The sequence below is a fragment of the Symsagittifera roscoffensis genome, chromosome 4 (genome assembly GCF_963678635.1).
Source record: "Symsagittifera roscoffensis chromosome 4, txSymRosc1.1, whole genome shotgun sequence".
Taxonomy (NCBI): Eukaryota; Metazoa; Xenacoelomorpha; order Acoela; family Convolutidae; genus Symsagittifera; species Symsagittifera roscoffensis.
The window spans coordinates 30,908,399-30,980,487 of record NC_087065.1 but is presented as its reverse complement, the minus strand read 5'-3'; the positions used below and the strand labels follow the sequence as shown (position 1 = coordinate 30,980,487).

The window sequence follows — 72,089 nt, the reverse complement described above, 5'->3', positions numbered from 1 at the left end:
AAGACTACTGTCCCAAGACTAGTGTCCCAAGACCACTGTCCCAGGAGTAGTGTCCCAAGACTGTTTCGTACCAAGACTGCTCTGGTCCAAGACTGTCCCAAGACTGTCCCAAGACTGCTCTGTCCCGAGACTGTCCCAAGACCGTGTTGCTCCAAGACTGTCCCCAGACTGCAATGTCCCAAGACTTCTTCGGTACTGTCCCAAGACTTGTTACTGAGTGTCTGGATATCGGATCTCTTCTTCTTCGTTGTAGGGACTCTTGAACCACTGTACCTTTTACCACCACTTGAGCTCTAGTGGCCAAAACCCAAATACTAATCCCCCAGTATTTATCTCCCTCTCGTTGTTTCAGGCTATTTGAAACCCTACCTTCCTCGCAGTTATCTTGTGATCACCTGTTTGTTCAAATACCAACAACAAATTTTCACCGAAACGTAAAAATTTAAACTGGAAAAAATTTCAAAAACAGAGAGATGAATTCTCCTAAAATTCAAGGTTGACCGATGTCAATCTTTGTCCGAAAAAATGTCTGGTACCCGATTGCCACGCGTTTTCCTCCCCCCCGCTAGCGATCTTATGGGGTATCACAAAAACTGTCTATGTCCGTTCCCCCCTACCAATCCGACCAGGGTACCTACCTTAACCTGATTTTAAATTTGGATATCCGCTTCTTATAACCAACGCGTGTAAGTATCTAATGTAACTAAATCGACCATGCCGAACAATTAGTTACTCTAATGTGTCCCCCCTTTTTACACTTTACAACCGCTAACCTCTAACCTAACCAGCCCCCCTTCTAACCTCCCCCCTCTTTAGCCCCCCTCTTAAGCCGAAAAATCCCTTAAGCGCCGGGTGCTAAACCTCTCGAGAGAAAACCGTAGACCTGTTTCAAGGCCTGCATACGTAAAAACTTCCTCAAAACAATGGGGCTCAGATATCCAATTTTACACTTATCTCCTAAATGTAATGTGGATTCTAATGATACCCGTTTGCCCAACTTGAGAACACCCCTGTGCGTCCTCTTGTAGTGATCCCGTGCTGGTTGTCTCCGTTCTGCACTTGACAGCAGCACCACCTTCCCACTTGGCTGGTCACCTCTTCCAGTCAAGTTTCCAGTCGGTTCAGCTCAGTCCTTCTGAACCACTTTCCCACTCGGCTGGTCACCTCTTCCAGTCAAGTCTCCTAGTGGTCTGGTTCGATCCTTGTGAACCACCTTCCCACTCGGCTGGTCACCTCTTCCAGTCAAGTCTCCTAGTGGTCCGGTTCGATCTTTGTGAACCACTTTCCCACTCGGCTGGTCACCCTTTCCAGTCAAGTCTCCTAGTGGTCCGGCTAGGTTGCAATCTATCTGAAAACCCTTAACAACACCCCCCACTCGGGCACCTTATTGAAGTCACTGGTTTAAATTGCTAGATTGATCGAAACGATCGGTCTTATAAAACAGTATTGTTATACTATTTAATTATAATAAAGGTTTGATCCAAATGATCCGGTATCAAAGTCACTGTCTTTTTGTTTTATGGTTTTTGTTCCTTTTTCTGTACTTTTTTCTTGTTTTTGTTTCGCTTATTGTCTTTTTGCTCGTGTTTTTGTCCCCCTACTTACCCCCCTTACTCGGTTAGCCCCCTTAGGCCTCGTCCGGGGAGCGTACCAGGAAGTTTTCTCAAGTTTTCTTAAAAAGCTATCACGGTACAACCGGAAGGTTTACACGTTCCCGCTGAACCGTACCACCGGTACTCTAGAATGGGCATGCAGCCCGGAGCTGTGTCAAGTGGGTTCGACTCCGTAGTCATGATGTCGTAAAAACACCCAGGAGCGCCATAAAAACACTATGTAACAGTCGCCTACTTCGGTCACATATGAGGCTTAAGAAAAATAGGCCCTATAACCATTGGCTCAAGAGTCAGGGACACTATCTCTTGTGTTTTTCTACCTCAAGAACGGTCGGAGCCAATTCGGTTCGCTTGATACATGAGACTAGAACCCGTTACAGCTTAAAGGCTACTACCAAAATATCCCCCCACTCTAGAAAATAAGAACGTTCCCATACTTAGGTCTCAAAATACCCAAAATACACGAACGCCGTTAAAAACAGGGTCGGAACAATCTGTTAAGTTACTTTTTATTGGACAGTGGAACTTTGATCCATTTCAGATGGATAAACCTAAAACTCGCCTTATCTCAACATAAAAATCATAAAACACATTCGAGAAAATTAAATTAGGAACTCACATGTTGACGCACTCGAGTGTGAGGAGTAATTAAATTAATGAGCAACTCGAAAATTAAATAAGATAACTTGATAAGTTCAATACTAATCAGTTTTAACAACAGAAATAAGTTTAGACTCTAGAATTGAAGTTTTAGTCTGAACCATTGGGACACTCCAGCTGTCCACCTTTCCGTTGAAGGTTCACTCTGGTTCAGTTTGAATAATTGCTCTCTTCTCTCGTGATTATCTCGCCTCCTATTTTAGGATAAGACGGCTCTACTCGTGTCTTAGTTTGTATCTGGAAATTGCGAATAGCAATTTCCTGCTGTTTTCTTAAGTATTTTCCCGCAATTGTAAAGTCGGTCGTTCTGATTTTTCACTTTTTGTTTTCAGTTGTTGCGAGAAAACTGAGCATGACAGGCTCCATTCGAAAATTTGAAAAATAAAACTTCACTCGAAAATCACGTATTTTTGTGTCCCTCAAGGTCAAACTTCCAGATATGACCGACTGGCACACGCATTAAGGTTATAATGTTCTTGCGAGAGCTTTTTCTTCCAGGATGTGGACGTGGTCGGTCTGGAAATCCTTTCTGAAGGTTTTCAACAGGTTGGCTGGTTTCTGTCTTTTCCAGAAATCCTTTTCAGTAAATCCTTTTCAGTAAATCGATAAGAAACTATAAAATGCTTTATGGAAATAAATAATGATAGAACAGAAAAATCAGAGTAAGAAAAGGATGATAAAATACTGAGTTCCAGGCTCACACGGACAGCAATAAGCACTCCTCCATGTGCTCCTGAAGTTCTGTCAAGTCGCATGAGGACGTGATAGCCAGAAGCAGGGAAGATTTCGTGATTCTCTATCACATCATAGAGCCAGGTTTCGGTGATAAACAAGAAATCAATGTTGTTAGAAAGCAGAAAATTGCATAGCTTGAGACGTTGAGTACTTGTTATCAAGCTTTGAGCGTTGATAAGACACAACCTCAAATCCGCTAGTCATTCGGGTAACGGAATTTCCACATTATGGTAAAGTTTCTGGTTTTTTATCTTGAGATCGCTCTTTGGAATGTTGTCTTTGGTGGAAACATCAGTTGTCAGTTTCACTATTTTACGCAATTTGATATAGTCAGTAGGAGACAGAGATTTTGAAATGTAAATGGGAGATTGAAAGGCTTGCAGTTTGTAAGCTTTAGATAAAACTTTGACACAGTCAAATTGGGAAGTAAATTCAACAAGTAAGGTGCGTGGGCGCGTACTGTTAGCAATACGTTGTCCCAGGTGCTTGAAAAATTTAACTTTAACAAAAGAATCCTCACCTAGGTGAGTCAAAATAGCAGTAATATGGTGAGTTTCAGATTCATTTTGCGATTTGAAATCACCTCCGTTTTCGGATATACCATCAATTTTCAATTCACGAGTCCAAGTTTTATTGACAGGAGAAGAAATTGCAGGAACAGTAGTAGGAGTTGAAGCAACTGTGGCGTATGTTGGAGCAGAGCTCGAAACTGTACCAGCAATTTCAGTAAATTTCTCAGTAAGTTTATCGGTAAAATTATATAAAATAACTTTGTGGTAATAACCTTATCCAAGGTGTTGTCCAAGATTTTCTGATTGATTGGTTCATTGAATTTCAGACACTCACCGCAGACATATTGAATGTTGTCAATCTTGGTGATCTGTTGAACGAGTTCTAGTGATAGTCCACAACACTTGTCATGCATCCACTTCCTACACGAGTAGCAGAAGATCCATCCACCAATCGTCTCAGAACATTTGTTACACACATCTTGGTCAGCAGTTGAATTTGCTCGATTCGTGCGTTTGATCGGAGCCATTTATATGAAATTATTTAATAAGTTTATCACCCGTATCGAATTTAATTGAAAAGGACTCAAACACTTATCAACTTCTTTTATCATTATCGCTTGCATATCTAGAAAATTCCAAGAATTTTGACTGGAATACGTGATGAAGGGACTCCTGACTGTAACCTCGGTTCCTATGATACTTTTGACCTTCTGATTACCCCATTAATAAAGAGAAAAAAATACAGACCCAGCCATGAGCTCACTGTTTCTGCATCTAATTAAGTTAATTAGAGCGTTCTGTTCGAAGTCAGAAACAGTAACGTTTTTGTCCACCCGATGTTGGAAAGACCACCAAAAGAACTGGCTTTGCAGAGACGGTGAAAAGCATGAAGAGCTGTGTTTAGACGCTAGCCAGTCGTTTAAGAACCTTGCTTTATTTTCCGTCGATATGTAGTTCCGGGCGAATGTTACATGTGTAACTATAATTTACCATTATAAAACTTGCCTAAATGCCTAAATGCCTAAAAACTAAATGCCTAAAAAACGAACTCATGTCGCTCGGTTCAAACTACCAACTCTGCCTAGGACAAAAATGTGGCATTGAATATGCGATCCACACGCTAAGAGATCAATACAGCAAAACTTCCGCCGATGCTGTTTTACTGATAGATGCCGAAAACGCTTTCAACTCGCTGAACCGAAAGCTGGCATTAAAAAATATCGAAAATACCTGCCCTTCCCTTTTAACAGCGATTAAGAACTCCTACTCTAATCCATCTAAACTATTCGTTAACAAAAAAACAATCTACTCTCAAGAAGGGACAACCCAGGGGGATCCACTAGCAATGGCCATGTACGGTCTAGCCATAATACCCCTCATGAAACTCTTATCAGTAGACGATGTAACCCAGAAATGGTACGCAGACGACGGAAACGCAGTCGGTAAATTAAGCAATCTACGAACCGTCCTCGATAAAATTGTATCATTGGGTAAATTTTTCGGCTACCACGTGAAAGCATCCAACTGCCAACTCATTGTCAAAGATGAAAAACTCGGTGAAGCTCAGAAAACTTTCGCAAATACAGGAATCACTATAAAGGCAGGAGCCCGAGTGCTTGGTTCAGTTATAGGAACAGAATCTGAATGTAAAAAGTTCCTCGAATTTCAACAGAATGAGCAAATCAAAATTTTGAAAAAACTAACCAAAATTGCTAAAACCTCCCCTCAAAATGTTTATGCCTGCTATACTAAAGGAGTTCAAGAAAAACTTTCATTTCTTGCCAGGACAACGCCTAACACTATGGAAAACTTAGAAATATGTGAAAATATTGTCAAAGAACAATTATTACCTAACCTAGTCGGTAAAGACACTTTAAACCCCCAGTTCCGTGAGATATCTTCCTTGCGGAATTAACATCAAGCTGCCATCCGATCATGAAAGCTTCCTCGAATGGTCTAAGGAAACATCACTGGTACTGGAATCTCAAGATCCTATTACAGCAGTAACACAGCAAGAAAAATTTTGTACGAAAATCAAAAAATTGAAAACTGATAGAACAAATCGAAAAAAGACAAACCTCATTAATTTGGCTATTTTTTTATCATGATGGTTTAGAACCAAATTGTATGTGATTTATTGTAAATAACATTTGTAAATTGATGTTTTATCGTCATTTAGAGTAGTTTATTGTAAAAATCCTGACGATGCACATAGTTGCGAAAACGTTTGAAATTTACTTTTTAGCAAAAATTTTACTTGTAAATTCGTGATAAACCAAAAAGCGAAGAGCTTGAAATTCCAACTGTTTTCCCATTAAAGGGCCAGTATAAAAATTTTTAATGATTTTCATCAATGTAATGAAAATTTTTATAGTGTTTTTTTTTTTATCGATACGTAAAAAATGGCCAATTTTTATTTGAGTTACCGAAATGTTTCATATTGTAGCAGCTAGCTCCCTGTTCCACAGCATCAACACCCTTAACACAGGGGAAAAAAGCAATACGAGAGCCTTGTTACAGCAATTCCTGGCCTATCCCTTAATAACAACTTGCTGAACCAAGGAAAGAACCTCCGACGACTACTCGAAGACAGTCCACTGAAGGAGAAAAAAGTGGTTGTGTGGCACGACGAGGTGAACAACACCATTAGCAGCCACAGAACAAACAACTATCGCCCAGCTGGTGTCGAGGAGCTGACAAACTATTTGAAGACGAAGAAGCAGCAGATATTGGCGATCGTTTATTGCAGAAGGGAAGGAACGCCCGACTTGTTTAGTCAACTTCTCGGCACAGGGGTGCTCATTATTCCAGCTACAAAACGACTACTCTCCAAGAGCAAGCAAAACAACCCGGAGCAGCTCAAGGAATATTTGAAGCTGCACCAGAGTGCTGATTTGGAGCTGAAATCTCTGCGATTGGTAGTGGCACACAAAGAAAGGCTGTCAGAGCTGATTGGCAATATCAGGGGCAAACAACAGAGACCGTCACAGACAAGGAGGAAGGCGAAAGCAAGACGTGAGCAGAAGCTGAGGGCAGAGGAAGTGTCTGCGCTTCAAAGACAGGGGTGAGAAGAGTGTGATTTGTTTTGCTTTGTGCCTTGTGAGTTTCATTACTCGTGGCCTGCAAAACAATGACCACAGTACTTTTGCCTGCTGTTTGGCTCAGACAAATTTTGAAAAGGAAACTAACTTGGAAAATTGTGTTAGACTATTTAAAATTCTTTAAAAAAGTTCAAGTATCTGTACATAGACTGAAGTTTCTGAGAAAATGTCTGAAAAACGATCTAATACCGGACTTTTTGAAGTTTAGGGTCCCCGAGAACGGGGTTTTTTCGGACCAAGCTGTGCATAATTTTCAATTGAAACTACTAAGGACTGAAACTTCTAGGGCAAATGAGGATAGGAAAAGGTACGAGGAGATGCTAAGGAAAGCGAGATCACTGGTGCAAAAAGAAATTGACAAACAGTGGTGGGCATCCATTTTCCGATTCGTGAGGCGGCAAGTTGAGGCAAGCTTAAAGACAACATCAGAAAACCATAGAAAAAAGTTAGAAAAACTGTCCGAGAGACAAGATAAACCTCTTGGGGGGAGAAATGAGCGATCAGTTAGGGTACTTGATAATATTGAACTGCCTGAATGGGTATATGAAGTGCTATCAATGGGCCCCAAGCATCCAATTAGAGACAAATTTAACGAAACACATTTTTTGGCGGATATCGACATTTTCCTCTCACAATTGAAAAATCAAAAAACATCTGGTGAAACGTTATGTGAAATAGAAGCCGCGGCAAAGGCATATGCAAAAAACGTACGGCAAACCCCAAGAGACAAAGCCGTTGAAAAAACGAGGAAATATCTCAAAGATAATGGGTTGCTGGCTGTGCCTTTTGATAAGGGGGTTGGTTTTTGCATAATGAGGAAACAAACATATGAATCAAAGCTGGAATCCTTGTTGCAATCTGCTCAGTTTGTGAAAAAAGATGCAACCACTGATGAGGTGATACTGAAAATTGAGAAAGAACTTAACAAAGAGTTACTAGCCATGAACAAAAGAGACGAGATAAGTGATCAGTTATATTCTAAGATACGATCAACAGGGGGGCAACCCGCCCGTTTGTACGGTTTAGCTAAGGTACACAAGGATGAGACACCCCTACGACCTGTACTATCACTTCCCGGCAGCTCGTATGAGAATCTTAACAAAATGCTTGCGAAGTTTTTTGACAACATCGATGGAGCAAATATAGAAACCAATACTAAAGAGGCTAGAGAAAAAATAGAAAACATTGCTCTAGATCCGGATGAAACCATAATATCTCTTGATGTGAAAAGTTTGTACACCAACGTTCCCCTGAAGGAGGCAATTGAAATTGCTTTACAGAAGCTGTACAGCCAGGAGTCTCCTCCTGAAATTCAAAGAGCAACCATGAAAAGGCTTTTGTATATGGCGGTCAGCAAAGTATATTTCAAGTGTAATGATTCATGGTATGTACAAGTTGATGGTTTAGCAATGGGAGCGTCCCTCGCTGTAATTCTGGCAAACTTATGGCTGAAAGAATACGAATTTGCTCTACGACAACAAATACCGGTGGGAACGGGGGTACAGCAAATTAATGACAAAAACGGCTTGTGCCCATGTTGCAGCAGGAAAGTCACATATAGATCAAAAGGGGTTGAATGCGAGAGTTGCCGAAACTGGTATCATCTAAAATGCGGAAAAATATCCGATGACGTATACGCATCAATAACCGAGATAGTCTGGTACTGTGAAAGCTGCTGCCGAGCTAAGAACAAGGAGAAGGATACTCCCCAGGTGAAATTGTTCCTCAGGTATGTGGATGACATTGTTAGAACAGTCAGAGGGGAGCCGAGTTGTCTTCTCGATGCCGCCAATTCTCTTCATCCAAATTTGCAGTTCACTCTAGAGAAAACTAATTCGGAGGGGAATTTGCCGTTCCTGGATTTGAACATAAATATATCGCAGGATAGGCGTGTAACTTGCAGTTGGTATCAAAAACCAACAGATACAGGGACTATACTGAACTATAGAAGCTGCGCCCCAACTCAGTATAAGCGTAGTGTTATCCAAGGCACTGTACACAGGGTTTTTAGGAGTACATCTAGCTGGGAGCAATTTGATAAGGCTATGGAAACTAATAGGGCGCAATGGCTGACAAATCAGTACCCTGAAAATTGGTCCGCAAAGGTGGCTTCAGACGCCTTGTGCAAGATCATCGAGGGTAAAGGCAAGCCCCTGGATAGTGACAGGGGTTTGTCAGTTCAATCACCAAAGGATGAAAAGCCCCCAATGCTGATGGTGCAATATAGAGGTAACCAGAGCCAATATTTTGGTAACAGGTTACGAAAATTAACGAACGTTCAAGTGGTTTTCACCACAAGAAAACTACAATCATGTTTACCATCACTGAAGTCAGCATTTTCTAATGACCTCAAGTCAAGAGTGGTTTATAAACTGTCATGTAGTGGATGCACTTCCACCTATGTCGGACAAACTGTTCGACATTTGACCACTAGAATTGAGGAACATAGGAAAGCAGACTCACCGGTAGGCCTCCACCTTCAGCAATGCCAACTTGAGGGAAATAGCGCAGATCTTAGTTGGGTAATTATAGATAGGTCAAACAACCAAACAAAATTGCTAACACTAGAGGCAATACATATCAGGAAAGAGAAACCGGGCTTGAACACGCGCGATGAGTTTAGGAGCAGGGAGTTAACACTGAAAATTTAGTCCCAAAATATTTTTGGTTTTTTATTCAAAACGTACATGTCTAAATCGAAATTATGACTCAGAAACTTCCAGACAAATTAATTTTAAAATGTTTAATTAATTTTAGAGGTTAAAAGTATTTTAATCTTAATAGTAATTTAGAGGTCAACTGTGATTGGCTAATTTTTTATCATGATGGTTTAGAACCAAATTGTATGTGATTTATTGTAAATAACATTTGTAAATTGATGTTTTATCGTCATTTAGAGTAGTTTATTGTAAAAATCCTGACGATGCACATAGTTGCGAAAACGTTTGAAATTTACTTTTTAGCAAAAATTTCTTCAAACCTCATTAACTCCTTAAATGAAACACATAAATACGCAATCGACCTGGCCTCTGAAAAGGGAGCCTCTAACTGGCTCAATGCTCTACCACTGAGCAGATACAACTTCAACCTGAATAAATCAGAGTTCAGAGATGGTATTTACTTAAGATACGGATGGTAACCAACCAAAACCCCACTCACATGTGCATGTGGTGCTGATTTTAACTTGACACATGCGCTTCACTGTGCAAAGGGTGGTTACACACACATAAGACACAAAGAAATCACAGACACATTCGCCAACCTCATGAACGAGGTTTGCCATGACGTCGAGATTGAGCCGAAACTTCAGCCGTTGCAAGGCGAAAGCTTTGTCAACAATTCAACTACAACTGAAGATGAGGCACGACTTGACATTAAGGCAAACGGACTCTGGGGTTCAAGATTCAGCCGCGCTTTCTTTGATGTGAAAATTTTCAACCCCCATGCCAAAACATCGCGAAAACTGCAGAAGGATGCATACAAATACCACGAAACGCTGAAGAACTCCAAATATCAGCAAAGGATTTTAAACGTAGAGCAGAGTAGCTTCTGCCCGCTAATTTTTGGATGCACCGGTGGCGCTGCTCCAACAGCCACGCGGACGATGCAGCGATTGGCCGAAAAACTAAGTGAAAAAAGACAAGAAAGCTATCCAGAATCTATAAACTACATAAGAACTAAAATAAGCTTCGCGCTCCTGAGGAGCTCTATACTTTGTATAAGGGGGTGCAGATCGCTACGCAAAGTGCAGATCGCTACGCAGATCGCTACGACAACTCCATAAGCGCTATTGTAGAGGAAGGACGGCTAAGATAAATTAACATTATGACGATGCATTTAATGCTGATTTATGACTTCATTGCTGATATATATGCATTTTTATATCGCCGGTATGGCCCTATCCAGCTTGTGCACTTACCGTAACTAAACGGAAGGGCCCCTTTTGTAATTTAGTTTTTTTTTATTAATTTGGCCTATCTGACCCAATTTTTCAGAGCTTAAAGTACTTTGGTAAGAACAAACTATGCTTCTTACCTACAACTTTTTTTCGACGACTGTATTCCGTTTTTCAGGCATTGTATGAGCTCGCTTCTGCCATTTATCTCCAAGGGTTGGTATAATCGTTTCTTTTGCTGAAACAGGCTCACGCGATTGTTTGTTATCTCTTTTTTCAATAAACAGTCAGTTATGGAAAGCTACATTGAACAGAGTAAGTTCAAAAAGAAATTCAATAGCCTAGATGATAGCCAAGATATGATACAAAATGCTGCCCGATGGATACTTAGTAACAGTACTGCCAGCAGCTGTTCAGAAATTGTATCCCTCTGGCTCGAATCTTTCGGAGACGCGATCAGTGACAAAAAACGATTAAATATGCTCTTTGTTGCTAATGACGTCATTCAAAATTCCAAGCGACACAAAATTCCACAATTCGTGACTGAGTTTGCCAAAGTTCTCAACCAAGCATTCTCTGTCTGTCGTAAAAGCACCCTCTGTTCAAGCCTTGGACATATTGTTGATATTTGGGAAGATCGCGGCGTTTACAGGCGAGAGTTTTGCGCGGGTTTGAGGGGAATAATTGGCTACAACAGATATGAGATTGATTCAAAATCGAAAAAAAGGAAAAAATTAATAAGCAAGCCAGTTATGCAAGTCAGGCCGATGCCCAAAAAAGTGTCTTCTGACGAAGCGGACGGTGTCAAATTTTTGCGTGATATCTTTTTCGAATTGCCAACGACCACCGCTGTGTTAAAAAAATGCTCAAAACGTAAAAAGCAGTTGACAAAACAACATATCAGAATCACTACAGCCAGTAACCTGATTGATCGATTAACATCATACGGAGCGTCGAATGATACGGTTAAGCAACTATTCAAAACAGCTGATGACATGAAATGTCAAATTGAGCTCTCAGAAAAAAACATGGAGCAAGTTGTTAAAACATTGGCTAAAAAAATTAAATATGATAGTTACGCAATTAAATGTTTGAGCAGAGCAGATTTTTATTTCAAAGATCAATATCAAAAAAGAAAAGCGCTGAAATTGTTTGTCGCGAAATCATCAATCACACCTTTAAAGCTACAAGTTTGGGCAAAGGCTAAGAAAGCTATGTTAAACTCGCAATATTCATACCCAATGGTGTTTAATACCGATAAAACTAAAGGTTTTTCGTCGAAAAACGATTCGAATGTTTACATGGAATCTGTATCCGACTCTTCAGAGACTGAAGAAGAATATTCACCTCCTAGGATAGATGCAATGTGCTCTCCTCCGCCTTTGTCCCGAGGCATAACTATACCAAACGATTCTTCGACCATAGATGTGACTCCAAAAGGCGACGTGAGAGATGATATGGTAGCTTACGATATAGAAAGTTACGGGACACCATTGTCATCTTGCAACGAAGGCTTCTCGTCGATGCGAAAAACATTTATGACAGCAATGCAAATTCCGGAGCGGAAAGACGTAGTTTCTTGTGTTATCTCCTCGGTAGCATGTGCCAACACGGATACGTTTTTCAAGAGCAAAAGTCCATCTGCGGTCCAGGCAGTGGATTGCACGACTCCAGTTAAACAGATGTTCTCAATCCCCAAATTACCAAAAGCTCTACTCTCACCTTCACAGCCAGTCAACCCATTTATCAATCAGGCAATGTCTGCTTTCATTTTGCCTGGTATTGCAGGGAAGCAGTCGCTATCCAACTCACCGATCATGCCAACTGCGCCTCCAATTCCTTTTCCACCACCTTCAACTTTTCACCCCTCCCAATTCCCTATTAATTTCCTAACCCCACCGCCAATACAGTCAGCTGTTAACCCTTTTGCGACCGATGCGATATCACTCCCGCCTAATTTGAAACAAGCAGATATAATGAGTGATTCGGAGAACCACATGGTAAACATCAATGCAGATGTTCATGCTGCTCTCAATTCTCTACTTTCTTCGAATACATCTGATCTAACCCAAGTTTAACGACGATTAACAATACACTAACTCTTCAATGCGGTCCCCTTCTTTCTCAGCTGCGAGACCAACCAGATGCAGACAAAGCTGAAGTAGTTAACTCAAAACTCCTTTATTGTCTAATAGATATAAACTTTCGGCGTTGTTTGTTTTACAATTAACTAGAAAATATTTATATTGGTCGATAAAGCAAGTGGAAATCAATAAGGATTAGGTTTTTATTCGAACGGCTTTACAGACTCAGCTCTGCTGTTGACAGCCCTTTAATCTGTGAATGTTCTTTATAGTCTAGTGATTCTTCGTTTTTTTGTTACAACCACTTCACAAAGGAAGGAGCTATGGCGTAATGTTTTTCTCTCGCTTTTCACTACCACAAAGAAGTTTTCTAGGGTCAAGAGTGCGATCCTATTAAAGCCCTTTTAGCCATCATTTCAGCGTAGAGAAAATTTGGTCTGAATTTTCAGTTGATGAGCGTTGCAGAAGTCGCGATGATTTTTTAAAGAAAAAGTCTTAAAATTTGTTCAGGCTCAAGTTTACTTCCATCGCGGTTTGACTTTCGATTTCTTTCTAAGTTCAGTTGATTTCTTTTGTTAAAAGGAAGACAAAATCCCCTTTCAGACAGTGAAAATATAAAGGTCGACTTCTAGTTTTGAAAGTGGAATTTAATTATCAGATTTCCAAGCGAAATAAAAAAATTACCTATTGATCCAGTTTTCTCAATTTGGGTTAGCTTTATCGAAAAAATGCCTATCACAAATTGTTGAAATTGAACGAGCTTTAAGGCTTCTATGTTTTTTTTTGGAAATCGGAATGTTGAGATTTTTTCAAAAAACTTAAGTGGCTATGTTTCCGCATTTCAGACCCAAGTTTGACGACTGAACTGTTTTTTTTTTTGAAATTTTTGGTTCTCAAAATGAAGCTAAAAAACTCTGAATTTTAAATTAGGCATAATTCAGCTATTGTAAGCCTGCTCTCTCGCTTCATTCGCTCGAATGAAGACGAAAAATCAAAAATTTCAAAGCGGTGTTTTTCGACACTAGAAAAAAAATTGTGGGAACTTTCTAATGTGGCTCGAATCATGACTGAAAGGGCTTTAATATGATACATCACTCAGCCCTATTCGATGATTATTTGTGGTACCTGTTTTTGCGTGGAAAACAAAAAGAAAAAACACCCGAATACAAAGTTCCTCCACATTTTCAATGGTCGGAACATTAACATATCTTGAGACCGTGTTTCATTTTGAGGGGGCGCTGAGAAATGAAGTCTAGGATAACATTTTATTATGCAGTTCTATGAAGTCACCTTGTAAGTTGTCGAACACGTGTGATTTCGAACCCGTAATCTTAATTTTTTAGACACGCATTTCTACCACCTCAGTTATAGCTCATCGTTGCTTCAACGTGGTAAGCGTTGATGAACGATATTTTCATTATTTAAGACGGTTCAGTTTTTTCAAAGATGCTCCCAGAAAATGTCCGTCCAATTATTCTGACAGATTCACTTGAGAGCTCTTGCTTAAGTTTCTTTTGTGAACAAAACTAAATTGCTACACGATGGTTTTTACGGTTGTTTTTACTAGTTGCGGCCTTTTCTCTTTTCAAAACTGCATTTGTAAGCTGATTAAACACAGAGCGGATTTCAATTAAACTGATTCTCAATAGATTGAAAAAATGCGCGTATCTGTACAACGTCCTGGATGTTTGCATTGATTTTTATTTTAACTCTGTTATTTTTTGGTGAAAGAAAAAAAATAGATAAAAGTTTTAAATATAGATGTTTTTGCTTGTTTTTCATTTTCATATAATTAAGTCTAGCCGGGTACTAATGAGGCCAATTGAGACGCTAAATATATTACTCAATAGTTTACATTATCATAACCTTGATGAAAAAATTGAAAAAAAAAGTTTTTAGTAAGCAGTAATCTTCAAATTTTTTCAAGAAAGTCAGTTATTTTTTATCTACTTGCGTTCATTACTCTTTTCCAATCTTAATTCAGAAAAACTCAATTTTTCTACTTCCAAAAATCTTGCTAGTTCAAACCTGAGTTTTGCCCTTTTTTAACTGAAAGCGATAAAAATGCTATAACCAAACCTTTACTCAAGTAGCATCAGATAACAATAAAATAATTTATCTATGCCAAAATGGCTTCAAGGCTCCCTGCATTTTCAGGTGATTTGAATATTTGTTTCAGAAATTCGAAGGAAATCTTTTCATTATAAGAAAGTTGGAATGGAACAGATTCTTTGAGAAGGAACGTTCTACCGATAGCAAATACACCGTTTGCTACAGATGATCATAAATGACTCTTTCAGAGTGTCAGCATTGAATTGTTATTTGTGGGCTTGAAATCACTCCGGTAACTCTAGCAGCGTCCAAAACTTACTAACAGCTCAGTTTCACGCGAACTTCAATTCTCAAACGCACTGACAGCAAAAGTGAAAATTGTGTAACATTTTAACATTCAATGAATTGAATACATCTGACCGCAAAATTACTTAAAAGTCCCTCTGAGTTCATCTGACAGCAAAAATAAGTTATTTTTGCTGTCAGATGAACTCAGAAGGAATTTTTTGTATTTTTGCGGTCAGATGTAATCAATTCATTGGATGTTAAAATGTTACACAATTTTCACTTTTGCTGTCAGTGCGTTTGAGAATTGAAGCTCGAGTGAAACTGAGCGGTTAGTAAGTTTTGGACGCTGCTAGAGTTACCGGAGTGATTTCAAGCCCACAATTAACAAGCCCAATGCTGACACTGTTAAAGAGTCATATATGATCCTCTGTAGCAAACGGTGTACTTGCTATCGGCAGAACGTTCCTTCTCAAAGAATCTGTTCCAATACAAATTTCTTACAATGAAAAGGTTTCTTTCGAATTTGTGAAGCAAATATTCAAAACACCTGAATTTGCAGGAAGCCTTGAAGCCTTTTTGGCAGGGACAAATTATTTAATTGTTATCTGATGTTACCTGAGTAAAGGTTTTATAATAGCATTTTTATCGCTTTCAGTTAAAATAGGGCAAAACTCAGGTTTGAACTAACAGGATTTTTTGAAAGTAGAAAACTCGAGTTTTTCTGAATTAACAAATTTGATTTTGAAGCAATTAGGTAAAATAACTATCGGAGAAATCTTACTTGCAATCACGGTGTGCTTTATCTGCAATTGCTGTGGTGTTGGCCTTGCTTTTATTCACAACAACAATTTTTCAGATCTACTTGAGTTTTAAATTCAGCGGCAAGAATAGTTTCAATTGATCGTATTGGTTAACGAACGCCAGCTTCGTTTGTTTGTACCATATGATTACATGTTTTTATAATAGGAGTTGTTTATGAAGGCAATTTGGGTTAAGATGTTTTGTATTTAAGCTTGTTTAAATGGCAAATAACTAGCAGGTTTCTATGTAGTATTTCAGCTCAATCATATTTGTTATTTAAAGAAGATGTGTAAGTAATCGGTTGCAGTGTAGCGTCATCTGTTAATAATCTGCTAAAAAAAACAGAAACCGAACTGTTTCAGTTTTCCAAGTTTTGAAAAGCAATATCCTATTCAATCTTTTTGGATCTTTCTAATTTATTGCAATCTCGTTACGTTTGTTAGTTCCTTGTAAAGTTTTTTGAAAAATGCCTGAATATATCGTAACCAGATTTGCTGATATTTTTTTTTCATGGAAACCATTTCTTTTGGAAAATTTTGAGGGAAATGTTTTGCAAAGGATAACGAATAAAAAAAAATTCCTTCTGTTGAGTGGAATTGTACAAATCCCATAATGCATTAAGAGTTCAAACTGTGCACTGGATAGGCGCACAATTTTGTGTCAGTATGTTCCTGTACTCCTGATGAAAGTCTTTAAATATATTCCGAATTGTAAGTAGATTCCACTAAAGAAATTTTCAGGGGATTCTGCGTTCAAATACCTGTAACGTGAATTTTGTCGGCACATTTGTTTTGTTGTCGATTCCGCAAAAAGCAATTATAGCTAGTTGTTCTGGATTCCGCAACTGTAAGTGGAATCTACAAAGTGTAAGCGGATTCCGCAAATTGTGACTGGATTCCGCAATTTTGTTTATTACTGAACTTGCAAATGAACAATTAAAAGCTAGAGGTGGAATTATTATCTGTAGCAACGCGCAATTTAAAAGCAAGGACTTATCCATTATCAGCATTGAAACATACGTTAACTAAATAGATGCGGATGTCTAATCTTTATCGATCACCCGATAATCGGATGATTTTTTTGAGATTGGAAAACAGTCATCGAATGGCATTAATTTATGGTTCAGGGTTTGAAATGGTTCGGAAATCATCATCACTAATCAGTATTTTAGAGGTGATGTTTCCAATGTTTTTTTTTGGGATAGAGGACGGCTCGATTGTGCTTTTTGAAAGCTGATTTAAAACAGCCTCTAAAAACTGGATGACAAAATCCTCTTTTTCTTAAAATTGAAAAGAAAAACTTATACAAGCGGTAAAAATTACAGTACAAAAAAAAGAGTAATAATTGTTTTCAAATATTGTTATTATGGTCAAAAGAAAATATGGTCAGGATTTGATCCGCAATTTGATCAAAATATGGTCAGAAAAAGCGCCTCTGTTGTTTCAATGGCTCTATGTGTTCCTTTGCATACTGCTGGTATTCTTATTCTGGTTTGTTAGGTGAAATATTTTCCAGATAAAGATTGCGTTTACTTCTCTTATTGAATTCAATTTTCTGTTTCCACAACTTTGTACCCACATCGTTTGACGTGTTTAAGCTCTGACTTTTAAGCGTATTTTAAAAAAGCTTTCACAGAGTCAAGCGAAGTATCTTTATCCGGACAAACGAAGGATGTAATACTTTCGAACTGCAGACTCGAAAGGAAATAATTTTTTCGTCGGTCAAAGAACACGAAATCTACCTAAACCGAATGAGTTTCTCAGACACTGCTTTTACCAATCTCCCAGGTATTATCTCGTTTTTAGTGAAAAATAATGCAATTGGAATGATTGTAAGCTCTTCTGGATTTAAGATGCCCGTCTTGCAAGGCAGTTTTAGCTCGCAGCAGACGACGGCTTGTAGAATTGGATTTTGGTACTCTCGGCATCTTAGGTGAGCCAGTTTTTAATTGACGGAACAAAATTGTACTGTTGATACTGACACACTGAAACGTGAACTTAAATGTTGAATCTAAGTGCAAGCTCTTTCATCAAAAACTCATAGCCGTAGCGAGTTTTGTTCAAAACACAAAAAATTACACCGTAGATTTGAGGTTCTCATCAGAGAAGCAATCTATTGAACCCCAGTTAGTTGTTTTTGCGCGGGCAAATTCTGACGTAATTATAGAAAAAAAGGAGGTAAACAGTGAGTTAAAATAGGATTGGAAAAACGTTTCTATATTTTTTGAACGAGGAGAAGACCACCACCTTTCGATCGCCATAGGCCCGTTTTGAGTGTAAATCATTATCTGAGGTTTATTTGCGAATGTTTCCTCTGGAATTGTAAGTGGAGAAATGAGACAGATCCTGAATAGAAAAACTCGAAGATTGTTTAAATAGAAGAGATATAAGACAGATCCTGAGAAATAATCGACGAAAAAAATAGGTAAGATGGATAACTGACTGACGACTCTACTGAGATTAAGAAGTGACTGGCATTTGCACTAAAAACAGTTTTAATGAACTAGTCATAAAATAATTTTATTAATGTTAATTTGAGATTCTGAGATTTTGAATCTTAGATGACTGATGAGACTAAACTGTGTGACTCGTATTGATAAAATAGACTATACTGGAGTAGAGACGGAGCCGATGTTATTTGCTTTAAAAACAGGTTTATAACGAACACCTAGACATAAAATAATTTGGTAAAATTTAGCTTGAGATTCTGAAATTACTAGTCTTTGCTGAGTGATGACTACAGAATTTTGTGACTCGTACTGATAAAATAGACTGTACTGAGGTAGAGAGTGTAGTGACTTACATTTGCACTAAAAACAGTTTTCTAATAATCAACTAGTCATTAAATTTTTTAGTAAAATTAGTCTGAGATTCTGAATTTTCGAACGTTAGAAGACCGATAACTGAACTTTGTGACTCGTACTGACAAAATAGACTGTACTGAGGGAGAGAAAAGCTGACTGGTATTTGCGCTAAAAAACAGTTTTCAAACAAACTAGTCGCAAAATAATTTAGTAATATGTTTTGAAATTTGAGATTTTGAACCTTTAGAACGAGGGACCGAAATCAGGTCGCGATGAGCCAGCAGTTCTTCGGCCTCGACCTCGGGCCCGGCCTTGCAGATTCCCGACCGACGTCGCTGAACTCATTGGCACTGTTCTCCCACGCCCGATTGACCAATTTTCTGGCATAGTGTCGTCGGGGCCGTCGGAGTCTGATATAGTGCCGCTCCAGAGCCTTTCATGTCCGCGCCCGCGCCCGCTCTCCATAACGGCATATGTGACAATGAATTTGTCATCACTATTAGAGAAATCCGATATGTTCATAATCACTGCTGACTCCTCATCCGAGCCACGGAACGGCAATACTGTTTCAACTTCTGCTTGTCCGTCTTTCGACGTAGTCTCTGAGACAATTAGTAATTCCTCCTCTTTTTGGTATCATCTTCAGAGAAACTACTAAACAATGGTAAAACATGATTGATGTGAAAGCAGGGGGTTGGTTTTGTCTTCTGTGGTTTTTGATGGGAAGGTTAAGTAAGTGGTCAAAAGTGGGAAGAAGGGGTTGTTCAAAGGCCCCAGTCTTAGTTATTTAAACAATAAACAAGGTCAAAAACAATAGTTACTGGTAAATAAACGACTGAACGGCTCTTAATCATGCCGATAGAGAGGGTTTTTTGGCTGCCACCCCTACGCCACCCTTTGTCAACAAACCATGCAGAGCTTATGTGGAACATGCCCTTTGTGGATCTGGAAAAATTTCTCCTCTTCGCAAAAGATAGGCACATTTCTTGCCATTCGCAGGCAATTTCAGTTGAAGAGGAAGATGCTCTCATGTTTTCGGAAATTCAGTCAATCAGTTAATTACAATTGATAAAAAATTACAATTGATAAAAATTACAATTGATAAAAAAACTGCTTCAGAAAGAAAATTGCTAAATTTATACATTTGACAATAAATGATTGAAAAAAAATTTTTGACGAAAAAATTGAGATCGATGCAATTGTTTGAAATTCGATTCGCTATCAAAGTCGGTATTAGTCTTCAGTCCTTTTGACTGGTATTGGGTCGGGCAACGCTCCCACTGGCAATGCTCCGCATGACCCACGATGATGGTGGAATAGACTCTCCGCATCTTCTTCATTCGCCAACCTTTCCTTAGTTGCTGGCTAAAAACACAAAATTATCAAAGTTTAGTATGTGAGATTACACTGAGTGTTCTTCAGTTTTTAGGATGAATGGATTATTACAGAATACGGGATGACAAAACTCAGTTTTTGGGATGAATTGAGTATTTCAGAATACGCGATTAAACTGAGTGCAGTTTTCGGGTTACGGAACTAAGTATTTCAGTTTCTGGGATGAAATTCTGCAGATGTGCTTACGCAAAATATCCTGGCAAGGTGGTTATCTAAGCCCTTGTCTTGCGCCTTAAGAATTCTCCCGATCTTCTAATTCTCGCGGCGGTATCATCTCTCTGATGCTATGAAAATTTCTTTTATATTTTTACTCATAATGACAAAATTGGATCAATTTAATCTTTGATACTAACCACAGATGCACCACAAGCTCATTCAGAGCCAACATCAGAAACGCAGGATGAGCAGCTGCTGAAAGGCGATTCGTCTTTCTGATCGTATCGGAAAACTCTGGCTGTCAGCAGCTGTCCATGCTAGATAAAATTGACACCCAGAGCCACTGATTGTGAGCGTGTTTCAACCATGTGTATCATGCCCGCTGGCATAACAAGGGCCTTGGGCTCCGTCAAAACAATTTTCTGACAACCTCCAGCATCACAGCGAGGGTCATCCCCGGGAAACATCGGTTTCCAGCCCAGAGAATACTGCACTAGATTTTCCTGGAATACCTGCTTGACATTGACCGACGGGGCCATCCAATAAAAAGTCTTGCAGCCTAAAAGGCCAAAGAACTAAAGAGAACAGATTTCTATGTTTAGTTGAAAAAACTGTACACAAAGCTTTGTTTAACATTTCACTAAAATGTACATACAGATATACCAGAGAAATCGTAGTGGAATGGTGTTTTTGCACCAGCCTGCAGTAGTTAGCTTGACTCCTTCGTCGGTACTTCTGTCTTCTCCAACTTCGTGGCAGCCGTTATAGAAGCATCCGCAATAATGAGGTTTAAGAACATTGGTGGCATTGATCGGAACAAAATTTGAACATCAGCTGCTTGGTTGAACACACTGGAGTCTAATTACTTTACAAACGGATTACCTTTTCCTCTAAGGCTGTCAAACTGGCAACTATCCACTGGCCCTGTTAGTTGGCTTTTGAAACCGTTGATGGATTTAGCCGATGGAACTAAAAAAGCTCCTTGTTAACCAATAAACCAGTCTGACTGGATCCAGCTGACAACATCAACCTCAAGCACGCACTGTATTAGACTTGAAGCAAACATGATCTAAAAAACCGCAGGAAAATGTAATCAAAAATAATTATAACGACTTTGAGTTAGTTTTAAGTTGATATACTTACTTGCGAAAGTCTCTCTCTCAGTTCGCCATTGTCAATTGGAGCTAAAATGTGAACTTCTCTGGCACTCCTGATACAGGAAATGCCTGAAACCATGGCAAAACTTTGCCGTTTTTTCCGAGAATTTTTAGTTTCTGTATCGGTACCAGAGGAAGTCGTTGATCTGTCCTCAGATCCGCCTCAACCAGATGAAGTGGCGAAATGGAACCTGGTAGAAGAATTGGTTAAATTTACTCTGGTAGGAAAGGAAGTGGATCTGGTCTTAGACACGGTTCATTCGGTACCTCAAGAAGTGGTACCATCCTTCTAGTTTTGAAAGTGGAATTTAATTATCAGATTTCCAAGCGAAATAAAAAAAATTACCTATTGATCCAGTTTTCTCAAGTTGGGTTAGCTTTATCGAAAAAATGCCTATCACAAATTGTTGAAATTGAACGCGCTTTAAGGCTTCTATGTTTTTTTTGGAAATCGGAATGTTGAGATTTCTTCAAAAAACACAAGTGGCTATGTTTCCGAATTTCAGACCCAAGTTTGACGACAGTGAACTGTTTTTTTTTTGAAATTTTTGGTTCTCAAAATGAAGTTAAAAAACTCTGAGTTTTAAATTAGGCATAATTCAGCTGTTGTAAGCCTGCTCTCTCGCTTCATTCGCTCGAATGAAGACGAAAAATCAAAAATTTCAAAGCGTGTTTTTCGACACTAGAAAAAAATTGTGGGAACTTTCTAATGTGGCTCGACTGAAATGGCTTTAATATGATATATCACTCAGCCCTATTCGATGATTATTTGTGGTACCTGATTTTGCGTGGAAAACAAAAAGAAAAACACCCAAGTGCAAAGTTTCTCCACATTTTCAATGTTCGGAACATTAACATATCTTGAGACCGTGTTTCATTTTGAGGGGGCGCTGAGAAATGAAGTCTAGGATAACGTTTTTTAATGCAGTTCTATGAAGTCACCTTGTAAGTTGTCGAACACGTGTGATTTCGAACCCGTAATCTGAAATTTTTAGACACGCATCTCTACCACCTCAGCTATAGCTCATCGTTGCTTCAACGTGGTAAGCGTTGATGAACGATATTATTATTATTTAAGACGGTTCAGTTTTTTCATAGAAGGTCCCAGAAAATGTCCGTCCAATTATTCTGGCAGATTCACTTGAGAGCTCTTGCTTAAGTTTCTATTGTAAAAAAAACTAAATTGCTACACGATGGTTTTTACGGTTGTTTTAACTAGTTGCGGTCTTTTCTCTTTTCAAAACTGGATTTGAAAGCTGATTAAACACAGAGCGGATTTCAATAAAACTGATTCTCAATAGATTGAAAAAATGCGCGTATCTGTACAACGTCCTGGATGTTTGCATTGATTTTTATTTTAACTCTGTTATTTTAACTCTACTAAGGATAACGAATAAAAAAAATTCCTTCTGTTGAGTGGAATTGTACAAATCCCATAATACATTAAAAGGCCAAAATGTGCACTGGATAGGCGCACAATTTTGTGTCTGTATATTCCTGTACTCCTGATGAAAGTCTTTAAATATATTCCGAATTGTAAGTAGATTCCACTAAACAAATTTTCAGGGGATTCTGCGTTCAAATACCTTTAACGTGAATTTTGTGGATTCCGCAAAAAGCAATTATAGCTAGTTGTTCTGGATTCCGCAACTGTAAGTGGAATCTACAAAGTGTAAGCGGATTCCACAAATTGTAACTGGATTCCGCAATTTTGTTTTTTCACTGAACTTGCATATGAACAATTAAAAGCTAGAGGGGGGATTGTTATCTGTACCAACGCGCAATTTAAAAGCAAGGACTTATCCATTATCAGCATTGAAACGTAGGTTATTTAAATAGATGCGGATGTCTAATCTTTATCGATCACCCGATAATCTGATGATTTTTTTGAGATTGGAAAACAGTCATCGAATGGCATTAATTTATAGTTCAGGGTTTGAAATGGTTCGGAAATCATCATCACTAATCAGTATTTGATAGGTGATGTTTCTAATGTTTTTTGGGATAGAGGACGGCTCAATTGTGCTTTTTGAAAGCTGATTTAAAACAGCCTCTGAAAACTGGATGACAAAATCCTCTTTTTCTTAAAATTGAAAAGAAAAACTTATACAAGCGGTAAAAATTACAGTACAACAAAATGAGTAAAAATTGTTTTCAAACATTGTTAATATGGTCAAAAGAAAATATGGTCAGGATTTGATCCGCAATTTGATCAAAATATGGTCAGAAAAAGCGCCTCTGTTGTTTCAATGGCTCTATGTGTTCCTTTGCATAATGCTGCTATTCGTATTCTGGTTTGTTAGGTGAAATGTTTTCCAGATAAAGATTGCGTTTACCTCTCTTATTGAACTCAATTTTCTGTTTCCACAACTTTGTACCCACATCGTTTGACGTGTTTAAGCTCTGACGTTTAAGCGTATTTTAAAAAAGTTTTCACAGAGTCAAGCGAAGTATCTTTATCCGGACGAACGAGGGATGTAATACTTTCGAACTGCAGACTCGAAAGGAAATAATTATTTTGTCAGTCGAAGAGTACGAAATATACCTAAACCGAATGAATTTCTCAGACACTGCTTTTACCAATCTCCCAGGTATTATCTCGTTTTCAGTGAAAAATAATGCAATTGGAATGATTGTAAGCACTTCTGGATTTAAGATGCTCGTCTTGCAAGGCAGTTTTAGTTCGCAGCAGACGACGGCTTGTAGAAATGGATTTTGGTACTCTCGGCATCTTAGGTGAGCCAGTTTTTAAATGACGGAACAAAATTGTACTGTTTATACTGACACACTGAAACGTGAACTTAAATGTTGAATCTAAGTGCAAGCTCTTTCATCAAAAACTCATAGCCGTAGCGAGTTTTGTTCAAAACACAAAAAATTACACCGTAGATTTGAGGTTCTCATCAGAGAAGCAATCTATTGAAACCCCAGTTAGTTGTTTTTGCGCGGGCAAATTCCCACGTAATTATAGAAAAAAGGAGGTAAACAGTGAGTTAAAATAGTGAGGATTGGAAAAACATTTCTATATTTTTTGAACGAGGAGAAAACCACCACCTTTTGATCCCCATAGGCCCGTTTTGAGTGTAAATTATTATCTCAGGTTTATTTGCGAATGTTTCCTCTGGAATTGTAAGTGGAGAAATGAGACAGATCCTGAATAGAAAAACTCGAAGATTGTTTAAATAGAAGAGATATAAGACAGATCCTGAGAAAAAATCGACGAAAAAAGTAGGTAAGATGGATAGTGGAAGGCAGATAGTGTAGGAGAAAGTGTAAGTTGAAGAAATAACTTCACATTACACAAGCCTAAAGGTTTTAGTAAACCAAATATTGAAACTAAATCATATTCAATTTTACAACCTCCCGAGCCGAAAACCGGATAATAAACGAAACTCTGAAAACCGGATGACAAAATCCTCTTTTTCTTAAAATTGAAAAGAAAAACTTATACAAGCGGTAAAAATTACAGTACAACAAAATGAGTAATAATTGTTTTCAAGTATTGTTAATATGGTCAAAAGAAAATATGGTCAGGATTTGATCCGCAATTTGATCAAAATATGGTCAGAAAAAGCGCCTCTGTTGTTTCAATGGCTCTATGTGTTCCTTTGCATAATGCTGCTATTCGTATTCTGGTTTGTTAGGTGAAATGTTTTCCAGATAAAGATTGCGTTTACCTCTCTTATTGAACTCAATTTTCTGTTTCCACAACTTTGTACCCACATCGTTTGACGTGTTTAAGCTCTGAAGTTTAAGCGTATTTTAAAAAAGTTTTCACAGTCAAGCGAAGTATCTTTATCCGGACAAACGAGGGATGTAATACTTTCGAACTGCAGACTCGAAAGGAAATAATTATTTCGTCAGTCGAAGAGTACGAAATATACCTAAACCGAATGAATTTCTCAGACACTGCTTTTACCAATCTCCCAGGTATTATCTCGTTTTCAGTGAAAAATAATGCAATTGGAATGATTGTAAGCACTTCTGGATTTAAGATGCTCGTCTTGCAAGGCAGTTTTAGTTCGCAGCAGACGACGGCTTGTAGAAATGGATTTTGGTACTCTCGGCATCTTAGGTGAGCCAGTTTTTAAATGACGGAACAAAATTGTACTGTTTATACTGACACACTGAAACGTGAACTTAAATGTTGAATCTAGGTGCAAGCTCTTTCATCAAAAACTCATAGCCGTAGCGAGTTTTGTTCAAAACACAAAAAATTACACCGTAGATTTGAGGTTCTCATCAGAGAAGCAATCTATTGAAACCCCAGTTAGTTGTTTTTGCGCGGGCAAATTCTCACGTAATCATAGAAAAAAGGAGGTAAACAGTGAGTTAAAATAGTGAGGATTGGAAAAACATTTCAATATTTTTTGAACGAGGAGAAAACCACCACCTTTTGATCCCCATAGGCCCGTTTTGAGTGTAAATTATTATCTCAGGTTTATTTGCGAATGTTTCCTCTGGAATTGTAAGTGGAGAAATGAGACAGATCCTGAATAGAAAAACTCGAAGAATGTTTAAATAGAAGAGATATAAGACAGATCCTGAGAAAAAATCAACGAAAAAAGTAGGTAAGAAGGATAGTGGAAGGCAGATAGTGTAGGAGAAAGTGTAAGTTGAAGAAATAACAAGACTAAAGGTTTTAGTAAACCAAATATTGAAACTAAATCATATTCAATTTTACAACCTCCCGAGCCGAAAACCGGATAATAAACGAGACTCTCAAAAAAGTTATTTTAAAGAATCTCGAGGAGTCGACTGACTGCGCCGATAAAAGAAATGGAACCTTGACCCACAAAGAACAATTGACCTTGTTCAGGGCCATTGTCACGTTTCTGTTCACGTGCACAGGGATGCTCGAGAAAATGATCATCAAAGCCACGGTACATGCCGTCGTCCAAGCGATTGTCAACATAAAGGAAAAAAACGAAGACGATACCGTGAAGCTGAGCATAGAAACAGCAGCCTGTAAGTATCTTTTTAAATCTGAAGCACTGATTTGATAAAAAAAAACATTCAATTTGATGACTCAGTTTTATAGTGTCAACTTCTCGCGTCTCCCACTGAATTCCAGTCTGGCTAGTACAGGGTATGAAATTGTACTATACAGAGGCCAGAACCCATTTAAAGAGAAGCAATATGACATGGTGACGACTGAAATTTTTTTTGAAATTCAATTGGGAACGCGGTGTTCCGGGTTGCTCCACTAGTTGATCAATTCAGGTAGATCAATCGATATAAAGTTTCATTGTCTTCCAAAGGGATTTATTTATCAAAATTGAAACCGACGTGGAATCACATGTAAAAGATTCTTTTTTTTTTAAAGATTAGCATCATAAATCTGGAACAGCCGAAGCGTTGTCTCGCACGTAAGGTTGCGAAGCTTATGTTTTTGTCTACCAGCCCTACGTTCGAGATGGAAAAGCTGAAGAGGCAAGCTTCAGAAGTTCACCAGAAACTGGACGGATTCACCTACGAAGAGATTCTATTGGCAGTGCGATCCCGACAAGGTTCTAAACGTTACGTTCGCCAGATGCTATGCGCACAGATCTTTGTTCAGCAGATGACGACTTCCTATGAGCTGTGAAGTAAAGTTACAAAGTTTTACTCAAAGCAAAAGTGGGCAACCCATGACCTGAAGAAAGGGGTTGACTATGTGGCAAAGCTGCTCAAGGATGGATCAAAGAGAAAGTTTCAGCCGCTTGAGAAAACGACAAGCCTGAAACATACCGCCAACGACATTGAGAGCTTTCCATATGAGGCTCAGGAAAAGTTGCAGAGTCGTGCATTGACCCAGAACTGGATCGGCATATTTGATGTGATATTTCCCGTCTTTGGAAGAATTAATTTATAATTTTAATAACTCGATAAGAATATCTTACTGATAAAATTTCTTTTTTGAATCAGTAATTTTTAAATCAACTCATTTTTCAATGAGTGATTTCTTTTTTACTAGGTTTGATTGCTTTGCGATCGTTCAAGAAAGATGACGTGTTGGTGGATTACCACAGCAAAGTAGTAACCAACATCAATGCCGACCAGTACTGCCTCCAGCCAGGAGTTCTAAGTGAATACATATTGCAAATTGCGGGTCCTCCTAGGCGATTGATCGACGCTTCAAATGAGGAGTACCCTTTACATAATTGGAACGTTTGCCTGGGTCGTTTACCGAACCACGCCACCCAGAAGAAAAACGAGGCCAATATGAAGATGGTAGAAGTTGTACTTTCCAGCATAGGTGAAAGAATAGTCATCCTAAAAGCCAGGAGAGACATTGCACCTTTCGAGCAACTGCGCTTTGACTATGGAGACAAAGCTACTCAAGTGTTGTTTGACGACAGCAGTTAAATAGATTTTGGGTATTCTACAAAACTTTAAACTCGTTTCGTTCCGGGGAACGTTTTATCAGTTTTCTAATCAATTTACAGTTTATAGGAGTGCGTTTGTATTCATTATTTTATATTTTAAACCTGTTCTGATTTAATTTCAAATTTACTAATTAAATTTTTTAATAATTAACCTCGAATATATACAATTATGTACATTCACTAAGAAATTGAAAAAATAACGTGATTAGGAATGAATTAACATTAAAAAGTGAATGATCGACCTAAACTGAAAAATCAAACTAGCCGTTTTCAATCAAATGTTTAAAATCTAAAAGGGTATATCCACGAATATAGTTAGGTAATGGTTTAAGATTTGTTCGTAGATTCCACAGACAATGGTTAAGTTTTTGTTCGTAATTTCCGCATTTGTTGCTCTAGCTAGCCATTGTTCAAACCGGTTATTGCTGGATATCTCACTTACAAGCTGCGGAATCCGCTAACAGTTTGTGGAATCAATAAAAACAAACTGTCCCGCTTTAATACAAATTTATATTACGTGAGATCATATAAAACAGCTACCCGGGTCCCCCTCACCTTTTCGAGAGGTGAGAATTAACAGACGTTAAGGGTATCATCTAAGAGCCACCAAGACTCATTGTCGCCCGAAATTGGTACAAGTATGATACTAAGGTTCACGAAAGGGGTGCCGGAAATCAAGCCGATGGGATCTCAAGCCGAAACGTAAAACTAGGGACTTCAAGCCGGATAATTCAAAAACCGGCTGATATTATTAACGGATGCCAATGAAAAGATAGCGGTTTGAGGTGCTTGTAAAGTTTCAATTTCGGCCTGAAGTCCCTTCGGCTTGAAGTCACGTCGGCTTGTTGTCCTAGAGCCCAAGAAAGGACCCCAAGAAAGGCACCCGACGGGATATGTAGGGCATTCCACTAGCGTGGATTACTTGAACGTCGTTTTAACACTGAACTCGTCGAAGTTGATCTCTCGTTTGGTTGTGCTGTTGTGAGCTGAGTGGGCTGAGTTTGTTCAGCTACACGAAGGGGGTACTTGGGGTTCAGTATTTAGAATCTTCGGTGATTTTTCAGCTCTATATTTCCTTAGAGCCACGATTGCAGAAACCTTACTTACACCGCTAGTTGGACATTGCTCCATCAAAAGTCGCTTGTCATTGACTTAAATAGCTGAAAAGTTACTTCCCGGATGTAGCTGGTAAGTGTCGGATCAATAACTGAATCAAAGTAAAGAGAGTCAACTAAGTAATCTAGCATCAAAAACTTGAAATCACTACCCGCAAATTTACGGCACTGGATGGCAGCAGGTGACAGTTTTTTTTGCCAGCTCTTTCCTTTGGTTTTTTGCCCAGTATCACTAGATTCCAAATCAGTTGTTGACTCGTTTTTAGCTACTCGGTTTTGCAACCGTTCCTCTACAGCCATCGTTCCTTTGACCAAATCTTTGTCATCTTTCAGCAGAAGAAAGCAGTTAGGTGTCTTGGAAAGTCCCCGAAGAATCGTTCGAGCATTGTCTTTGGTTAGGATAGTACCTCCTAAGTCATGGATCTATTTTCCACCATAGCTTGTGGCGCTAGATTCGATTTTACTTTCTTTCCCGCAACTGCTGCCGCAGTAAATCCGAAACTACCCAACACATAAAATCGCAAACCAGAAAGCAGCAGACGGACGCATTTCACCGGCGGCAACTTTCGGAAATTCTAGATTTTTTTGACATATTTGTAAATACGACTGGATAAGATTAGTTCCTCCCAAGACGTCTCCCGCATTGTGTAGAAAACTACGTGTGGACTTGCCAGATTTGATGAACTTGCAGAATGAAATTTTTTTTTCGAGGAATAATGGGTCTTGGTTATGCAATCTTCATCCGCCTCGCATTATCCTACTTTGAAAATTCTTGTTCGCATGGTGGTTGGATTTTTCGAGAGCTTCGGACAAATTTTCCCAGGGACTTTGTATAAAAATGCTCACCACAAGCTGTGGCATTAGGATTAATTTTAGTTTGTAGGGAGTCAATCCTTGTTCCCCGAAGATAAGCACTGAAATTTGATAAAATTTTCAGCCCACTTTTTGTACTCTATAGCGTTAAAATCACATCTTGCTCTTAGTAATTTCGTGCATTCATTCAAGCTCTTTCTCAAAAGTTCATTGGCATCTTTAGTGGTGATGCACCCGAGGGTTTTTACAGGAACTTTTGAGACGAGACTCGGGTAGATGGCTTGTAGCACTTTTACAGACTTAAAGTACATATATGCATTTTCTTTGGGGCGAACAACAACTTCATTTTTCCATACTCCTTCAAAGAGATCTTCAATTTCTGTGCTAGCCTCATTCATTTCTTCCTTGTCAGCGATGACAGTCTGCGCACAGATTACAGAAAGAGATTGCGCCCACTTTGCCGGCTTTGTCTATTCCTCCTATCGAGAGAGTGGTGAAATGAAAAAATGGCTTATTGGCCCCCGTCTGGTCATATTTTCCTCAAAGCGCTGAATGGCAAATTTTTCGTGAGGATGCATATCATTGATTCTTTTTGTGCCATTTGACGAAGATCTGTGTCCACACATCGAGTAATCATGAGGGTGGCATCTGGACAAACGCATCGAATGTCTTCGATGCTGACCAGTGACGTCTTGGGTAACTTTTGTGTTCAGTGACGTCTTGGGTACTTTTTTTATTCAGTGGGTAACATTGAGTTCAGTTCTTTTACCAGTCTCTGGCTTGCAAGTTAGTGGGTGGAAGTCTGTAGTGTCATTTGACACATACAGTGAGAGCCACACTAATGTCGACATCGAGGAGCCTGAACGCGAGCCTGGTAAACTCCACACCATCAATCTCACAGCTGTCTCCCAAGATATGCACGCGTAATCCTTAAAGCTCCGTGATTTTCAGTGAAAGAAACGCAACTGCTTTGACGCAAGACACTAGGACACTTCGAAATCGATAAAATGTTTTCTCGGGCTTACAGAAATTGTAAAAAGCACCCTTATTTCGGCGGTTGCTCGACGAACGCGTCTAGGAGAAGGAAAGAATGATTTGAAGCCTGTAATGGCAAGCCGAGATCGAATAGTGTTGATAATATCATCAACATTTCCGGTTTTTGTCGCCTTAGCCAAATCGTACTTGAAATCTTCCGAAGATCCCCGTTTCTTAAATATGCAAGTAATCATATAATGGGTCAAAAAAGTAAATATACACTTTTTGCGACCACATTTACCGCATTTTTTTCTCTGGGAGTCTTTTTCAGCTACTTCCATTAGTCCTTGGAAGCTAATTCTATGACATCGAACTTAAAACAGAAGTTGGCGCCAAAATCTTTCAGATCCTCTTGGAGTGCGCAATTCTTGTAGTTTCTCCAGTGCTCTCCTCCGAGTAGTCTTGCGAGGAATCACATGCTTGAAAAATTGAATATGATGGTGCCTCTCTAAGGATGCGGTTTCTGAACTTCTTGATAGTTTTGAGGGTGAAGAATGAGCTAATGGTTGTGAGATTGTTTAACTATACCTTGTAATTCTAGGTTGAACCCTTTTTTCCTGTGATTTTTAACTTGACCTAACTGACTTGGCTAAACTTGGGCTAGGCTTCATAGCCAGCGGATAGATTTCATAGCCAGCAAGAGTCAAAATTGTTTCGATACTTTTTAAGCCGTCAACTAAAAGAGTCACTAATTAGTGTTTCTTGAGTTTGATTAATTGGATTTTCAAGTGTTAGATTTCATAATTCGTGATTATCATACGCTTCTCAAATGGTTATGGTTATCGGATGAGATCAATAATTCTTGAACTCTCCAGTTTAACTATACTTTGTAATTATACGCTAGCTTACACCTTTTATTCCTGTTATATGGCCCATTATTTTGCTTTCTTGAAAAAAGTGTTTCACCTTCTAAAAAAATTTTTTTCCGGTAATTAAATCGCTAATTATATCATCGTTTCTGAATTGTATGTGTGCTGGCGCCGTTTAGTTTATTACCCACCCCAAATAGGGAAATAGTCTGTTCAGTTTTAGTGCTGAACTGACAGGAGTTAAGGGCGCCTTTCAGTCTATTTCTCATCCCAAATACTGAAGTAGTCGTTCGCTCGTTTGTAAAATCTCAAAGCTTGACGGAGAGGAATGTGTAATGGCGCCGTACAGTCTATCCCAAATACTGAAAGTCTCAAATCTTGACCGAAAGGAATGTGTGATGGCGCCACGCAGTCTATTGCCCATCCTAAAAACTCAAAAAGTTTGTTCTAGTTTTGCAAAATTTCAATAGTTCTTGTTGCAGTTCAAATCAATCTCAAATACTGATAAGTTCGTTCCATTTTTGCTTAAATTTACAGTACAATTTTTAACCCAATGAGAAGATCTCAATATACACTCACAAATTTTTTGCAGTTGCAAAATCCCAAATACTGACAAAATCCCAATACTGACAAAAATCCCAAATAATGACAAAATCCTAATTACTGACAAAATCCCAAATACTGACAAAATCCTAATTACTGACAAAATCCCAAATACTGACAAAATACCAATACTGACAAAATCCCAAATACTGACAAAATCCCAATTACTGACAAATCCCAAATTTTGACAAAATCCCAATTACTGACAAATTCCCAAATACTGAAAATATCCCAAATATTGACAAAATCCCAATTAACGACAAAAAGTTCTGCAATTGCAGAACTTTTTGTCAGTTATTGAAATTTTGTCAATATATGGGATTTAGCAGAACTGCAACGAACTATAATCAGTATTTTGGATTTCGCAGAACTGCAACGAAATATAATCACTGTTTGGGATTTTAAAATGGGTAGGGGGGTAGTTAACAAGGTACAAAATTCGTGGGGGCAATTTAGGGGGATATATCTTTATAGGGTGATATTCCCCAGGTTACGCCTTATGATGGGTCGTTGCAAAGGTTTTGGATCCTGTTATTTTCTCCCCTTTATGGTACCTTGTAAGGAATATGCCATCAAGAATTTTCTTTTAATTTATTATTTCTTGAAAATTGATTTTTTAGTATTGAAAAACCGTGGTTGAACCTATAAATTTATTTTGAAAATAATTTCAGATCTGAGTCCGTTTTATTTTCGATTTGATTTCCTTTATCCATTACCGATCAATCAGATATATGACTGGCTTCGAGTGCAAAAGTAAATTTATCATTATCCTTAACGTTTATCTAAGAAAACTAACGGGTCTGATGGGCTGGAGGTAAAAAATATGGCTCCCAAACAAGAGGTTAAGGGATCAAATCCGCGCCTCTGCAAGATGTTTTAAAAACAACGAAGTAAACGTGCATCACAATTGTGGCCTAAATGACGTTTTTTTTAAAAAAAAAAAGTATATCATAATAAAATTTAAGGCTCGCATTTCCTAATTGAAATACTGGTTTCACATCCTAAAGGGTATCACAAATTTGGTGGCAAAGGTTCTAAAATGTTTGATCCTGGTTTCTAAAAAAATGATACAGATAGTGCTTAAGAATTTGCGGATTCCACAAAAATTATTTCCTTTTCTCTTTTTCCCCAACTCACAAATGAATCAATTTTATATTGTATGGAGGGCTTTGCTTTTGTAACGAGGGCTAACAATGTCATAGCCTAATTATAGTCCGCAGACCAATTTTTGTAACAAAATCGATTATGTGAAAAAAATTTTACTGTCTAAATATTAATCCTTTCTTGGACTGATTTTTTTTTCTTTTCGTTTCTGCAAGATGTTTTGAAAAAAACGAAGTAAACGTGCATCACAATTATTGTGGCCTAAATGACGTTTTTTTAAAAAAAAAAGTATATCATAATAAAATTTAAGGCTCGCATTTCCTAATTGAAATACCGGTTTCACATCCTAAAGGGTATCACAAATTTGTTGGCAAAGGTTCTAAAATGTTTGATACTGGTTTCTAAAAAAATGATACAGATAGTGCTTAAGAATTTGCGGATTCCACTAAAATTATTTCCTTTTCTCTTTTTCCCCAACTCACAAATGAATCAATTTTTTTTTGTATGGAGGGCTTTGCTTTTGTAACGAGGGCTAACAATGTCATAGCCTATTTATAGTCCACATACCAATTTTTGTAACAAAATCGATAATGTGAAAAAAACATTTACCGTCTAAATAATAATCCTTTCTTGGACTGATTTTTTTTTTCGTTTCCAGAGTGCGACCTACAATTTTCGCAAAAAAGCAACATGGTCCGCCATTTTGCTGCAAAGCGATGCCAGAAGAGGGATGCGAAATTGCAGAAACTGACTTGCATGTTCTGTAGCACGGATGGCTTCGGCGACTGCTACAGAACTGCAGAGCATGTGTTGTCGCCTAGATGCTCGGAGAGAATAAGAGCCAATCGAAGATCTGGGCTCAAACGAAAGCTGCTCTCTCCCACTTGGAAAAATTATAACTTTGTGCGGGACACTTATAAGGGGTGCCAATTACCATTCAGAGCGAATCAAAGGAGTGCAAATTCGATCTGCAAGGATGAAATCAGCGATGATCAGAATGAATGAAGATGTGTGCTTTTGAAATAAGATATAAAATAAGATATCGTTTTTGACTTCATATTCAAACTGTTTTAGCTCTAAGCCAAATAATTTAGTCCACGTCTAGACTGTATCACCACAACGACAAAGAGCCAGATGACGAGACGGATTACCGTAAGAAATGCGTTGGGAACCAGCAGAAAGACGACCAAGAACAAGACGACGAGCAGGACGACCTCCTGGAACAAACATAAGCCGTGCAGAAATGGGCATGATGTGACGGCTTCCTGAAGCAAGCAGGAACCAAACGAGCCAGATGCGACGAGCGCGTACAAGCAGGAACAATTGGCGACGTTTTGGTGCAAAATGAGGAGGATGAGAAACCCATTTTGACCATTCCAATTGTATGTTACAAAACACCGTTTTTCTTTTAAATAATAGTCTGCAATTAAATCAACATCACTGTTTCAGCCGTCTATTTCACTGAATGACGGTGAAATCTCCAAGGGCACTGCTCCAGGTACTGCTGGTACTACAGTTACTGCTCTAGAAGTGACAAGTACAACCGATGAACAAGGGCACTGCTCCAACGGCACGGCTCCAGTTGCTGTTGTTACTACAGTTACCGCTCCAGAAGTAACAAGTACTATCGATGAACATACCTCGTAAGTCACACATCGGTGCGCCAAGTTTCCCATCGGTGCGCCAGCTGCGCCAATTAGGCTGGTACCACTTCCAGAGTCTGAGGCCAGATCCACTTCCTCTCGTATCAGAGTTCGTTTCGCCCTTTCCTCTACCAGTCTCCCTTTCGCCACTTCATAGTCTGGTTGAAGCCAATCAGAGAACAGATGAACGACCCCTCCTGGTGCAGATACAGAAACCAGAAGCTCTTGGGGGAAAACCGCAGAGTATTGCCGTGGTTTCAGGCAGCTCTTGTAGCACGAGTTCCAGTCAGATTGACATGCTACCTCCAATTGACCATGGCAAACTAAGAGAGAGACTTTTGCAAGTAAGCATCTGAACCTAAGACTAGCTCAAAGTCGTCATAATTAAATTTCGATCATCGTTTTTGAGTATTATGTTAGATCACGCCTGCCTCAAGTCTATTACAGTGCGTGCTTACGGTTGATCTTGTCAACTTGATCCAGTCAGACTGGTTTATTGGCCAACAAGGATCTTTTTTTAGTTCCATCGGCTAAATCCATCAAAGGGTTCAAAGCCAACTAGCGGATAGATGCTAGTTTGACAGCCGAATGTATGGGGACAATTTCATTGACGAAACTTTGAAGCAACTCAGAGCTAGACGGTATTTCTTAAAGGAAAAGTTAATCAGTTTGTAAAGTAATTGGACTCCTATTAAGACTCCAGTTTTCAAATAAGTTTAACCTCATATTTGTGTTCAATCCTAGGAATCAATTAAGCCAGCTGATGTTCAAACTTTGTTCCGATCAATGCCGCCAAGGTTCTGGAATATCATTGATGCTGATGCTTCCTTGTCGGCTGCCACGAAATTCTCTGTCCCAAAAGCAGTCAAGGATGTGTCGTTGGGACACTTACATAAGAGGAAGTTGGAGAAGACATAAGTACCGACGAAGGAGTCAAGCTACCTGCTGTTATATCAGGCTGGTGCAATAACACCATTTCACCAGAATTTCTCCGGTACATATGTGATGTACTTTTCAGTGAAAGGTTCAACAAAGTTTGGTGCACAAACAATTTTTTCAACGAAATATATAAATATGTTCCATTTAGCTCTTTTTTCTTTTGGGCTGCAAAACATTTTATTTGATGGCCCCGTCGGTCAACAACAAGCAGATATTCCAGGAATATCTGATGCAGCAATCTCTGGGTTGGAAACCAATTTTTCCCGGGGATGGCCCTCGCTGTGATGCTGGAGGGTGTCAAAAAGATGTTCTGACGGAGCGCCAGGCCCTTGTTATTCCAGCTGGCATGATACACATGGTTGAAACGCATTCAGAGTCAGTGGCTCTGGGTGTCAATTTCATTCATCGTGGACACCTGCTGACGGCTGCCAGAGCTTTTCGACATTAGCGGAAAGCCGAAGAGTCCTTTAGCAGCTGCTACCCTGCTTTTCCGATGTTGGCTCTGAATGAGCTTATGGTGCAAATGTGGTTAATATCAAAGATTAAACTGTTACATTTTTGTCGAAATAAATGAAAATAGAGAACGAGATTTTTAGCACCAGAGACACGATCCCGCCGCAAGAATAAGAGTATCTGGAGGAGGTCCGGAAAATTCTGAAGGCGCACGACAAAGCCTTAGATAACCACCTTGCCAGAATGATTTACGTGAGTACTTCTGGCCGAATTTCATCCCAAATATTGAAATACTTACTTCCGTATCCCAAAAACTGCACCCAGTTTAATTGCATTTATTGAAATTCTCAATTGATCCCAAAAACTGAGTTTCGTCAGCCCGTATACTGAAATGCCTAATTCATACCAAAAATTCAATTTAATTTCTCATGCTAACTTTTGATCATTTTGTATTTTAAGCCAACGACTAGGGAAAAATATCAGTCAAAAGGGCCTGAAGACGTTCTGTTACCACATTCGAATAATATATAATCTGTAGTTTTTTCAACGAATATGTACAAAAAGTCTAGATTTATTATTTGACGTTTTAAAACAGTTTTTTTTTCTATAAATTGAAAACTGATTCTAATTTTTAGAATGCAGTCTGAGTAACTAACTGAATTACTGAATTTCAGAAAACATGATTAATGCTACAAATGACGAGACTGAAATGTGCCCTACATGCTGCGACGATGAACGGGAACTGTACAAAATACATGATGGCGATGTGGCACACAAGTTGTAATCGAGATACTGGATCAAAATACAGGATTAGCCAGAACCAAAGTGCTCCTTCTGTCGGCGGGACTTTCCGCCTTTCCACTCGTTCATGCACATGTAACTATTGATTTTGACCTATTTTATTGCATGTTAAACTAAATAAGCCTGGTGCCATGTGAACAACCTCTTCTTTCCACCTTTGACCACTAACTTGAACCTTCCCAATGTAAACCACAAAAGAATATCCAACCATTCCTCCATGTCGACCAAATTTTACCTTTGTTTAGTTCTTCGGACACGGACGAGGAACCAAATGACGAGGATGACGATGAGGAGGGAGGAGACCAGATCGACGTCGAGACAGTGGAGCCCTACCGTGATTCCGACTCGGAGTCGGAACCGGAGCAACTGAGGAGGGTCTCCGACTTTGAACTGCTCTATGGCAGTGACAAGGAGGTGAGCACTGCCTTGGCCGCTCTTGTGTTCTTGTACGGTCGCGGTCGCGGGCACGCTGTGGTCTGGGCTGGGCGAATCGAAGACGACTCATCCAGTGATGACGACATGCCCTATAATTGGGCAAGCGGGCGGGGTCGCACTCGCAGACGAGCAGCGCCGTCAGTCATCGCGACTGCAAACCTGCCAGGCTGGGCCCGGGGCCGAGGACGAGCCAGAACCACTGGGTCATCCCAGCCTGAAGTCGGACCCTCATCGTGAAGGTTCAAAATTTCAAATTACTTTACTTAAATGGTTTTTGACTAGTTTATGAGAAAACTGTTATTTTTAGCCGTGTAGTATGCTACAGTGTGCTACAGTAAAAGTTCAAAGTCTCAAATTTCAAAAAACATTACTAAAACATTAACTGACTAGTTTAGTGGAAAACTGTTTTTTTAGCGGTCACTCAACAGCGCTCGTATCAACACCGCTTTTATCATTCAGTCACTCCAGTCATTCTCCAGCCATTCTCCAGTCATTTTCTATCATTCAGTCTTTGAGTCACTTTAGTCACTCCAGTCATTCTCCATTCATTTTCTCTCAGTCAGTCATTGAGTCGTTGAGTCACTTTAGTCACTCCAGTCATTCTCTAGTCATTTTCTATCATTCAGTCATTGAGTCACTTTAGTCACTCGAGTCATTCTCCAGTCATTTTCTATCTTTCAGTCAGTGAGTCACTTCAGTCACTCCAGTCAATCTCCAGTCATTTTCTATCATTCAGTCATTGAGTCACTTTAGTCACTCCAGTCATTCTCCAGTCATTTTCTATCATTCATTCATTGAGTCACTTTAGTCACTCCAGTCATTCTCTAGACATTCTCCAGTCATTTTTATCATTCAGTCATTGAGTCACTTTAGTCAGTCCAGTCATTCTCTAGTCATTTTCTATCATTCATTCATAGAGTCACTTTAGTCACTCCAGTCATTCTCCAGTCATTTTCTAGTCATTTCCCATCTTTCAGTCATTGAGTCACTTTAGTCACTCGAGTCATTCTCCAGTCATTCTCCAGTCATTTTCTATCATTCAGTAATTGAGTCACTTTAGTCACTTCAGTCATTCTTCAGTCATTCTTCAGTCCTTTTCTAACATTCAGTCATTGATTCACTTTAGTCACTCCAGTCATTCTCTAGTCATTCTCCAGTCATTATCTATTATTCAGTCATTGAGTCACTTTAGTCGCTCCAGTCATTCTCCAGTCATTTCCTATCATTCAGGCATTGAGTCACTTTAGTCAATCCCGTCATTCTCCAGTCATTCTCCAGTCATTTTCTATCATTCAGTCTTTGAGTCACTTTAGTCACTCCAGTCATTCTCCATTCGTTTTCTCTCAGTCAGTCATTGAGTCTTTGAGTCACTTTAGTCACTCCAGTCATTTTCTATCATTCAGTCATTGAGTCACTTTAGTCACTCCAGTCATTCTCCAGTCTTTCTCCAGTCTTTCTCCAGTCATTCAGCCAATCAGAGTCATTTTATCAGACAGCTATATTGGAGTCACTTTTCAGCTTTATCAGAGTCAATCAGAGTCAGTTACAGTCAATCAACGTCCAAATAAAAGTTCAAAATCTCAAATTTAAAAAATAATTACGAAAATATTTTATGACTAGTTTATTAGAAAACTGTTTTTTTTAGCCGTCACTCAACAACGCTCGTCCAGTATCAATGCTACAAAATGCTTTATTTATCAGTAGATGTTCAAATTCTCAAATGTCAAATTATAATACTAAAATGTTTCTCGACTAGTTTATTAGAAAACTGTTTTTTAGCCGTCTCTCAACAGCGCTCGTACCAGCTTCATCAGAGTCACTCAGCCACAGTCACTTTATCACTCTCTCATTCAGTCAACCACAGTATGCCTCACATTATACTCATATCAGCCCACTTATCAGTAAAGAAGTCTATTATAAAACTTTAGTTAGTTAGTCTTTCGTGCCAAATCTGCTGTGCTTCCTACTGTGCTTCCTGATTGGAAATCTTCTAAATTGGTGCACATTTCATTTAAATTGTTTAGTTTTGTAGTTAGTGGAATTAAAATTCCCAAATATTTCTTTTTGATTTGAGAAAATTGGCTCTACTGAAGCTAATTGTAATTGTTTTTCGGATACACTCGTGTAATCTTAACTATGCGCCCAAATGATAAAAGTTTTGGCTGTATAAATTAACCAAGGATAGATGCTTACACTCGAAACGGGCTCATGACGATCGAAATGTGGTGGTCTTCTCCTTTCTTAAAAACTAGAAATGTATCGTCAATCCTCATTTTTTTAACTCACTTTTCATACCTCCTTTTCCCTTCTAGATATAATTATGTCAGAATTTGCCCATCCGATATCAGAAATTCCTGGGGTTTCAATTGATCCCTTCAATGGTGAAAACCTCAAAATTAAGGTTAATTTTTTTTCGCACTATCATATAGATCACATGGTGGGCCTTAATGAGCCTGAGCTCTTCGAAAGATTAAAACACTATAAATTGAAAAAATATTGTCATAAAGTTTCGGCTGCTTTGTTGATTGCATTGCCGCTTTATGTTCATTTAACTCCATATATAATACCTCTGGATTCAGATAATGAGACAAATTGAATGTTTCATTGGAAGGGGACGAGACTCATACCCTAACTGTCGCTCTTATTCCTGCAGGTCACTGCCCAGGTTCAGTAAGGTTCTTACTAGTTTCCAAAGAAATATCTGTTCTTTTTACTGGAGATTTCAGATGGCAATTGGTCATACGAAGCGAATCAATCATCTTTTCGACATTTTACAAGAAGCTGCTGTTCATAATTTTGATAAGATTTATACCGACACAACCTTTTGCAAAACAGATTCCAATTTCACACCTTGTAGGGAGAGCTGTATTTCAGCCACCTTTCAAGCCGTGTCCGCATGGCTCTGTTCATTTCAAAATAATGTGATCCTTTTTTGAACAAAACTCGCTATGATTATGAGTTTTTGATGAAAGAGCTTGTACTTAGATTCAACACTAAAGTTCACGTTTCATTATGTCAATATCAACTGTAAAAGTTTGTTCCGTCAATTCAAAATTGACTCACCTTAGATGGCGAAAGTACCAAAATCCATTTCTGCAAGCCTTCGTCTGCGTGTGCGAAATTAAAACTGCCTTACAAGCCGGGCATCCCAAGTCCAGAAGTGCTTACAGTCATTTCAACTGTAATGTTCTCCACTAAAAAGGAGATAATGCCTGGGAGATTGGTTGAAGTAGTGTCTGAGAGAACCGTTCGGTGCTGTTATTCTTCGCACTCTTCTGCTGACGAAATAATTGATTTCCTTTTGAGTCAGCAGTTCAAAAATCTTACACCCTTCGTTTGTCCGGATAAAGATACTTGACTCTGTGAAAGCCTTTATTTTAAATACGCTCAAACATCAGAATCCAAACACGTCCAACGATTCGAGTACAAAGTTGTGGAAAGAGAAAATTAAATTCAATAAGAGAGGTTAACTGGAGAAAATTTCAAAAAACACAACAGACTACGAATACCATAGTGAGCCATTAAGACAACAAAGAAGCTTTGTCGAAGGTGGAGTTTTCGAGGGAAAGGATTCAGAAACAGCAAAAACAGCCGAGGAGACAAATATTTCAACAAAAACACCAGACTATGAATAGCATAGTGAGCCATTGAGACAACACAGACGCTTTGTCGAAAGTGGAGATTTCGAGGAAAAGGAATCAGAAAGAACAGAAAAATTGATCCAATTGTTTAACAATATTTCATTTTTTGTACTGTATTTTTCAGTTACCGCTTGAATAAGTTTTTCTTTTCTTTTTTTTTAAACGAGGATTTTTAATCCAGTTTCCAGAGGACACTTCAGTTCAGCTTTCAAAAAATACAATCAAGCCGTCCTTTATCTCGTCTCAAAAACTGATGAGTGCGATAATAATTTCTGAACCATCACATCTCAAATACTATTGAGTGACCTAGCTGCCATTTCAAACTGAACCATCTCATCTCAAATACTGATGATGATTTCCTAACCATAACTGAACCACTCATCTCAAATACTGATGAGTGACTTAGCTGCCATTTCAAACTGAACCATCTCAGCTCAAATACTGATGATGATTTCTTAAACATAACTGAGCCATCTCATCTCAAATTCTGATGAGTGACTTGCCCCCATTTCAAACATGAACTGTCATTTCAAACCCTGAACAGCCATTTCAAACCGAATAGTTAACCATTATTTTAAGATTGGTTTATGGCTTCTGCTGATAAATGGATAAGTCCTTTTGCGTTCAAATTGCGCGTTCCAGTAGATAATAAATCAAATATTCCACCTCCAGCTTTTAATTGTTCTTTGGCAAGTTCAGTAATAAGCAAAAATGCGGAATCCACTTACAATTTACGGAATCTGTTTTTATTTGCGGATTACGCATACAAATTTTGCGGATTCCACTTACAATTGCGGATTCCACTTACATTTGGCGGAATCCACTTACAGTTCCGGAATCCAGAACAACTAGCTATATTTGCTTGTTGCGGAATCCGCAACAAAACAAAAAACAAATGTGCCGACGAAACTTACGTTACAGATATATGTACGCGGAATCCACTGAAATTTTGTTTGTGGAATCCAATTACATTCTGGAACATATTTTAAGACTTGTCTCTGGAATCCAGGAACAAACAGACACAAAATTGTGCTCCTATCCAGCGCACAGTTTGGCATCGTAATGCGCGTTTTATCCCTTTCTCTTCGCCAAACTCACTTTCTTCGTTTTTTTTTGTTCTGATTGGTTAATACAGTACTTGTCTACCTTTTGACCGGTATTTTCACCGGTATGAAACAAAGGTTGTCTACTTTTTGACCGCACTCTAATTTTTTCCCTCACTGCAGGTTAATTTTAAACCCTGTCTTTTCAGCTCAACTGTCTGCATGATCTCACCTACTTCTGGGGGTCTCGAATCAAACCAATTTACGATTTGAAAAATTGTAAGATGTAGTTTTTTTAATACAGAAAAATTAAATTGTCGAACCTTTTGACGCAACAAATTCGAACGCAAGAGGGTGTCGTTTCTTGCGCAAGTGTTCTCGTCCAATCACGCTAGAGTTTGCAAATATAAGTGTTAGCTCTCGACCAATCAGGTCGCAGAATGCAAATAAAGGAGAGTTTCCCGGATAATTTACTTATCAAAATTCTTTTCTGAAAACCGGAGGTTATTTTTAGTCGTTGCTCTAATCCATCAAAATTATCCAGTTCAAAATAACTGGTCGGTCAAAAAACGAGAGGTAGTAGTATCTCTATTTAAAAAACAGGAAGATCGAGACAGTTGCTAAGCATGAATAAAGCCGAAAAACTAATGAGAAAGAAGATGCAGTTTGCGTTGATTATGGCGAGAGATAGAATATTTGTAAAGACGGTGAAAAGGCATAAGGAAATACCGTCGAAGAAACTAGAGAGATCTGAGAAGGCGAGATTCAAGAATAAAACTAAAGTGGTGGCAGCAGCAGAGTCGTTAAATTTATACGCAGTAACACCGAAACCGATGGTGTCAATTAACAAAAAGAGAGTAGTGGGATTACGAAGCCTGTTCGATGTGAACCTACTGGCGGCCAAGCTGACGCAAAAGGACCCGTAACTGGAGCCACTGAGGAAAGTAATAAGGGCAAAACACAGGGACGCTCTCACAAACACAAGCTTGGGGCTGTACGCAGCTCAATTTTGGAACTTCGCATCAGTGATTGACGGATGTGGGGTAATCAAAATGAAATTGGCGATCCTCAGAGACCTAAAGAAAGCGGTCGCAGCGAGGCTGCCCTGGACACACTCAGGTCAGGAGGCAATGCTGGACGCAACCGAGTTCATCTGGTGAGCCAATTTAACTCCCGACATCGTGCAAACCCTGCAGAGAATGCACAGCCTCTGGTGAGAACATTAAAAATGGATTGGTTGAAGAATTCAACAAAACCGCGTGCTACTTCATCAGCAGACCTCGGATGTTAGTCAAATTAATAAAACTAACTTTGTTAACTAAATCATTCCTTTCAAATCACTAAATTAGTTAAAGAAAAGTTAATTATAACTGGCGTTCTTACAAAAAACAGCCAAAAATTTTTTTTCCTTGAATTTTAAAAATGCAAAAATTTTGAAAAAAAACCAGAATGATATATTCAAGGAAAAATTACTAAACACTTAAATCCGGGGCCTGTTTAGTTCTTATTTTAAAGACTGTTCAAACGTTGTTTAAAAGGTTTTTCAAGCTTATTGGGGTTCGTTGTCATGAGTAACGCTTATAATGGACTAAACCTGCTTAAATTTTTGACATGTTTGTAAACTTTTTGAAACTCGGCTTGTAGTTTCGTCGGCTTGTTGTCTTGGAGACCCGGACTTTTCTTCAGCTTCTTAAAACTATTCGGTTGGAATCATAGCAGACACTGATAGACACATAAAATGACATGATTCCACAGAAAAAAAACTGAAATCAAAAACTAAGCTTTCCCAGGTACCAAAAACAAGTAAACAATGCATAATCAACCCCAAAAAGGCAGCGCTGTCTTTCAAACATATGAAAACTCAAGGAATGTCAGATAGTCAAAACCAAAAAGAAAAAAAACTGCCAGTACTGTGACGACAACTTTTTCGGAAAAAAAATCACCACAGCGCAAATTCGCTTATGCAACGACAACTAACCCGGTAGAGCTGATGAATGGAACAACAATGAACATCGAGATGACCCAACTAGCCACACAAGTTCCTGAAAAATGAAAAAAATTGTACCACAAAATGATCGCATCAAGGATAAACAAAAAGAATGACATTTTTCAGAAGACCAAAATCAAAAACAACTTAGTACTCCATTGAAACTATAGCATACCCACAGCGCACTAACAACCCAAAAAAGCGTCGCTGTGTATTTCAAAGATGTCAAAACTGAAGAAACATTCAGTAGCCAAGACCAGAAGCTCGTGGAAACTGAAATCAAAAACTAGGCTTTCCCAGGTACCAATAACACCCAATCACAAGTAAACAATGCATTATCAACCCCAAAAAAGCACCGCTGTCTTTCAAATTTATGAAAACTTAAGGAATGTCTGGTAGTCAAGACCAAAAAGAAAGAAAAACTGCTAGTACTGTGACGACAACTTTTTCGGACAAAGAATTGCCACAGCGACAAATTCGCTTGTGCAACGACCACTAACGCAGTAGACCTGATGAATGGAACAACAATGAACATCAAGATGACCTACCTAGCCACACAATTTCCCGAAAAATGAAAAAAAATTGTGCCACAAAAGATCGCATCAAGGATAAACACAAAAAATGACATATTTCGGAAACAAAAACTTCAAAATCAAAAACTTAGTACTCCCATGAACCTTCGGCATACCCACAACGCATTAACAACCCAAAAAAAACATTGCTTTGTTTTTCAAAGATGTCAAAACTGAGGAAACCTTCAGTAGCCAAGACCAGAAGCTCGTGGAATCTACCAATTTGTGACAACTTTATTGAGACAAAAACACTCCAGCGCAAATTCACTGGTGCAACGACCACTACCCCAGTAGAACTGAACAAATGAATAAAAATGAGCACATCGAAATGATAATATCAGCCAGACACTGATCAAAATTGGAAAAACTTGTAACGAGAAAAACCGCATCACTGATAGACACATAAAAAGAAATGATTCAACAGAAAAAAACTGAAATCACTTATTAAGCACTCCCAGGTAACATCAACAGGTTTAAAATGTATAATCAACCCAAAAAGGCAGCGCTGTTTTTCAAATTTATGAAAACTCAAGGAATGTCTGGTAGTCAAGACCAAAAGAAAGAAAAACTGCTAGTACTGTGACGACAACTTTTTCGGAAAAGGATCACCACAGCGACAAATTCGCTTGTGCAACGACCACTAACGCAGTAGACCTGATGAATGGAACAACAATGAACATCAAGATGACCTACCTAGCCACACAATTTCCTGAAAAATGAAAAAAATTGTACCACAAAAGATCGCATCAAGGATAAACACAAAAAATGACATATTTCAGAAACATAAAGACCAAAATCAAAAACTTAGTACTCCCATGAACCGTTAGCACACCCACAAAGCATATACAACCCAAAAAATTGTCGCTGTGTTTTTCAAAGATGTCAAAACTGAAGAAACATTCAGTAGCCAAGACCAGAAGCCAGTGGAAACTACCAATTTGTGACGACAACTTTTTTCGGACAAAAAATCACCACAGCGCAAATCCGCTTCTGCAACGATCTTTTAGTCAGTAGAATCGATTAATGGAGCAACAATGAACACATCAAGACTTCTTCACTAGCCACACACTGTCCTGAAAAACCAAAAATTTGTACCACAAAGAATAGCATCAAGGATGAACACAAAAAAAAAGACATATTTCAGAAGCACGAAAACTAAAATCAAAACCCAGAACTTCCAGGAAACTTCAGCGTACCCACAACGCATTAACAACCCAAAAAAGTGTCGCTGTGTATTTCAAAGATGTCAAAACTGAAGAAACATTCAGTAGCCAAGACCAGAAGCTAGTGGAAACTACCAAGTTGTGACGACAACTTTTTTCGGACAAAAAATCACCACAGCGCAAATCCGCTTCTGCAACGATCGCTTAGTCAGTAGAATCGATGAATGGAGCAACAATGAACACACCAAGACTTCTTCACTAGCCACACACAGTCCTGAAAAATGAAAAACTTGTACCACAAAAAATCGCATCAAGGATGAACACAAAAAAAGAAATATTTCCGAAACACGAGAACCAAATTCAAAACCCAGAACTCCCAAGAAACTTCAGCATACCCACAACGCATTAACAACCCAAAAAAGCGTCGCTGTGTAATTCAAAGATGTCAAAACTGAAGAAACATTCAGCAGCCAAGACCAGAAGCTAGTGGAAACTACCAATTTGTGATAACTTTATTGAGACAAAAACAGTCCAGCGCAAATTCGCTAGTGCAACGACCACTACCCCGGTAGAAATGAATAAATGAATAAAAATGAGCACATCAAAAAGATAATATCAGCCAGACACTGTGATCAAAAATGGAACCACTTGTAACGAGAAACACCGCATCACTGATAGACATATAAAATGACATGATTCCACAGAAAAAAACTGAAATCCAAAACTCAGCACTCCCAGGTATCAATAACAAGTAAACAATGCATTATCAACCCCAAAAAGGCAGCGCTGTCTTTCACATTTATGAAAACTCAAGGAATGTCTGGTAGTCAAGACCAAAAAGAAAAAAAAACTGCCAGTACTGTGACGACAACTTTTTCAGACAAAAACTCACCACAGGGCAAATTCCCTTCTGCAACGATCGCTAACCCAGGAGACCTGATGAATCGAACAACAATGAACACATCAAGATGACTTAACTGGCCACACACTGTCCTGGAAAATGAAAAAGTTTGTACCACAAAAAATCATATCAAGGATAAACACAAAAAAAGACATACTTCAGAAACATAACGACTAAAATCAAAAACTTAGTACTCCCATGAACCGTTAGCATACCAACAACGCATTAACAACTCAAAAAAATTGTCGCTGTGTATTTCAAAGATGTCAAAACTGAAGAAACATTCAGTAGCCAAGGCCAGAAGCCAGTGAAAACTACCAATTTGTGACGACAACTTTTTTCGGACAAAATCACCACAGCGCAAATCCGCTTCTGCAACGATCGCTCAGTCAGTAGAATCGATGAATTGAGCAACAATGAACACATCAAGATTTCTTCACTAGCCACACTCTGTCCTGAAAAATGAAAAAAACTTTACCACAAAAAGCGCATCAAGGATGAACACAAAAAAAAGACATATTTCAGAAACACGAAAACCAAAATCAAAACCCAGAGCTCCCATGAGTCTTCAGCGTACCCACAACGCATTAAAAACCCAAAAAAGCGTCGCTGTGTATTTCAAAGATGTCAAAACTGAATAAACATTCAGTAGCCAAGACCAGAAGCTAGTGGAAACTACCAATTTGTGATAACTTTGAAACAAAAAACACACCAGCGCAAGTTCGCTAGTGCAACGACCGCTACCCCAGTCGTTTTGAATAAAAGAATAAAAATAAGCACATCGAAATGATAATATCAGCCAGACACTGTGATCAAAAACAGAAAAACTTGTAACGAGAAAAACCGCATCACTGATAGACACATAAAAAGACATGATTCCACAGAAAAAAACTGAAAAAAACTGAAATCAATTATTAAGCACTCCTAGGTAACATCAACAAGTAAAAAATGCATCATCAACCCCAAAAAGGCAGCTCTGTCGTTCAAATTTATGAAAACAAGGAAAGTCTGTTAGTCAAGACCAAAAAGAAAGAAAAACTGCCAGTACTGTGACAACTTTTTTCGGACAAAAAACCATCACAGCACAAATCCGCTTCTGCAACGATCGCTTAGTCAGTAGAATCGATGAATGGAGCAACATTGAACACATCATCAACTTCTTCACTAGCCACACACAGTCCTGAAAAATGAAAAATTTGTACCACAAAAAATCGCATCAAGGATGAACACAAAAAAAGACATATTTCAGAAACACGAAAACCAAAATCAAAACCCAGAACTCCCATGAATTTTCAGCAAACTCAAAACGCATTAACAACCCAAAAAAAGCGTCGCTGTGTATTTCAAAGATGTCAAAACTGAATAAACATTCAGTAGCCAAGACCAGAAGCTAGTGGAAACTACCGATTTGTGATAACTTTGAAACAAAAAACACACCAGCGCAAGTTCGCTAGTGCAACGACCACTACCCCATTAGAATTGAATAAATGAATAAAAATGAGCACATCAAAAAATAATATCAGCCAGACACTGTGATCAAAAATGGAACCACTTGTAACGAGAAAAAACCGCATCACTGATAGACACATAAAATGACATGACTCCACAAAAAAAAAATTGAAATCAAAAACTAAGCACTCCCAGGTACCAATAACAAGTAAACAATGCATTATCAACCCCAAAAAGGCAAAGCTGTCTTTCACATTTGTGAAAACTCAAGTAATGTCTGGTAGTCAAGACTAAAAAGAAAGAAAAACTGCCAGCACTGTGACGACAACTTTTTTCGGACAAAAAACCACCACAGCGCAAATTCGCTTCTGCAACGACAACTAACCCCGTAGAGCTGATGAATGGAGCAACAATGAACATCAAAATGACCTAACTAGCCACACAATTTCCTGAAATTAAAAAAAAATTGTACCACAAAAAATCGCATCAAGGATGAACAAAAAAAAAGACATACTTCAGAAACAAAAACTCCAAAATCAAAAACTTAGTACTGCCATAAACCTTCAGCATACCCACAACGCATTAACAACCCAAAAAATGTCGCTTTGTATATTAAAGATGTCAAAACTTAGGAAGCCTTCAGTAGCCAAGACCAGAAGCTCGTGGAATCTACCAATTTGTGACAACTTTATTGAGACAAAAACATTCCAGCGCAAAATCACTGGTGCAACGACCACTACCCCAGTAGAACTGAACAAATGAATAATAATGAGCACATCGAAATGATAATATCAGCCAGACACTGATCAAAAATGGAAAAACTTGTAACGAGAAAAACCGCATCACTGATAGACACATAAAAAGACATGATTCCACAGAAAAAAAACAGAAATTAACAAAAAAAGACATATTTCAGAAACACGAAAACCAAAATCAAAACCAGAACTCCCAGAATCTTCAGCATACCCACAACGCATTAACAACCCAAAAAAGCGTCGCTGTGTATTTCAAAGATGTCAAAACTGAAGAAACATTCAGCAGCCAAGACCAGAAGCTAGTGGAAACTACCAATTTGTGATAACTTTACTGAGACAAAAACAATCCAGCGCAAATTTGCTAGTGCAACGACCACTACCCCAGTAGAATTGAATAAATGGATAAAAATGAGCACATCAAAAAGATAATATCAGCCAGACAATGTGATCAAAAATGGAACCACTTGTAACGAGAAAAACCGCATCACTGATAGACACATAAAATGACATGATTCCAAAGAAAAAAACTGAAATCAAAAACTAAGCTTTCCCAGGTACCAATAACAAGTAAAAAATGTATTATCAACCCAAAAAGGCAGCTCTGTCTTTCAAATTTGTGAAAACTCAAGAAATGTCTGGTAGTCAAGACCAAAAAGAAAGAAAAACTGCCAGCACTGTGACGACAACTTTTTCGGACAAAAAATCACCACAGCGCAAATCCGCTTCAGCAACAATCGCTAAGTCAGTAGAATCGATGATTGGAGCAATAATGAACACATCAAGATTTCTTCACTAGCCACACACTGTCCTGAAAAATGAAAAAATTGATCAGTTCGTTCCAATTTCGTTCCAATTTCGTTCCAATTTCGTTTCAATTTACAGTACAATTTTTAACTCAATGAGAAGATCTCAATATAAGCTGACAAATTTTTTGCAGTTGCAAAATCCCAAATACTGACAAAATCCCAATACTGACAAAATCCCAAATAATGACAAAATCCTAATTACTGACAAAATCCCAACTATTGACAAAATCCTAATTACTGACAAAATCCCAAATACTGACAAAATACCAATACTGACAAAATCCCAAATACTGACAAAATCCCAATTACTGACAAATCCCAAATTTTGACAAAATCCTAATTACTGACAAAATCCCAAATACTGACAAAATCCCAAATACTGACAAAATCCCAAATATTGACAAAATCCCAATTAACGACAAAAAGTTCTGCAATTGCGGAACTTTTTGTCAGTTATTGGGATTTTGTCATTATATGGGATTCAGCAACTGCAACGAACTATAATCAGTATTTTGGATTTCGCAGAACTGCAACGAATTATAATCAGTGTTTTGGATTTTAAAATGGAAAGGGGGTAGTTAACAAGGTACAAAATTCGTGGGGGCAATTTAGGGTGATATATCTTTATAGGGTGATATTCCCCAGGTTACGCCTTATGATGGGCAACCCGGGTCGTTGCAAAGGTTTTGAATCCTGTTTTTTTCTCCCCTTTATGGTACCTTGTAACGAATATGCCATCAAGAATTTTCTTTTAATTTATTATTTCTTGAAAATTGAATTTTTAGTATTGAAAAACCGCGGTTGATCCTATAAATTTTATTTTGAAATTAATTTCAGATCTGATTCCGTTTTAGTTTCGAATTGATTTCCTTTATCCATTACCGATCAATCAGATATATGACTGGCTTCGAGTGCAAAAGTAAGTTTATCATTATCCTTAACGTTTATCTAAGAAAATTAACGAGTCTGATGGACTGGAGGTAAAGCATATGGCTCCCAAACAAGAGGTTAAGGGATCAAATCCGCGCCTCTGCAAGATGTTTTAAAAACAACGAAGTAAACGTGCATCACAATTATTGTGGCCTAAATAACGTTTTTTTTATTAAAAAAAAAGTATATCATAATAAAATTTAAGGCTCGCATTTCCTAATTGAGGTACCGGTTTCACATCCTAAAGGGTATCACAAATTTGGTGGCAAAGGTTCTAAAATATTTGATCCTGGTTTCTAAAAAAATGATATAGATAGTGCTTAAGAATTTGCGGATTCCACTAAAATTATTTCCTTTTCTCTTTTCCCCCAACTCAAAAATGAATCAATTTTATATTGTATGGAGGGCTTTGCTTTTGTAACGAGGGCTAACTATGTCATAGCCTAATTATAGTCCGCAGACCAATTTTTGTAACAAAATCGATAATGTGAAAAAAAAAATTACCGTCTAAATAATAATCCTTTCTTGGACTGATTTTTTTTTTTCGTTTCCAGAGTGCGACCTACAATTTTCGCAAAAAAGCAACATGGTCCGCCATTTTGCTGCAAAGCGATGCCAGAAGAGGGATGCGAAAATGCAGAAACTGATTTGCATGTTCTGGAGCACGGAGGGCTTCTGTGACTGCTACAGAACTGCAGAGCATGTGTTGTCGCCTTGATGCTCGGAGTGAATAAGAGCCAATCGAAGATCTGGGCTCAAACGAAAGCTGCTCTCTCCCACTAGCAAAAATTATAAATTTGTGCGGGACACTTATAAGGGGTGCCAATTACCATTCAGAGCGAAGCAAAGAAGGGCAAATTCGATCTGCGAGGATGAAATCAGCGATGATCAGAATGAGTGAAGATGTGTGCTTTTGAAATAAGATATAAAATGAGATATCATTTTTGACTTCATATTCAAACTGTTTTAGCTCTAAGCCAAATAATTTAGTCAACGTCTAGACTGTATCACCACAACGACAAAGAGCCAGACGACGAGACGGATTATCGTAAGAAATGCGTTGGGAACCAGCAGAAAGACGACCAAGAACAAGACGACGAGCAGGACGACCTCCTGGAACAAACATGAGCCGTGCAGAAATGGGCATGATGTGACGACTTCCTGGTGCAAGCAGGAACCAAACGAGCCAGATGCGACGAGCGGGTACAAGCAGGAACAATTGGCGACGTTTTGGTGCAAAATGAGGAGGATGAGAAACCCATTTTGACCATTCCAATTGTATGTAACATAACACCGTTTTTCTTTTTTATAATAGTCTGCAATTAAATCAACATCACTGTTTTAGCCGTCTATTTCACTGAATGACGGTGAAACCTGCAAGGGCACTGCTCCAGGTACTGCTGGTACTACAGTTGATGCTCTAGAAGTGACAAGTACAAACGATGAACAAGGGCACTGCTCCAACGGCACTGCGCCAGGTGCTGTTGTTACTACATTTGCCGCTCCAGAAGTGACAAGTACTATCGATGAACATACCTCGTAAGTCACCCATCGGTGCGCCAAGTTTTCCATCGGTGCGCCAGCTGCGCCAATTAGGCTGGTACCACTTCCCGAGTCTGCGGCCAGATCCACTTCCTCTCGTACCAGAGTTCGTTTCGCCCTTTCCTCTACCAGGCTCCCTTTCGCCACTTCATAGTCTGGTTGAAGCCGATCAGAGAGCAGATGAACGACCCCCCTTGGTGTGGTGCGGATACAGAAACCAAAAGCTCTTGGGGGAAAACCGCAGAGTATTGCCGTGGTTTCAGGCAGCTCTTGTAGCACGAGTGCCAGTCAGATTGACATGCTACCTCCAATTGACCATGGCAAACTAAGAGAGAGACTTTTGCAAGTAAGCATCTGAACCTAAGACTAGCTCAAAGTCGTTATGACTAAATTTCGATCATCTTTTTCTGGTATTTTGTTAGATCATGCCTGCCTCAAGTCTAATACAGTGCGTGCCTACGGTTGATCTTGTCAATTTGATCCAGTCAGACTGGTTTATTGGCCAACAAGGATCTTTTTTAGTTCCATCGGCTAAATCCATCAAAGGGTTCAAAAGCCAACTAGCGGATAGATGCTAGTCTGACAGCCGAATGTATGGGGACAATTTAACCTCATATTTGTGTTCAATCCTAGGAATCAATTAAGCCAGCTGATGTTTAAATTTTGTTCCGATCAATGCCGCCAATGTTCTGGAATATCATTGATGCTGATGCTTCCTTGTCGGCTGTCACGAAATTCTCTGTCCCAAAAGCAGTCAAGGATGTGTCGTTGGGACACATACATAAGAGGAAGTTGGAGAAGACAGAAGTACCGACGAAGGAGTCAAGCTACCTGCTGTTATCGCAGGCTGGTGCAATAACACCATTTCACCAGGATTTCTCCGGTACATCTGTGATGTACTTTTCAGTGAGAGGTTAAACAAAGTTTGGTGCACAAACAATTTTTTCAACGAAATATATAAATACGTTCCATTTAGTTCTTTTTTCTTTTGGGCTGCAAAACGTTTTATTTGATGGCTCCGTCGGTCAACAACAAGCAGATATTCCAGGAATATCTGATGCAGCAATCTCTGGGTTGGAAACCGATTTTTCCCGGGGATGGCCCTCGCTGTGATCCTGGAGGGTGTCAGAAAGTTGTTCTGACCGAGCACCAGGCCCTTGTTATTCCAGCTGGCATGATACACATGGTTGAAACGTATTCAGAGTCAGTGGCTCTGGGTGTCAATTTCATTCATCGTGGACACCTGTTGACGACTGCCAGAGCTTTTCGACATGAGCGGAAAGCCGAAGAGTCCTTTAGCAGCTGCTACCCTGCTTTTCCGATGTTGGCTCTGAATGAGGTTAATATCATTAAATGTGGTTAAATGTGGTTAATATCGCAAATGTGGTTAATATCCAAGATTAAACTGTTACCTTTTTGTCGAAATAAATGAAAATAGAGAACGAGATTTTTATAGAACCAGATACACGATCCCGCCGCAAGAATTAGAGTATCTGGAGGAGGTCTGGAGAATTCTGAAGGCGCACTACAAAGCCTTAGATAACCACCTTGCCAGAATAATTTACGTGAGTACTTCTGGCCGAATTTCATCCCAAATACTGAAATACTTTATTCCGTATCCCAAAAAATGAACCCAGTTTAATCGCATATATTGCAATTCTCAATTGATCCCAAAAACTGAGTTTCGTCATCCCGTATACTGAAATGCCTAATTCATACCAAAAAGTCAATTTAATTTCTCATGCTAACTTTTGATCATTTTGTATTTTAAGCCAACGACTAGGGAAAAATATCAGTCAAAAGGGCCTGAAGACGTTCTGTTACCACATTCGAATAATATATAATCTGTAGTTTTTTCAACGATTATGTACAAAAAGTCTAGATTTATTAATTGACGTTTTAAAAACAGTTCTTTTTCTATAAATTGAAAAATGATTCTAACTTTTAGAATGCAGTCTGAGTAACTAACTGAATTTCTGAATTTCAGAAAACATGATTATTGCTACAAATGACGAGACTGAAATGTGCCCTACATGCTGCGACGATGAACGGGAACTGTACAAAATACATGATGGCGATGTGGCACACAAGTTGTATTCGAGATACTGGATCAAAATACAGGGTTAGCCAGAACCAAAGTGCCCCTTCTGTCGGCGGGACTTTCCGCCTTTCCATTCGTTCATGCACATGTAACTATTGATTTTGACCTATTTTATTGCATTTTAAACTAAATAAGCCTGGTGCCATGTGAACAACCTCTTCTTTCCACCTTTGACCACTAACTTGAACCTTCCCAATGTAAACCGCAAAAGAATATCCAACCCTTCCTCCATATCGACCCAATTTTACCTTTGTTTAGTTCTTCGGACAGGGACGAGGAACCAAATGACGAGGATGACAATGAGGAGGGAGGAGACCAGATCGACTTCGAGACAGTGGAGCCCTACCGTGATTCCGACTCGGAGTCGGAACTGGAGCAACTGAGGAGGGTCTCCGACTTTGAACTGCTCTATGGCAGTGACAAGGAGGTGAGCACTGCCTTGGCCGCTCTTGCGTTCTTGTACGGTAGCGGTCGCGGGCACGCTGTGGTCTGGGCTGGGCGAGTCGAAGACGACTCATCCAGTGATGACGACATGCCCTATAATTGGGCAAGCGGACGGGGGCGCACTCGCAGACTGCAAACCTGCCAGGCTGAGCCCGGGGCCGAGGACGAGCCTGAACCGCTGGTTCATCCCAGCCTGGAGTCGGACCCTCATCGTGAAGGTTCAAAATTTCAAATTACTTTACTTAAATGGTTTTTGACTAGTTTATGAGAAAACTGTTATTTTTAGCCGTGTAGTATGCTACAGTGTGCTACAGTAAAAGTTCAAAGTCTCAAATTTCAAAAAACCTTACTAAAACATTAATTGACTAGTTTATTGGAAAACTGTTTTTTTAGCGGTCACTTAACAGCGCTCGTATCAACACCGCTTTTATCATTCAGTCATTGAGTCACTTTAGTCACTCCAGTCATTCTCCAGTCTTTTTCTATCATTCATTCATTGAGTCACTTTAGTCACTCCAGTCATTCTCTAGACATTTTCTATCATTCATTCATTGAGTCACTTTAGTCACTCCATTCATTCTCTAGACATTCTCCAGTCATTTTTATCATTCGGTCATTGAGTCACTTTAGTCAGTCCAGTCATTCTCTAGTCCAGTATCAATGCTACAAAATGCTCTACTTACAGTAGAGGTTCAAATTCTCAAATCTCAAATTATAATACTAAAATGTTTCTCGACTAGTTTATTAGAAAACTGTTTTTTAGCCGTCTCTCAACAGCGCTCGTACCAGCTTCATCAGAGTCACTCAGCCACAGTCACTTTATCACTCTCTCATTCAGTCAACCACAGTCTGCCTCACATTATACTCATATCAGCCCACTTATCAGTAAAGAAGTCTATTATAAAACTTTAGTTAGTTAGTCTTTCGTGCCAAAACTGCTGTGCTTCCTACTGTGCTTCCTGATTGGAAATCTTCTAAATTGGTGCACATTTCATTTAAATTGTTTAGTTTTGTAGTTAGTGGGATTAAAATTCCCAAATATTTCTTTTTGATTTGAGAAAATTGGCTCTACTGAAGCTAATTGTAATTGTTTTTCGGATACACTCGTGTAATCTTAACTATGCGCCCAATTGATAAAAGATTTGGCTGTATAAATTAACCAAGTATAGATGCTTACACTCGAAACGGGCTCATGATGATCGAAATGTGGTGGTCTTCTCCTTTCCTAAAAACTAGAAATGTATCGTCAATCCTCATTTTTTTTAACTCACTGTTCATACCTCCTTCTCCCTTCTAGATATAATTATGTCAGAATTTGCCCATCCGATATCAGAAATTCCTGGGGTTTCAATTGATCGCTTCAATGGTGAAAACCTCAAATTTAAGGTTTTTTTTTTCGCACTGTCATATAGATCACATGGTGGGCCTTAATGAGCCTGAGCTCTTCGAAAGGTTAAAACACTATAACTTGATAAATTATTGTCATAAAGTTTCGGCTGCTTTGTTGATTGCATTGCCGCTTTATGTTCATATAACTCCATATATAATACCTCTGGATTCAGTTAATGAGACAGCATTGAATGTTACATTGGAAGGGGACGAGACTCAAACCCTAACTGTCACTCTTAATCCTGCAGGTCACTGCTCAGGTTCAGTAATGTTCCTACTAGTTTCCAAAGAAATATCTGTTTTTTTTACTGGCGATTTCAGATGGCAATTGGTCATACGAAGCGAATCAATCATCTTTTCGACATTTTACAAGAAGCTGCTGTTCATAAATTTGATAAGATTTAGACCGACACAACCTTTTGCAAAACAGATTCCAATTTCACACCTTGTAGGGAGAACTGTATTTCAGCCACCTTTCAAGCCGTGTCCGCATGGCTCTGTTCATTTCAAAATAACTTGATCCATTTGTGAACAAAACTCGCTATGATTATGAGTTTTTGATGAAAGAGCTTGTACTTAGATTCAACACTAAAGTTCACGTTTCATTATGTCAGTATCAACTGTAAAAGTTTGTTCCGTCAATTCAAAATTGGCTCACTTTAGATGACGAAAGTACCAAAATTCATTTCTGCAAGCCTACGTCTGCGTCTGCGAACTTAAAACTGCCCTACAAGCTGGGTATCCCAAGTCCAGAAGTGCTTACAGTCATTTAAACTGCAATGGTCTTCACTAAAAACGAGATAATGCCTGGGAGATTGGTTAAAGCAGTGTCTGAGAGAACCGTTCAGTGCTGTTATTCATTGCACTCTTCAGCTGACTTCCGATAACTGATTTCCTTTTGAGTCAGCAGTTTGAAAGTCTTACACCCTTCGTTTGTCCGGATAAAGATACTCCACTTGACTCTGTGAAAGCTTTTGTTTTAAATACGCTCAAACATCAGAATCCAAACACGTCAAACGATTCGAGTACATAGTTGTGGAAAGAGAAAATTAAATTCAATAAAAGAGGTAAACGCAAATTTTAACTGGAGAAAGTTTCAAAAAACACAACAGACTACGAATACCATAGCGAGCCATTAAGACAACGAAGAAGCTTTGTCGAAGGTGGAGTTTTCGAGGGAAAGGATTCAGAAACAGCAAAAACAGCCGAGGAGACAAATATTTCAACAAAAACACCAGACTATGAATACCATAGTGAGCCATTGAAACATCACAGACGCTTTGTCGAAAGTGGAGATTTCGAGGAAAAGGATTCAGAAAGAACAGAAAAATTGATCCAATTGCTCTCAATATTTCATTTTTTGTACTGTATTTTTCAGTTACCGCTTGTATAAGTTTTTTTTTCTTTTTTTATTAAACGAGGATTTTTAACCCAGTTTCCAGAGGACATTTCAGTTCAGCTTTCAAAAAATACAATCAAGCCGTCCTTCATCTCGTCTCAAAAACTGATGAGTGCGATGATAATTTCTGAACCATCTCATCTCAAATATTATTGAGTGACCTAGCTGCCATTTCAAACTGAACCATCTCATCTCAAACACTGATGATGATTTCCTAAACATAACTGAACCACTCATCTCAAATACTGATGAGTGACTTAGCTGCCATTTCAAACTGAACCATCTCAGCTCAAATACTGATGATGATTTCTTAAACATAACTGAGCCATCTCATCTCAAATACTGATGAGTGACTTGCCCCCATTTCAAACATGAACTGCCATTTCAAACCCTGAACAGCCATTTCAAACCGCATAGTTAACCAATATTTTAAGATTGGTTTATGGCTTCCGCTGATAAATGGATAAGTCCTTTTGCGTTAAAATTGCGCGTTCCAGTAGATAATAAATCAAATATTCCACCTCCAGCTTTTAATTGTTCATATGCAAGTTCAGTAATAAGCAAAAATGCGGAATCCACTTACAATTTACGGAATCTGTTTTTATTTGCGGATTACGCATACAAATTTTGCGGATTCCACTTACATTTGCGGATTCCACTTACATCTGGCGGAATCCACTTACAGTTGCGGAATCCAGAACAACTAGCTATATTTGCTTGTTGCGGAATTCGCAACAAAACAAATGTGCTGACGAAACTTACGTTACAGATATATGTACGCGGAATCCACTGAAATTTTGTTTGTGGAATCCACTTACATTCTGGAACATATTTTAAGACTTGTCTCTGGAATCCAGGAACAAACAGACACAAAATTGTGCTCCTATCCAGCGCACATTTTGGCATCGTAATGCGCGTTTTATCCCTTTCTCTTCGCCAAACTCACTTTCTTCGTTTTTTTTTTTCGTTCTGATTGGTTAATACAGTACTTGTCTACCTTTTGACCGGTATGAAACAAAGGTTGTCTACTTTTTGACCGCATTCTAATTTTTCCCTCACTGCAGGTTAATTTTAAACCCTGTCTTTTCAGCTCAACTGTCTGCATGATCTCACCTACTTCTGGGAGACTCGAATCAAACCGATTTACGATTTGAAAAATTGTAAGATGTAGTTTTTTTAATACAGAAAAATTAAATTGTCGAATCTTTTGACGCAACAAATTCGAACGCAAGAGGGTGTCGTTTCTTGCACAAGTGTTCTCGTCCAATCACGCTAGAGTTTGCAAATATAAGTGTTTGCTCTCGACCGATCAGGTTGCAGAATGCAAATAAAGGAGAGTTTCCCGGATAATTTACTTATCAAAATTCTTTTCTGAAAACCGGAGGTTATTTTTAGTCGTTGCTCTAATCCATCAAAACTATCAAGTTCAAAATAACTGGTCGGTCAAAAAACGAGAGGTAGTAGTATCTCTATTTAAAAAACAGGAAGATCGAGACAGTTGCTAAGCATGAATAAAGCCGAAAAACTAATGAGAAAGAAGATGCAGTTTGCGTTGATTATGGCGAGAGATAGAATATTTGTAAAGACGGTGAAAGGGCATAAGGAAATACTGTCGAAGAAACTAGAGAGATCTGAGAAGGCGAGACTCAAGAATAAAACTAAAGTGGAAGCAGCAGCAGAGTCGTTAAATTTATACGCAGTAACACCGAAACCGATGGTGTCAATTAACAAAAAGAGAGTAGTGGGATTACGAAGCCTGTTCGATGTGAACCTACTGGCGGCCAAGCTGACGCAAAAGGACCCGTAACTGGAGCCACTGAGGAAAGTAATAAAGGCAAAATACGGACGCTCTCACAAACACAAGCTTGGGGCCGTACGCAGCTCAATTTTAGAACTTCGCATCAGTGATTGACGGATGTGGGGTAATCAAAATGAAATTGGCGATCCTCAGAGACCTAAAGAAAGCGGTCGCAGCGAGGCTGCCCTGGACACACTCAGGTCAGGATGCAATGCTGGACGCAACCGAGTTCATCTGGTGAGCCCATTTGAGACTTCCGACATCGTGCAAACCCTGCAGAGAATGCACAGCCTCTGGTGAGAACATTAAAAAAATGGATTGGTTGAAGAATTCAACAAAACCGCGTGCTACTTCATCAGCAGACCTCGGATGTTAGTCAAATAAATAAAACTAATTTTGTTAACTAAATAATTCCTTTCAAATCACTAAATTGGTTAAAGAAAAGTTAATTATAACTGGCGTTCTTACAATTTTTTTTTCCTTGAATTTTAAAAATGCAAAAATTTTGAAAGAAAACCAGAATGATATATTCAAGGAAAAATTACTAAACACTTAAATCCGGGGCCTGTTTAGTTCTTATTTTAAAGACTGGTCAAACGTTGTTTAAAAGGTTTTTCAAGCTTATTGGGGTTCGTTGTCATGAGTAACGCTTATAATGGACTAAACCTGCTTAAATTTTTGACATGTTTGTAAACTTTTTGAAATTCGGCTTGTAGTTTCGTCGGCTTGTTGTCTTGGAGACCCGGACTTTTCTTCAGCTTCTTAAAACTATTCGGTTGGAATCATACCAGACTCAGAGAAACCCCAGAGGTCACTGCTAAAACCAGAGGACATGAGGGACAACTGCTACAGCATAGACAGAGTAAAAGTCGTGAGACCGGACCAGGAGAGTAGAGATGTAAGTCCGAAGTACCAGGGACTTGCGATTGTGGACAAAGATCAAGCGGCATCAGTTCGTATAAAGTCCTAGAGAGATTGGCAACAACAATCAGAGACTGAGCAGACCTTCACAGATATCTACCACCCGAGTCGAGATTTTTCACCTAATTTGACGCAAGATTTGAGCGGTTTGAGCAGTTTTTTTAGACAATTACGCTCAAAATCTTGCTTCAAATTGAGCGGTTTGAGCGGTTTTTGAGCGGTTTTTTTAGATAAACCGTTCAAAAATCGCTCAAACCGCTCATTTTGAAGCAAGATTTTGAGCTTAATTGTCTAAAAAAACCGCTCAAACCGCTCAAATCTTACATATTTTCCAGTGGTTATTTTGCTCGAGCATTTGAAAAAAGTCGCTCACATTGTTTTTGGTCAAGACATCGAAAAAAATATTGCTTGATTTGAGAACGGTTAAGCATTTTTTTTTAATTGTAGATAGTATTTCAACTGCATCTTAGCGTGGGTTGACCAAAAATGCTTATCCTACAATTTCCATGAATGAAAAAATGCTTGTCCTACAATTTTTTACAGTTTCATAGACTTAGAAAATTGTAAAAAAAAACTCTAGGATAAGCGTTTTTTCATATATAGAAATTGTAGAAAAAACATTTTTTCATAAATGGAAATTGTAGGATAAACATTATTTCATATATGGAAATTGTAGGATAAACATTTTTTTCATAAATGGAAATTGTAATATAAGCATTTTATCATAAATGGAAATTGTAAGACAAGCATTTTTTCATATATGGAAATTGTACGATAAGAACTTTTTATATATGGAAGCTGTAAGATAAGCATTTTTTGGAAACGCAAATGAGGCTCAATTAGCGTTTAAACTTACCCATAAGACTTGCAATCTCTGAACAGAGAAGAGAACCAACAAAAAAATCAGAGGGTTTTAGACGTTGGAACCTCAAACTCTTCAGTATCTGTAGGCAAATCTCCTCAACTCTTGAGAGAGCAAAAATTTCCTAAGCCTACTCCTAGATGAACCAAAAACATAAGGGAGGATTTGTCTCAGACGCCAAAAAACCTGTTTTCCTGATGGAAACCTTCTCCAAGCATACATACTCCAGTTGTGATCCGCAAGTTCTGTCATCAGCATAAATTCATTTCCTATAAAAAAACAAAATTTTAAATGTGCGAGAAAACAGAAAATATTCAACACATACGTAAATAATGTTCATTGATATAATTTCTGATTCAAATTCAGAACTACTCGAATGCAAAAATATCAAATTTTAAGGCCACCATCTATTACGCTAGCAAAACTATATAAGTCGGACAAAACGCTTGCTAGGAATAAAGGGTCCTTTCTACTTTCTACCTTAGAAAGTAAATCTAAAATTCGCTGAGAAATATTTTATTAGAAAAGAAGTTTGTATGAATTTACAGCAAGTTGCCTTTTGACTCAATATCTATTTTAACGGTGAGATTAGAGATATTTTTACTGAGAGTAGATATTATTTTAGAGATTGGTTGGGGGTGATTGAAGAGAGTGGTGTTGGTGTTAGAAGAGATATTGTTGGGATATTAGAGAGGGAGGTTGTGGTGTTAGAAGAGATATTGTTGGGAATGAAATCCCGTAGTTTTGAGCTTCTATTTATACTCAGATGGGGAAATCACGCCACTTTTCGTATCAAATGAGAAGGACAAACGCGTCCTCGGACAAACGCGTGAAGCGTTTAAGGTGTTGAAAGAGACTCTTAGGAGTGTTCGCCTGAGTTGGTTGGAGAGAAGGAGCAAAGGTGAAGTCAGTAATGTGAAGTTTCAAAGGCATTATGAGAATCTGTTTACGAACAGACCGGCGGGTAAAAAGTTTGTTGAAAGGTCACTTCCAGGTGCGGATAGTGGACCTCCTAAAGGTGCAGAGGTACTACAAGCCTTGAGAGAAATTAACACGGGCAAGGCTCCCGGTGAGAGTCAGATCACCAGTGACCTTCTTAAGTTGCTCGAGAAGATAATTCTCAAGCCTCTCACAAGAATTTTCACTGATATCTGGCTTGATCCGGGGAAAGTTCCCCAAATTTGGAGGGACGCAGTAGTACTAAATCTGTTCAAGAAAGGAAGCAGAGCAGAACCGAACAATTACCGGAGCATCTTCCTTCTTGACCAAGTTGGGAAGGTGTTCGCAAAGGTGATTGCAAATAGGGTGAATAAGCAGCTGCCCAAGATCTCACCTTATCAATTTGGGTTCCGAAGCCACAGGTCAACGGGCCAAGCTATCTTGGCAATTAGATGTTTGCTGCAAAGAAGGATTGAGAACCAGCAACCTCTTTGTATGACTTTCATCGACCTGAAGAAGGCTTTTGACTCAATTGATAGGGAAGTGCTGTTTATTGCCCTAAGGGATTTTGGAATCCCAGGAGATATCATCAGTTTGATTGAAGCGCTCCACACCAAACCCATCGGCAAGCTTGATAAGGATAACACCTTTGTAGTGAACCGAGGGGTGAGGCAAGGGTGCGTTTTAGGCCCACTTTTGTTTATCATCCTTTTTGACTTCCTCCTAAGTAAGACCAGTGGGGAGAAAAGAAACTTTGCATACGCTGATGATCTGGCTTTGATCTCTGATAACCAGGCAAATGCTACCAAGTCGCTGAATGAGATGGCAAAAACTTTTGGATTGGCTCAATTAGAAATCTCTGTCGAGAAAACTAAAAGTATTGTAATTAACACCAAAAACAATACTAATGTCCCTATCAATGTACTCAGTGAACAGGTAGAACAGGTTAATCACTTTGAGTACCTCGGCAGCATCATAGCATCTGATGGGAGCGCTGACAAGGCTATCAGCGCTCGCATTTCTAAGACAAGAATAGCAATGTTACGTCTTAGACCGGCCTTGGTGTCTAAAAAGTTGACACTAAGGAACAAGGGTCTCCTCATCGAGACATTTCTAAAGCCTGTCCTGCTATACGGCTTAGAGACCCTTGTCATCAGATGCACCGATCTTGGTAGATTAGAAGCGGTTATACACCGCGCTAAAAGAATGTGTCTCAGGCTAGAAACCAGAAACGAAATGAAACTAAAGGAATCGAATGAAAAAGTAAAAACAACGCCAGTCGCTCACCAACTATGCAGGAGAAGGGTACAACTGTATGCTTCCTTTAAAAACATCGGGGCCGATAGCTTGAATGAACTACTTGAAGGTGCTAAAGTTTGGCAAAAAGATTGGGTTAGGCAGCTCAGGGCTGATCTTGACAACCATGGGCTCAAGACGAAGTGCGACCAGGATAACTGGTTGCATAATCCGACAACCAAACTTAAGTTCACAGAAGGTGGGGATTTTAAAGCAAATGCTATCGGCAAGAGGTCGCAAACAGTTCAATGTGCTAATGAAAACTGTGGTAGAATGTTTCATAGCAAAAAAGAGATGTACAGGCATCTCAGAGACAACCATTCACCCTCGGTCCAGACCTCCGGTAGTAGTGAAAGTGAAATTGAAACTAAAGGAAATGAAAGAACTGTAACTAAAGGAACTGAGGGAACTGTAACTAAAGGAACTGAGGGAACTGTAACTAAAGGAACTGAGGGAACTGTAACTAAAGGAATTGAAAGAACTGCAGAGATCCCCCAGCAGCCCAGCGACGGGGGGTCCAAAAAGGGTAAATTCGACTGCCCTCTGTCCGGCTGTAACAAGACTTATGTCTATGTCAGCGGTTGGACAAAGCACATGCAAAACTGTCACCCGCATGTGAAACTGATCAGCGCATCAGAATCGACCGTCTCAGCACCGCAACTGAGTCGGCAACCCTTCGCATCAAACCAAGACACTAGCACAGGTGATGAGGTGCTAAAGTGTCCGCTCTGCTCCTACCGGTGCTCGGTTAGAAAGTCAATGATCAATCACTGTTATGTGAAGCACCGATACTCCTGGGTCAAAGCGAGGCCAATGCCCAAGCCGCCAAGTCATGTTGGCGTTGTCCCGGTGCGTACAATCAATAGGCAAAATTGTGCAGATTGTAGCGTCATGACCACCACTGCTACCTCGGAAAGAGGTAGAACGGGTTCCCGGTGGTGACTTTCATTTCGTTTGAATCAGTTCTAATGATTTGATAAAGTCAGAATCATTGCCCCTGGCCTTGACCAGCTGGGGAGCAGATGGGAGGAACTTATTATTGTTGGGATATTAGAGAGGGAGGTTGTGGTGTTAGAAGAGATATTGTTGGGAATGAATTCCCGTAGTTTTGAGCTTCTATTTATACTCAGATGGGGAAATCACGCCACTTTTCGTATCAAATGAGAAGTTACTTCTTAACTTCGTATTCTCTATTCGTACATTCGTATTTTACGAGAAGAAGGTTTCGTATGCTCGTATTTTACGAGAGGAATCGTTAATATTCGCATTGAATGAGAATAGTCGTTTCAATTCTCAATGCTTAAAACGTTATATGAATTATTCCAATAGCATTTCCCTTCCTTTTGCAAGGGAATAAAATCATATTTCTTTTGTGGTGGCGGCGGCGTCACATTTTGTGAACGCAATAAAATAATTTGAAATCAGAACATATCAATCCTCCTATTTGGAGAGGAAAAAAACTGAAACTTTCATTTTTATTACTTTCACTTGAATAGTGGGGTAATTGTTGATCGATCGAAGCTTTTTCTTTCAATCTCATAAAGTTGGTTCAATAGTTTGTTGGTTTTACAGGTAGCAGACGTTATTGAACAACTAATACTTTGAGTCAGGCTTGAATGAAAATAAACACATCAATACATTTATAAATCAAAATAGAGTTTACACAACCAATAGATTTAACTATAAAATTTAAATACATCAAAATTATTCGTTTCTCAAAAGTTTGAAGGTTAGTTTTATTCCTTGAACATTCTTTTTCCGAAGTCTCCTTTTTTTCCTGAAGTATGTGAATTGGATGTCCATACGCGTAATAAGGGGAGGACTGGTTCATACAAAGGGGTATTTTTTGTGTTTTTTGTTTTTTATAAAAGTCAAAATTGTTGAGAAAGGAAATTAATAGCTATACTACATAGCTATATAAAGCGAAAGAATAAATGTTTAAATGAAAGGATAAATTTTTACAATTTTCCTTCCAACCGGGCTATAAGTTGGTGATTTTTTGTTTTCAAATTGTGGATTTGCTTTTTCAGCTCCCGGATTTGATGCGTTTTATGGATATGACTGCGCTGAATTTGCTCAGTATAGTCATCTAACTGGGGGGTTTGTAATTTTGCTGTCAGATATTTTGCTGGGACATAGATTTTTTGATATTCAAGAAGGGAATTAGTTATGGAGTACATTTTTTTTATAGGGTGATAGGCTTCTAATTTAAAACGATTGATTAATAGATTCAAAGCATAATTGAGATCCATATCGAAGCCAGGATTGCTGTAAGAATTAATGTATCGTTCCCTTTCTAACTGAATATGTAATTTAGTGTTTAATTCAGTGGGGTGCAAGGGCTGTCGCCTAATGGTCATTGGATATTAAGAAGTTGATACCGGCGTATTTGCCGTTAGTATCTTATATGGTCTTACAATCTGAGTTCGCTTTTTAGTTTTGTAATTCGAGGTAACCAGGGGTATTTTGAAATCAGGGGGTGAAATTTTTAAGGGTGGTGGCTTTGATGCTGTAGTTATTGGGACAGCTGAATTGGTTTGAAGTAGTGGCTCAACGAAAGATCGTGTTGAGGTCGGCTTTGCAGTGGGTGTTGTAGTAGTAGAAACAGTTGGTTGTTGAGTGAGTGCTGAAATCTGCGAGTCCAGTGGATCGGTTGGTGGCAGGAGTGAGAGAAGATCCTCAGAATCTCTCAAGTCGTCATCAAGTGTTGCGTCCATAGTTGAATCAGTTGGTATATCCTAGAACAGTAGAATTTTTTTATTAGACTGGGTTTGTTGGGTGATCCAAGTTTTGAGTTCTTCTCTCAAAACTTATTAATTGGATGTGAGGATACATGCGATCCTGGTTTATTTTATCAATTTCCTCTAAAAGAGGGGCTTGTATTTTTTGATCACATTCTTGTTCTATTTTTTCAGTTTGCTCATCTTGAGTGAAAATTGAGGTCACTATGGAAGTGAAAAGTATATTATATGAAGCGGCAAGTAATACTTTGCCAAAGTGCAGTGAGCGGCCGGTGATTTTGTGAATATGCATAGCCTTTATTATGAATACTAGGCAATCTAGTATGAATTTCACAAATAGAAAAGAGGCGAAGACTATTCCGCATTTTTCTAAATAGTATTGTCTTTTTCCGAATATACGGGTGTATTAGTTTTTCCAAAAGTTTGGAGAGATGAGATAGTCCAAATAGATTGTTTGGGAAGAGCCTAGTGGGCTATATGAGTCCGTGAAAAGAAATTTTTTAGCATTTAGAAAGGACCTGGATACTTTTTGCAGTATTCCTTCCATCTCTGAATTATCGGAAATCATATTCCAGAATTTTTGCATTTGAGCATAAGTGTAGACTGAAGCGCCTTGGCTAGAGGCTAAAGAATGCTTAATCTTTTGAATTATCTCTTTTGGTTTAAAGAGATATGGTCCTGTAACCCTTGTCGTTTGAGGGGTTAATTCAATCCAGGACTTATCATCATCAACATCTAGTTGAAAGAGATTCGAATGTTTGTCGGAGCAGTCTTGTAGATCTGCCGACTGAAAAGTTTGTCGCGTAATTGGATCGACAAATCGAATATTTTCCTTATACATAATGGGAATGCGATTATAGCATTCATCCATTAATTGCAAAGGTGATAAAATTTCGGACAATGGTAGAGCCAGGCAATATTGCCATTGGTCTCAAAGAACATAGAGCGATTTTTGGTTAGAATATAGCCAGCCAAACGTGGGCTTTCAAGTGAAAGCATTAAAGTATTTAATATTGAGGAGCGTTCTAGCTCACATTGATTTTGCAGAAGGGCTAACTCGGCCGTTCTGAGCATGTAGAAGCTATAAAAAAGAATATAGTCCAATTTGGTTCCTATATGAGCTTCGTAGTCAATTTGATGAGTTGAAAACTGGAGTGGCGGCGAATCATCACTTAATGTGAGAAAAGTAGAATTTGTTTGGCCGGCATTATGAATAGTTCCCGTTTCTGGGGTTGGTTTAACTTGGATTCCAGTATCCATATTGAAACCGTCAGTGTATGCAATAAAAAGTGAATCATATGAAGTTGGATACACTATTCTGGGATGACCACAAAGAGATTGCGGTTTATTCATCACCTGTAGCATAAATTTTTGAGAATCCCTTGTATGGGTCGAATGAATAGACGGTCTAGAATCGCCTTTAATTATATAGTATGATTCTTCGTTTTGAATAATTTTAGCCGGAAATCTGTTTAAAACAGTGAAAATGCAATTGTTGGGTTCTTCCCAAGTATAAGAAAAAGCGTCTAAGGATGTTGTTTCACATCCATTTGTAGACACTGGACAGGGCAAAGGAATGTTTTGCCAATTATTGACTGTTCCATTGAGGTTAACAGTCAGAGTTACATTTTGCATGTAAGTTTCAAAAGTGTCCAATTTAATCCAAGAACGGCCATCACATTCGTTATGATGTTTGCCGTCAACTTTGCCAGCATGGGCATTAGTTACTGTTTTAACATTAAATTTGAAAGGAATATTTCCAATACTAGCATAGCCTAGGTTAAGATAGCCTCTGTCGGCGGCCGATTTACATTGATCGGCAGATAAATGGAGATCAGTAGTGATCATATTTTGTCGAGCGTCGATACCACTCGAATCAAAAGAATCGCAGAACTAACGCATTGATTGGTGTTTGATTCGACACATTGTTGCTTTTACTTTTGTGCGATAATGTCTCTGATAATGAGTAACATAAGCATGGTTTATTTTAATATTTTCTGGTTGGACTTTGCAAGGTGCTACTTTATTTAGAGAGAACATTTTGTTAGAAGTCATTAGTTGACAATCATAATGAGCAACCCGAAGATTATTTGCAGTATTTGCATATAATTGTTCTTTCGGATCAAATGCTGAGGTTTGATTCGGAAGTATTATTAGAGTTGAAAGACCAACCAAATAAATTTTTTGCAAACTTATTTTTTGGTGGTGAATGATAGCAAAAGAATTTTTAAAAGTACTCACTTTAAGCATTTCCTCGAGAGTGGTTAGAACAGGATCTTGGTCCATTAGTTCACCTTCCTCTAGTTCACTGTTTGGATTTGTCATTTTGATGGGAAATCTGAGTTAGATTTTTATTTTTGTTGAGGAATTCAGCAGATTTATTTTTTGGAGAGAGAAGAGGTTTTGAATGCAAGATGTGGAATTGAGCAAGAATGAAAACAACTGTATATCAGTTAGTTTTTAAAGGCTGTTTTTGCTTTTTTGCAAATCTAAGCTCTGATTGGCCGTTGTTATTCGACGTCTTTCGGAAGTGACTCTTTTTAAGTCGTAATTCCTTCGCCATTCGTTTTGTAATTTTGTGGTTTTTTCCACTCTGGTTTTAATGTCGTGGTTTTTCCACTTAGTTTTGATTTGTTGAGATCTAGCAGTAAAATGATTTTTATTCGTTTATGCTGATGTTAATTTTTAACAACTGCATTCCCCTTCCCTATTGGAGGAGGAAAATGAAAAAAAAACATCTCTTCATAAAAGAGGACTAAAAGCAACATCATTTGTTTGCTTTCCGTTTAGTTTGAACTATCTGTATTTTATCCTCAAAAAAAAATTTTTGTCGTCCAGAATGAATTTTATCGATCCTGAAGATAATCTGGTGAACTTCCCGGAGAAGTTTTTGAACTTACGGGATGAGCTAAATTTCAAACATGAAGCCTTGCTGGAGGACAAGGAAGTCGAGAGAAGGGTGGCAATGTACGACGGATTAGTAGAGAAAGGGGCAAATTTAACGCCTATGGAATTCATGATCTTTATGGACCGGAGTTATGTCTTCAAGTATCCGGTACTGAATACAGATGAACTATTTGAGCTGGGCTCAATTCAAAGTAGGTTCTTCGCCAAGAAACTACGGAGCCCATGGAGTGGAAACCATGTGGTTTCACAAGAAACAATGGACTTTTTGTCCTTATTCTTTGGAGAGGATGTAAGTTTGTTTTACAATACACCCAATTTTAAAAGAAATAAAAAATTTTTTTTATTCAAGTGGCATGGCAACATAGAAATAGTATATAAATTTGTTTTAGTTTCAAGAAGAATTCTTCAGAAAGCCAGCAGCAGAGGAAGAATTTAGAAAAAAATTAGAGCTGGATATCATGTTGGAGGAAATATATCAAGCTTGGTGGCGGCCTTATTCAGCGCTGCAGTTTGCAGTGAGGAGCCTGAGTAGGGCCGCTGAAAACTCGTTGGAAAAGATGGCGGCTATCAAACTAGTCAAATCTTACACTGATATTAAGTCTTATCTTTATAAAAGTTATTTTTAAATCGATTTGTAAATATGTTATTTTTGGTGTTTTGTGGTTTTATTACAAACGAAATATTTATAAAAGGGAAAAAGGAAAAAAAAGAAAAGGCCAATAGAAAGAATTAAAAAAATATTTAGTTTGGCCAAATAAATGGTTTAGTGTTTTTATTTCTTTTTAAATTTGCCAATTAAACTAGATGGAATTGTAGTTCCATAAAAGTTTGTAGGACGATTTGTCCGTTTAGGTTTTTTGGATTCAGAAAGTGATCCAGGTGTGGATCGAGTGTTCTCATAGAAGCTTTCCTGAGAGCTATGAGGGATATTTTTTCCATCAGTAAAGCTTTCTGATGATTCAGATGAACGAGGGATATCAGGAGGACGGGGAGTATTATATTGTGTTGTTATATTTTGGTGGCGGCGGCCAAAGTCATTTGCGAGACTAGTATTAGGACTTATACTGCGGCTAGGTAGGCGGCGGTGGCCATAACGACTAGATTGACTAGTTGAAGGATTAGGGGTTTTATCAACAGGATAGGGAGTTGAACTTCGAATAGGTCTAAGATTCTGGTCAATCGCAGTCGCATCGAACAAAGTTCTTAGATGCATGGTTTCTCTGCCTGAATCTAATGATTGTTCTTGGACAATGGTTTTATTTTGATCCTCATTTGTAGGATTATTATCAGTCATTTGCTGATAACCATTGTTGACTACTGGCCAAAACTGGTATTGTAGATTTTCAACTTGTTTCGGTTTATTGAAAGAGTCGATTTGATGATTTGTTATATGATCATAAAAGTCACTTGAAAATAGATCACTAGAGTACTCTTTTAGTAGTTTGGGCATTTGTTGTTCTTTAGGAAAGTATTCAACAATATGATTGCGGTGGACAATCTTTTTTTCGTTAGTAAAATCATTTTGAATTCCGTATGTTACCTCCATGATTTTTTCAATTACGGTGTAAGGTCCAGATCTCAAATTCAAAAGCTTTTGAGATTTCAATAGTGGTTTGGATCTATTTTCTAGTAACACCTTAGTGCCTTCTTTTATATGCCGTCCTAATTTAAATTGATTTCGGAACATGTGGGCCTTATTAGTGATGCGGCGGCAATGGGTATAGGTGTTACTATAATGGTCTCGTTGTTTGACTTATGCTCGGTATGAGCATGATTTTCGAGACCAGCGCAAAATTCAGAGGTACATCTTTTGTTTTGGTCGCGGTAGAGGCCTAATTTAAGGCTAAGGGGAACCTGAGGTTTTATGCCAAAGACAATTTCATATGGAGTGTAACCTGTACTTGAATTAATGGCGGTGTTATGTGCAAAAGCAAATTTATTTATTAATTCAGACCAGTTTGAGCCTGAGGTACTCAAGAAATGTCGAAAGTACTGGGATAATTGTTTATTTTGGACTTCAACTTTTTCGTTAGTCCAAGGCGAGTAAGTAGTTCTTGGCCTCAAGGTTATTCCCAATTCAGAGGACCAATGAGCAAAGTCATTACTCATGAATGCACTTCCATTATCATGAATAATTTGTTATGGAATACCAAATGTTGTGATGTATTTCTCTAAGAGCTTAATGGTTTCCTTAGAGTCTGCATGGGTGCATGGATAGACTTGAAGATATCTAGAGAAGGCATCTATCACAACTAAGCAAAAGTTTTTGCCGTGACTTGATGGTCTAAGTGGACCTTTATGATCAATGTGGATCGTTTTCATTGGGATTGTTTCTAATTGTCCCCATTGTTGTAATGGAGCTTCATTCAGGTATTTTCGTTTAGTTTTTTTTTCTGACATTCTAGGCAATCATGAAGAAGCATGTTGACCCATTTATAGAGTCCGGGCCAATAGAAATATCTTTTGATTATTTCCAAAGTTTTTGTTTCGTCGTGATGACCGCTAAGAGGATGCTTATGAGCTAACTCAAAGCAGTTTAGCACTAGGGAGATGGGTAAGCAAATTTTTGGACTCTTAGTATAGTCATCATTATATTCATTAATACATAGAAGATCATGTTGGTCTTCAATGAATAATAATTCAAACTGCCTGATATAGGCTTTTAATCCTTTTTCTTCACGATAAGGATTTTTTTTGTTTCTTTCTGGCTTTTCGTTTTGCTTTATGCAATTTTTGATATCTATGATTACAGTATGGTTACACTGCTCTTGCATAATTGTTTCAACGTCTAAATTTGCTTCTTTAGCAAAGTCGGTCGTTTTTGCTATCAGTTCAAGAGAATTTGATTTATTCTCTTCAGATTGGAGACTTAGGGGTTCAATTAACTTCAAAGATCTTGTTTTGATTGCAAAATCATTTTTTGCTTTAACCAGGTCGTTGAGAAGGTTGTTTTCAAAATTGCCTCCATGTAAGTCAAGCCATTCTGAATTTTCCAAAGGATCATCAAGTGCAGATATTTCATCATGAATTTCTTCATAAATGTTTTTATTGTTTATATCTGGTATAGATAGTCGTTTGATTTGGTTAATTTGTTTGCCAAATCGGAAGAAATCTGTTATATTCTGAATCGCAC

At 38.5% G+C, this 72,089-nt stretch overlaps 2 protein-coding genes across 2 annotated transcripts; both read left to right on the top strand.

The window, feature by feature from the left end:
- Nucleotides 1–10,698: 10,698 nt before the first annotated feature.
- Nucleotides 10,699–12,795, top strand: LOC134843981 (regulation of nuclear pre-mRNA domain-containing protein 2-like). Its single transcript, XM_063860397.1, has one exon. The coding sequence runs from the start codon at nucleotides 10,810–10,812 to the stop codon at nucleotides 12,592–12,594; it is 1,785 nt and encodes a 594-aa protein (XP_063716467.1). The 5' UTR covers nucleotides 10,699–10,809; the 3' UTR covers nucleotides 12,595–12,795.
- Nucleotides 12,796–26,668: 13,873 nt separating this feature from the next.
- On the top strand, nucleotides 26,669–27,600 carry LOC134844843 (uncharacterized). The gene is made up of 2 exons (XM_063861659.1): nucleotides 26,669–26,762; nucleotides 27,209–27,600. The coding sequence occupies exons 1-2, from the start codon at nucleotides 26,669–26,671 to the stop codon at nucleotides 27,598–27,600; spliced, it is 486 nt and encodes a 161-aa protein (XP_063717729.1).
- Nucleotides 27,601–72,089: the final 44,489 nt, after the last annotated feature.

Bases quoted from the DNA above. Each gene is read 5' to 3' on its own strand.
- LOC134843981 (XM_063860397.1), top strand. From the start codon at position 10,810: ATGGAAAGCTACATTGAACAGAGTAAGTTCAAAAAGAAATTCAATAGC.
- LOC134844843 (XM_063861659.1), top strand. From the start codon at position 26,669: ATGGAAAAGCTGAAGAGGCAAGCTTCAGAAGTTCACCAGAAACTGGAC. The intron at 26,763-27,208 runs GTTCTAAACGTT...CTTTTTTACTAG, and splicing joins GGCAGTGCGATCCCGACAAG to GTTTGATTGCTTTGCGATCG.